This window comes from Trachypithecus francoisi, unplaced genomic scaffold (genome assembly GCF_009764315.1).
Source record: "Trachypithecus francoisi isolate TF-2019V2 unplaced genomic scaffold, Tfra_2.0 Lachesis_group11, whole genome shotgun sequence".
Taxonomy (NCBI): domain Eukaryota; kingdom Metazoa; phylum Chordata; class Mammalia; order Primates; family Cercopithecidae; genus Trachypithecus; species Trachypithecus francoisi.
The window spans coordinates 118,352,669-118,424,757 of NW_022681456.1; the positions used below are offsets into that span (position 1 = coordinate 118,352,669).

The 72,089-nt window shown below is 43.6% G+C and overlaps 1 protein-coding gene across 2 annotated transcripts; it reads right to left on the reverse strand.

Annotated features, from left to right (window-relative positions):
• Window positions 1-8,507: 8,507 nt before the first annotated feature.
• EMP1 (epithelial membrane protein 1) lies at window positions 8,508-28,766 on the reverse strand. 2 transcript variants are annotated; one of them, XM_033222804.1, is made up of 5 exons: window positions 28,427-28,766; window positions 13,739-13,857; window positions 11,730-11,826; window positions 11,484-11,624; window positions 8,508-10,770 (listed from the first exon to the last, which is right to left on the reverse strand). In XM_033222804.1, exons 2-5 carry the CDS (start codon window positions 13,814-13,816, stop codon window positions 10,601-10,603), a joined length of 486 nt encoding a protein of 161 aa, XP_033078695.1. In that variant the 5' UTR covers window positions 13,817-13,857; window positions 28,427-28,766; the 3' UTR covers window positions 8,508-10,600. The 2 variants fall into 2 exon arrangements, with proteins under 2 accessions (XP_033078695.1, XP_033078696.1); XM_033222805.1 differs by having other exon boundaries at window positions 28,347-28,585.
• Window positions 28,767-72,089: the final 43,323 nt, after the last annotated feature.

Sequence of the window (72,089 nt, forward strand, 5' to 3'; positions counted from 1 at the left end):
TTCATATGCCCGGGTATTACATGGGGTTGTTCACAATATTCTTTGATTTACATCCATGCCAGGTCACTGTTACCTGTGTTCAGACATCATTCCAGATCTCTTGTTGATGAGATTCTTCAGAGATTTCACATCAAAATAATTTGCCCAAAAGAAGCCTCTGTTTTGAGGGATAGGAAAGTTTGGACAAACGTAAAAGATGTTTTTAAAAAAAGAAAAAAGACAGCCATTTTAAAACTAAAGCAGATGTTTAAAATGTTGAAAAGGGAAATTTAGTAAAAGGCCAACATTTTTGAAAAGCAAATTTTAGCAAATCAGATATTTTAAACAAGAAGTTTCATGGGATACTAAATTAAAACTCCAAGTGTGTCCCAGATCCATGCCCTGTCCTCCCATCACCCTTCCGTGTCCACCCCTACAGGATCCAGGTTGGAACTAGCACAAGGAGAAAGTGTGATGCTAATTTGGGGGAGCTAAAATTGGCAATAAAACAATTTAAAAGTAAAATTTAAAACAAAAGACAGCTGAATTCAAATAGATATAAGGTCAGTCCCAAGTGAGTTGACCCAGGCTGATGGATGTGCTATGAAAAGCTTACCTAGCTAGAGTCTAAACGTGGGAACTGTGCAGCCTCCTAGAGACTTACATTTGTGGGTGCTCTGCGGAACCCCCAGGATCCCTCTGGAAAGGAACCCTTCACAAGTAACCTAAGACATCTTTAGACTTTAAGGAGCAAGATATGTAAATGTCCAGCCAGATCTCTGTACATAACATATCTAGATCTGAATTTATAGTCTTCTCCCTCAAATTCTTCCTCCAGCTTCCCTGTTTTGTTGATGGCGTGGCCAGTTCCCCCAACTCCAGTCTGGTAAATCAGAGTAATCTTTGTTGCCTTCTCCCCGAAATCTTGCTGAATCACATGACATCTAAATCATACCTTTTGTATTATATTAATCTCTTCTATTCCCATCCCACCCACTTTGTCCAGTTCTTTTTACCTCTTCCCTCCACTACTACAGTAGCCTCCCAGCTGTTTCTCCACCTTCTTCGCTTCCCCTGCAACCCTCTCTGTAATCTGCCAAATTCATCCTTTCAGAGCACATTCCAGTGATATCACTGCTCAAAAACACTTCAGGAATTCCCATTATCCCTCCAAATCATTGTGAAATTCCTAACCCTGAGAGTCAAGACCTTCTGCAGTCAAGCCCCCAGTCTACCTTTCCAAATGGGTCACTTGCTCCAGCCAGCTTTTCCGTCGCTATGATTTTGTTGGCTGATCTTTCAACTTCCAACTTCTTTACAACTTCCATCATTGTATTCACCCTTGAAGTTCATCTTAAATGCATGCACAGCTGGACGAGGACCAGAGCCTATTCAGCTACTTTAAATAAATGCAACGCTCTAAAAGCAGAGGTCATTCTGCCCAGGCCTGAGGGCTGTACTGCTTAGGAAACCCATGGATGTTTTAGGAGAATTTTATGAAAAAAATATTTACGTGGATACTTTTACAGAGAGGGCTTTAATCACTTTTAATGACCCTAAAAATAGTAAGAGACAACCCCCAGAGGCACCTTTCCTCCCTTCTCTCTCAGCGTCAACGGCACTCCACCTGCATTGGAACCACCTATCCAATCCCCCGAGACAGTGAGTGCCACAGGGACCGGTTCTGTCACCCGTGATGATGCGTCCCAGCACCTTCCCCAGCCCTTCTCACACAATTATATTGAACATCTGCTAATTGCCAGGCATCCCGCTAAATGCTGAGGGGAAGGAAATGAAATATGAGTTCGCTGCCCTCTTGGAGCTCATGGTCCAGTGAGGGAAGCATGCAGTTTAACCCACTATTCAAATATTCTGTGACAAATGCTCTGATGAAATACGCATACGGTATTATGTAAACGTTGACAAAGCTCATTTCAGTAGGGCCTGGGGCATCAGGTCACCCTTTTGGAGATGAGGAATGTGCTTTGATCCTGTGAAATCAGGATGAGGTAGCCAGATACCAGAGGAAGGACCTTCAGAGGAAGAAACAGCATGTGGGGAAAACTCCCCACAACATGGTAGAAGTAGTGTGTTTTAGCCCTGGGATAGAGTGGGCATGGGGGGAAAAAGGCAGCAATAGACAAGTTCTGAATTTCATCCTGCACAACCTGAAGGAGCAAATGAAGGATTAAAAGCAGGGGAATGGCACGCTCATATTTGCATTGCAAGAAAATCAGTTTTTGCAACAGAGTGGAAAATGAGTTGGAGCAGTGAATTCTTATGAGCCTATTCAGCTACTTTAAATAAATGCAATTAAAGGTCTAAACTAAGATCACACCGAAGGGAATGGAAAGAAAGGGAAAGAGTCTAGAAATATTTGGGAGTTATAATCACCAAGATACAGTTATTAATTAAATGTGAAGAATGAGGGAGAAGGAGGAATGGTGAGTGACACCTGGATAGCTGGCCTGTAAGTCTAAGTGATAGGTGACTATTTCCTGACATGGGGAAGTCAAAGAAGGGGAGGGGAGCCTCAGAAGTTCAGTTGAATTTGTAGTTCTTACAGCCCTGACTTCAGAAAGCGGATCTGAGTCAAGATGCAGATTTTTGGATTCATTCCAATATAGGTGATCGTTCATTATATGAATTTTAATTAAAACCCATGCAAAATACAAAGATACAATGAGCAGAAGGCAAAGAAAAAAAAAAGGTATAGGCTAAGAGTGCCCATTGGACTGGAGAATAGAAAGTGACTATTGATCCTCAGCAGAGTGATCACTTTGGAGTGCTGAGGGCAGAAGCTGATTGGCTCCAGGGAGGCCCAAGGTGAGGGAATGGGAAGTGAGGCCAGAGCCTTGTGACCTCAGATCAGGCAGGAGGCCTTCTCCAGGCCTGTGCTTTCCTGGCTTTGCTCCAATCTTCCTCCAGCCACATCCTTCTGGGGGCAAGAAGTCCTTGGACTCAGGACCAAAGGAGCACACCCACCTGGAGGCCACACCTTGCTGTCAGACTGCATTTTGATTGCCCATGCTACCAAAGTCCCTGGCCAAATGTCCTCATGCTCATGACTAGGCCCCTTTCCCTGTGCCTGTCAAATGTTTACATAATACCATAATACCGTTCCCTGGACTGTGTTACAGGATGGCCCATGAGATGGCCCAGGGGCAGCTGTCTGCAGGATGGGGAAGGGCTGAGGGCTGTTCTCATATGTGTGGGCTGGAGTACCCACTCACATGCACTCCGTGTCTCTCATGGTGGGAGATGGGGCAGAGGTGGGAGGAAGAAGAAAGTCAAGCTATGAGCAGAAAGCCTGACACCCACTCCCCCCGTAAGCCAACTTCTACCCCAGGACTCCAAGGTGTCTGAGCTTTTTCAATTTAACCCGACCTTCTAGGGATCTTTATCAAGGTAGGACAATAGAACACCTTTTATTAAATGTGGCTTGTTAACTTGATATACAGCTTTTAAGTATGTAGGTATATGGTGTGCCTCTGTGTGAGCTCTTACCCTCGACCCCAGAGACAGGGCCTGGTGGAGATGGATAATAAGAGAACAAGAGGCAAAGTATTAGGGTAGAGAGGAGTGGTTTTTGTTGCTGTTGTTTGTGTGTTTTCTTTTGCTTAAGATATGGTAAACTTAAGCGTATTTTACCCACAAGAGAAAATTTGCAGTAGAGATACAGGGAGAAGGAGAATAACAACAGAGCATCCCGGAAGAACTAAAAGAGTACAGCGTTCCAGCCAGGCCCGGTGGCTCACGCCTGTAATCCCAGCACTTTAGGAAGCCGAGGTGGGTGGATCCCTTGAGGTCAGGAGTTGGAGACCAGCCTGGCCAACATGATGAAACCCCATCTCTACTAAAAATACAAAAATTAGCCAGGTGTGGTGGCGTGTGCCTGTAATCCCAGCTACTTGGGGGGCAAAGGTAGGAGAATTGCTTGAACCCAGGAGGAGGAAGTTTCAGTGAGTGGGGATGGTGTCACTGTCCTCCAGCATGGGCGACAGAACAAGACTCTATCTCAAAAATAAAAAAGAGCATGGAGTTCAACAATGGTGGTAGTGGGTGTTAGTTCCAGAAATTAGGAGCCATACACGTTCCTCTGAATTAGGAAGAGCAGTTCTGGGGAATGAGGAGGTCCAGGGTAAGATCAAGAAAATGATTGGCTGAAATGAACCTAAGCTGAACAATGAATAATTGTCTGCATTTATCTTTTATCTGTCCTTCCAGGAGCTCTGACAAGTACTAAATACAATGAGACATAAAGAATTTAAATTATTCTGGGGAAAGAAATTAGTAGTCAGTTCTGGTATGCCAAGTTGAAGTGAATTTCATAAGTGAGTATATGGAAAGAAATCTGGAGTTCAATATCACTGCCAGAATACTGCCTTGCTTTTTTAAAACAAGGTGACTAAATGTCAGATTAATTAGTGTAATCCATTTCACCCATAAATCTACCACTACAATTCTCAAACTTGATTCTGCAACCCTAGTAACCTCAAGAGCTATTGCAAAACTATACCCAAATACTCAAAACAGGTTTACTTTTGATTCACCTTAAAAATTAGAAGTACATATGTGCTCGATGTCAGCTTTTTATAAGGCAGAGGAGAAGTGGTGAAATCAAATTAAAAATAGTACGATTTCATAATGCCTAAAAGGCTGTAAACGACTATACTAAGGAGTTGGAATCATTCAAAATTCTCAGGTAAACTGGATTTAAGCATTGATATGTGATGTGGTTTGGCTGTTCCCCCACCCAAATCTCATCTTGAATTGTAATCCCCAAAATCCTGGTGTGTTGAGGGAGGGACCCAGTGGAAGATGGTTGGATCATAAGGGTGGCTCCCCCATGTATCACACTTCTTGTGATAGTGAGTTCTCACAACATTTATGGTTTTATAAGGCAGTTTTCCCTTCTCCTGCACGCTCTCTCTCCCCTGTCACCATGTAAGATGTACCTCTTCCCCTTTTGTCATAATTATAAGTTTCCCGAGGCCTCCCCAGCCATGTAGAACTGTGAGTCAATTAAATCTCTTTTCTTCATAAATTACCCAGTCTCGGGTATGTCTTTCTAGCAGTGTGAAAATGGACTAATACAATATGCTAATGAAAGTGGGAAAACTAAGATTGATTTTGGAATGAAACATGCAGTCTCAACTTAAGAACACCCAATTTACAAAACTATATATATATCCAGATGGAGTCATACTGAATGCCATATTCTCCCACATCAATGTCAAACGCTTAGCATGGCCAGGGAAAAGCTGTTCCTTTGCCCTAATGCAGCCGTGTCTTCTGAATATGGATCCATATTCACTTTCCATCTTACCCTCCATCAGACATACTCTTCTTTTCCTAAAGCATTTGCAGGGCAACAGAGGGTTCCAGGTTTCAGAATGTAAACAGTCATATCTCATTGAAAATAAGTTTAATGATTATTAAGTTTCCAAGCTAGATTACAGAAGTCTTTTTAGCCTATATCATAAATAAAATAGCTCTGAATTTTTCCTATGGAAAAATATACTCTAAGTTCCCAGCAAACAACTTAAGAAAATTTTTAGAACTAACACATTCCTATATTGGGAAGAGCTCAAAAGTCTTCCTCCCCACCCACTGTTGTTTAATTAATCTCTTAATATCATAAAGTCTCTCATGTGTCATGTGTAGACAGCCATTTTTGAATCAGGGCTCACTTTGTTACCTTTTTCAATTAAACCTCTTTTCTATATAAATTACCCAGTCTCAGGTATGTCTTTATAGCAATGTGAAAACAGACTAATACGGGAAATTGGTACCAGGAGTGGGGCATTGCTATAAAGATACTTGGAAATGTGGAAGCGACTTTGGAACTGGGTAACGGGCAGAGGTTGGAAGAGTTTGGAGGGCTTGGAAGAAGACAGGAAGATGAGGGAAAGTTTGGAGCTTCCTGGAGACTTGTTGAATGGTTTTAACCAAAATGCTGATAGTGATGTGGACAATTAAGTCCAGGCTGAGGTGGTCTCAGATGGAGATGAGGAACTTATTGGGAACTGGAGTTGCCAATAGATCAGGAGTTAACCAGAAGCTTGAGTTGAGTATGGACCTGGCATATGGATATACACATTGACATCGTATTCTAGTGTTCTGGCCCTCCCTGCCCTGACAGTGGTAGAAGCATCCATCAATGCCCATCCTGACATCAGCATAAAGGACAGGTTGGAGAGATTGTAGATAAAGGCAGAGAGGCTATTATAATGCTTCTCACCTGGAGTTCTCCAGATGGAAGACAAGGAGGCCCTGGAACAAAGGAATGGCATTTGGGACAAAGTAACGTTGGCAAATAAGAAATGTAGCAGTGGTCCAATCCACAGGAGATGCCAGGCAATTGCTCATGGCATGAGATAGGGTCATAAGGAAGAGCAAAGCCCTGAAAAACTTTCTTCTTCCCTTCCCTAGGCATCCGTGATCCCACCTCATCTACATCCCACAAAGCCTCCATTTTCTCTAGGTATGAAACTTATTTCCAAGCTAGACTGAAAGCTGGAGGAAGATGGGACACATGTCTGCTTCATTTTCTATTACCCCAGCATGGAGGTGCAGCACCCAGCCCCTAGTTGTTTATCAGTATAGGTCTTGATGGTCACCTCCCCAGCCTCCCACCTCAGAAGTAGGCTCTACATGTCTCCCTTTCAGAAACAAGGTCACTTAAGACCCCAAAAACCCTCCTTCCCTTGGGCTCCACACAATCAGTGTACATCTTTCCTCATCTGCTATGCGCTCTGAAAGTCGTGTTCACCTCCAAACAGCACATCTTTAAAATGGGTCACCTCTCCTCACAATCTACTCCAAAATTTCCAACAAGTTTTCTTCTTTTCATTCTGCCTCCCACCAGCCTATCCTATTCCCTTCTCTCCCCCGACAAAATCTAGCTCTTCTTCAAATACATTTAAACATTTTCGCTAGGACATCTATCTATTTCTTAGTAAACATTGAAGAGAGTTTCTTTCTTTATTCAAGTATGGAGCCCTGCTCAATATCCTTTTGGTCTTCATATGCCTTCTTTCAAGGCCTTTCTGAAATGTTTTTCCATGCCTGAAAGCCAGTGGGGTTTTACACAGGGACTGCATGGCTAATTCCAAGGCAGAGTGAGATCGTTATCTATTAACCATTTGATAACTCAAGTTTATCACCTTGATCGATGAATAAGTTATCATTTGCCTATGGGTCCCATTCTTGAGTGGTCATGGAGAGCTCTGTAGCTCATCCTCTTTACACTCATAATTTGCACAAATTTCACCTAAGAGTATTTACTTAACCACTTTAATTCAATTTGTCTCTACCTAAGACATTTAATTCAACAAATATTTATTAAGCTTCTCTATAAAAGGGACTCTGGCAACTTTCAGACCTGCACTGCAGCACCAGCTCTCTGCTGGCCCACCCCCTGCAGACTTTGGGCTTGCCTGTCTTCATAATCATGTGAATCAATTCCTTAAAATAAATAAATAAATATATATATAAACACACACAAGCAAATCTTATTGTTTCTGTTTCTCTGGAGAATTCTGACTAATACACCCCCATTCACCACCCAGGCTTTTGAGGAGAAAGATACCAATCTTTGAAGGAGAGGACACTCTGGATAGAGCCAGGAGTTTGTTGCAGAGTCTGAGAAAAGTTCCCTCTGGAGAAGGGATGGAAGGATAGTCTGGGGGGTTGGTTTAGGACGGGGTGTATGACATGGGGGAAAAGAAATCCCTGGGGGAGCTAAGTGAGGGAAGTGGACCTCTTATGATAGTTTCTCAGAGCAATCTAAGAAATCACGTAGGCCTCTGAGAAGGCATCAAGAATCAATGCAATTTGATTAATTGATTTAAAATACGTTGAACTTTTCAGCCTCCATTGTGTATTTTTGGTGCATTACTCTGTGCAGTTATTTCATCCGAGACCAGAAGGGGCTGGAAGATTGCCTGCTCCACATTCAAACCCTCCTTATCGTATTGGTGCTGACATGACACAAGGATATGCAGTCTTTACCCGGTCCTAATTGCTCACAGAATGAAGCCAGTCCTTCCTGCTCACAGAAAGCAGTGAAGCCTCCCTTCACTCACAGGCCCACAGGTATGCCCTGGTTTATGTAATGAATGGGCTGCTACAAATAGGTGTGACGCGTGCCTTTGTGAATCACTTTACATTTTGAAGACACACTAGAGGAGCTGGCTATTTCAAAGAAACTTTACAAGTGCCTCATTTCTTAATGTCACAAGCATTTCTGATTTAAAATCATAAACTCTTTCTAATGTATTAGCTTATGAAGTCTCATGTTTTGCCTAAGAGTTTAATTAAAGCAAGATAAAACTATGCTTAATAACATTCAGTTGCCTGAAAGAGCTATTGCAGACATGCCTAATATATTACCAGAAAGTAGCTTAATGTCTCAAATAAATGTCAAGTTGTCCAAATCAAACTGATAGGCAGCTTAATGAGGGATACATGTCGCAACTATCCATATTTTTCCACATTTTTTTAGAAAGAAAACATTCACACAATGAAGGGAATCAGAATCTGTTTTTATATCCCTAGAGTTATAAACATTTGTATCAAAATATTTACAATTATAGTATATGAAATAATCTATTAATGAAGAAGCCCAATACAGTACTAGAACAATCCACCAAAGTAATGCAAATTACATGAGACATAAATGTCACAGAACAATAAGTAAAAGATAAGGGATACATGGTTTACTCCAGTCATAGTTCAACTTCTTAACAAAATGTGAGTATTTCCTTTGGATATGTCTGATATGTAAGTATGCTTCTGCACTAAGACAGCCTTCTATAACCATGTGATAATTAAATCATAATAACAAAGTTCATCTTCCCACAGTTTTTGCTGGCCAATCTCTCTAACCCCAGCCCAGGTAATTTGGTGGCTTGCCCTCAACATTTCCTTAACCAGAATAAACATAGAGAAGTAGAATTAGTAATAATCCTTTTACATAAATACCAGAAATCATGGCATAACAAAACCCCAAAAATGAAAGGTATAAAAGAAGTGGATGAGGCGAAAGCTAATAAAGAAAAGTAGGCAAGATGTCTCAGATTCTCCCTGGGGTAGACCTTCTCAGGGCGATAAACAAAAAGTCTTCCCAAAAAACCCCTTTAGACAGAATCTGAGATGGCTTAAAATAGCTGCTCCAGGGCAGAGCAATGCCTGCTTAACCAGGAATAACATAGTACTTCTAAGTCCTATATAGAGGTGCTCCTGCGGCAGCAGACAGCTCATCTACCACCTAACTAGGTACTACAAGAGTTTTTCCTTTTTTATTTTAAAGAAAAGATCCGCCCATCACCTATATTTTTATTTATCTCATGGGATTTTCTTATTTTCCTGGGAATGCAGGCACTCTGTTCTTATCATGGCTGAAATATAGTATGCTTAATACTTCACAATTCTATAGCACCTTTCACCCAAGGGCCTGTTGTTTGGTTTTGGTTTACGTGTGTTTTAATCAGCTTCCAGAATTGTCGTGCCTCACCTGTGAAGTGGGATAGGCAGGGTCTCTAAAAGATGATCACTCCAGCTGGTGTCTAAGCCAGAGCTACCACTGAGCCTAGGAGCCCTGATCCTCAATATTGATCATTAGACAAAACTTCTTCAAAACAGTTAAAGGAAGAGTAATAGGATTGTGCTACAAGCAGCCATGTCCATCTCTTTCCTGTTGTATACTCAAAAGAAACATTGACTGCATTGAGGGGAATCCTAAAAATATAACCCTAATATGGCACTGTTGCAAGACTGCCCCTTGGATCCCATAGTTTGTGTGGTACTTTCATCACCGAATTGTTCACTAGTGACTTTAGAGGAACTCCAGAAGAGCTGTCTTGGCTTTAAGCGAGAGGCCTAGCAAAGACCATGGCTTGAGGTCTCCATGAAGGACAGCCGTGTGTGAGGTCTGGACTGGGCTCTGAGCATCCCCCAGGTTTTCCATTGTGAAAAGCTCTCCTTCTTGGTTTAGCTAACCCACCAACATGACCTTACAAACTCTCTCTCCTCCTCCCATTTTGTCACTGAATTCCACAGAGCTAAGTATCTGTTCCAAAGAGGGAAAATGGCTCGCAGGCCAAAGCCCCCCAGGAGGCACTTCAGACTGGAATGTGATGTTCTGCGTTGGGTCAGAAGGGCAGGATGGCTTCCAGGCTTGTCGTATTCATCACAAAGACAATATCTCTCTTGCCAGAACTTGTACCGCTATTTTAACTCCGTGCAGTAGGTCTGTGGACCTCAGTGCATGACCCAGAATTCACCTCAGAAGTGGGGCTGGTGTTGTGGCAGCTGATGGGGCCCCAGACAGTGTGTGTCACTGAGAACAGCTGGAGGTCAAGTCTGGTGGCTGCAGGGAGGCTCTTTGGCCCCCATCAAGGGAGCATCAAAGTACTAGCCAATTACTTTCTCCCCAGGGCAGGGGCTTGGCAGCAGACAATCTCCTCAGTAATGGTTTGGGATTTGACCTCCCCCCTTTTCTTCCCCCTCCCCCCTCCCCTATCTTGGTTTTTCCTATACAGCAACCTCCACTTCCCTCCCAAATTCAACGGCTTCCTCCTCCCAACCCCCCAGATCCCCATGAACTCGTCCGGCCTTATTTCTTTCTCAGGACCAGATAGAGAATGCCGATGATGAAGCTGAAGCAGAAGCAGATCCAGGCCAGGATATAGGAATAGCCATGGTGATACTGCCACTGGTAGTTGGTTCCATAGTCATTTGCATAACGATTCGTGTAGATGGACACCCCCACCAGCACGCACAGCCCTGCAGGGGAAAAGGAGGTGTGTCAGTGTGTTTTCTTACATTAAAATCGAGAAAAAGGTTTCTGATTTTAAGAAGATCCTATTTCCCTCATTAGCAATAGGAAAATGAACTCTGGCTGTTTGTCCCTAAGCAGGAGTTCTGATGGATGTCCCCTGGGCCAAGCTTGATGGTATGTTGATAAATTAGAGGTGTCTGGGCTCTCATATCTGCGCTGGCTTGTGTGCCCATAGTGTGATGTAAAACACAGAACCTCATGCCCTACCACCCAGCTGTTCTGTCTGGCCCTTGTGGGTCTAGGAAAGCTAATCAAGGATGAAAAAGAGCACGTCCTTCCACCAACCCGAGTATATTGGGAAAGAACAACAATTAAATGAGAATCACAATCATTGTGTGCATTGTGGCGGTGGTTTCATCTTTCTGAGAACTCCTACCTTTCTGCCTTCTTCAAGTGTCTTGTACACACGTGCTATTGACAGATAATGCGCTGCCACTTGGTAGCTACTCAGGAGCACTGGTTTTGAACAATGAAGAAGATGAGGGTTCTTAACCCAAGCAGCAATTCAAGGTTTTCCATGAGAGAACAAATACCCAGAGGAGAAAATTGCACAAGGAAGTTTCACTGAACCATGTGCTAATCTGTCCAAGTTGCCAGAAGCACCCATGGTAAGATGGACTTAACAATGTAAACTGGACTCAACCCATGAGATACTCACAGCACACCAGCATGGTGGCCCCAGAGAGGAAGAATCGGTTTCCCTTCTCCATGGTGAAGAGCTGGAACACGAAGACCAGGAGAGAGATGGCAGAGAAGATGATAGAGAGAATCATGAAGGCCTGCACTGTCTTCAGGGCATCTGTAGACACAGGGCAAGGAGAACAAGGGCATGGGGTCACTCCAGGGGCCGAACATTCCCTGACCACACCTATTGTCAGCACTGGGTCAATATCTTTATATATACCTTCACTGGCGTATGACAGGGTCTCACTGCAGAAAGTGTTGGTACAGTTTTTCCAAAGACCTACTGATGCATTTCCCATATTGGAAACCACCCAGACCTGAAACCAGAAGGAAAGACAATGTTGATTGAAAGCTGACCCTCTGATTTAAAAAGAAAATAACAAATCAGCTTGCATCGGGATCAAATATTAATGAAGACACTTTATCTAGCCATAACGATGGCTAAGCAGCCTATCTGTGGGTGGAAATAAGGTCCAATTAAAACTGAAGTCACAAAGGTCCCAAGAGAAGAGAGACAGAAGAATGTGAAACCCAGAAAGAAATCACCTAGCCCTCTTTGGGTTCCACGATCTTCATGACTTAAAATAAACGGAAGTAATTCAACCACAGTGGTTTAAAATTCTAAGGTTCTGAGAAACAGAAATCCAGGATGAGGAAGCTGGCTTAAGTGTGTGCAATTCATATACTCTAACAAGATTGTTTCTTTTAAGTCCCTGGTTGACCAGGAAAAAAAAGTGAAATGTCCAACTGGAAACAATTAAAAAACATAAGACCTACTGGGAAAATAACAATGAATCTGGTAGTTAATAAGCCCCTTTCATCTAAACAGAAGGATCAAACTTGACTGTCACAACATGCAAAGTAATTTGATAGTAAAATACTACAGCAAGTGCTTTCCTGTAGGGGATACTAAAAGCTGAAGGGTGACCTGAATGGATTTCCCCAGGCTCATGATGGTGCCACCATCCCTTCCTGCCTGGCCCAAGAAAAGGAATCATCCTTCTAGAATAGAAAATAAGTGCAGAGTTCTGTCTACACACACACAAATGCACACACTGGAAAGGTGGGGCCAGGCATATGCAATCACCTGCGCCAATCCCTGCTCTTCATTCAATAAACAGCTGTGTGCCGAACCTTATATTAGGGGCTGGTAATTCACAGACACGCAGCACTTTGGAGCTCATTAATACACTTTGAAGAGGCTTATCAGATTTATCTGGATAGATATAAGAGCTGACATATAGAATGACTAAATTACAAAATGAGGAGGTTGCATGGGTGGGGGTTGTCTTATCGCAGTTATTCTTAAATTAGCCTTGCTTATGATCACCCCCACCAATGTTTGCAAAGCTCTTCTAACTGAACTTTAAAACTCATTTATACTTTAACTGTGATAGGGACCTAAACAGATTCTGAAACCATGGTTTGCCGGCCTAGTGATTGGTGGCCTTGGTTTTTAAGTCCAAGGAGCTGGCTTGTTTTTTCTGAGAAAAGCACAAGTAAAAGCAAATTGGGCGCTATAAGCCACCACTAGAGGTCAGAGTAGCCCAGGGTTCAGAGAGAAAAAAACTACCTCCACTTTTTTTTTTTTTTTTCTTGTTTTGTCTGAGTTAGTTAATTAAGTGGCACTGGGTTAATCTTGCAAAACTCCACTTTCACAGGCTACTCTTTGCTCAAAATTTGAATTCGCCAGTCTGGCAGTCAGAGCCTGTCATCCTCTCCTTCCCATCTATCCTTCTAATCAAGCTTCTCAGAAGGGGAAGTCCGGCTCCAGCCACTTAGGTGTGTGTCCTCCTTATCCTCTGACCAAAGCTTGTCCTTCCTACATGTGCTCCTTTGCTAGCACTCCCACCTGAATGCATCCCTATGATCCTTCCACCTTCCCTCTTTCGCTAAGAGAAACCTCAGTCATCTACCAGCTCTCCAGGTTCACCTCAAGCTCCACTCACACCTGCTGCTGGGAAGGCTCTTCTAGAGACCAAAGAAGCCGCACTAGATCCTCCAGCCCTTAACCACCTACAGCTCTGGCAGGATCGCTCCTGTGGCCATTCACCTTTATCCTCTTGTTATTTAATTGTTTGAAGGGCAAGCGTGTGTTTATTTTGTTTCCCACAACTGAGCTGTAAGTTCATGAAGGGCAAGGGCTGTGGCTTAAACTTCTTTTGTGCACTTGATGTAAATATTCGAATGATTTCTCAATGAGTGAATAAACAAAAGAATATTACTCACATTGGCAATGGTGCAAACGAATAGCATAATAACAGTGGCGATGTGGACCACAAATATACCAGCCAGCAATACCAACATCTTGGCTTTCGGTTTTTTTGGTAACTCGTGAACAAAGAGTTCTGAAAAGAAAAAGAAAGGGACAAAAACGGTTACTGTCAGATTCGATAAGACGACTCAGTTTTCCCACACATGTGGGCTATCTGCTAACCTGAGGAAGAGCTGCTCTAAAAACCATCACAATCGAATCATAAATTCCTGAAAACACCCCTGTAACCTAGTTCTGATTTGCCTAAGTGCCTATTCATCCAGTTATACATACCTACATGGAAACATAATTTGGTTTCTTCTTAGGTATTTACATACTCATTTCTCTAATACATTCTATTTCAAATAAGGAACAAGAACATTTTATGATAACTGTTACTATTTTATTTTGTTTGTGTTTTAGAGGTTACAAATGGGACTTTGATTTTCAAAGAAGTAGACCTTTATAATTTCCAGGTCTCTGTGCAACAATGTCATATAAATGTCCATTTTCCACTAGGAAAATGTCCATGCTTTCATCGAATTGTTCACCCAGCACTTTTAATAGAAGCGAATGCCTTCTGAAGAATAGCAGCTATTACTCAATGCCCATATACTGAATAGGCTACTAATTTGATCCCGGATGAGATATAAAATGTGAAAGACACAATTCTATTATTATAATGCTGTTTGGTTTTCAATAATTATAACAACCTAATTACAGTTTAATGGTCTGGTCACTCCCGACTGAGCATTTCAGACTAGTATTACTATACCTGAGCCTTTGGACTCTGTGTGCCTCATGGCAGAAAGCCTGCCATTGGTCTGGGCAGAGAGTCACATTTTCCACAGCTCAGTGTGACGGTTCTGAGGGCTTTAAAAGTATGCAACTTGAGATACCACCAAATATGCCTTCTTGTACATGACATTTACACAAATTCCAATCCTTCAGGACTCAATACAGAAGATAGGCAAATGCATAAATCACAGGATGGGAGGATTGGGAACTAACATTGATTAAGAATGTACATGGATAAACAAAAGTTTTCAGCCGTAATGGCAGCAGAGAAGAAGGGATCCCATTGATCATAAAGCCTAGAAAATAAAGGAAGTGTGAAGGATACACATGGGGGAGGCTATTCTGATTTATGTCAGCTACAGAAGGAGAACTTTGTCATGCCTAAGACTGTCACAAAGCAGTGCAGGCTCAGAGGGACATCAAAAGGAAAGGGCTTGAGGTTATTCACACCCTAGGCAGAATGGATGTGTGGAAGCCCTAACCAAGGGAGGAGATTGACCAGGCGCGTCCTGCAATTGTTCCGCTGCCCTCTCACGCTCCACCTAATTTAATTGACGCTTTGAATGTGCTTGAGCCACTTTCATGCCACACCAGGTATTTATTAGAGAGCACTGATACTATAATTCCAATACTTCACATGCCTTTCATCTCCTCTCACTTTCTTCATCAGGCAACCAAAAATCTAGAATGATCTAATATACATCAGGGTGCCTTGTGCTCTGCAAGCAAGGAATGAGAGGCAGACACTGCTTCCACCATTCTCCCTGACCCTCTCCAGCAGCCCCTTCCCAATCTGGTCACTTCCTTCCAACCCAGGCTGTTTTTTTATGTGTCCAATTTAACTGCGCATGCAAAAATTATGACGTTTATCCTGCCTTTTCAGGGGAGAGGTTGGAGCTTTCATGTCTGCTATTAATAATCTCCCCACACATTCAAATTCATTTTTGCTTTTCTCGGGTTCTAGCACACCTCCACAATTTTCTGCTTGACTTAAATGCACAGCAAAAAGAGTTTTTTGAATCAGACAGAGGTTGAATTAGAATCGTATCCAGTTATTCGACCGCTTATCTCAGTTTCCTCATTTAGAAAGTGGAAGTCACAATGTCAATTGCAAAGGGAAGTGTGAGGATGAATTCAGATTGTTTATGTAAAACACCTAGTGTCTGGCACATGGCAGCTACTAATAATGGGGTTGCTTTAGTTGTGGTTATTATTATTACTATTATTCATAAGTGAAGCCGGGTAGCTGTTGCCAACTCAACCCAGTTATTCAATCGCTAGGCTGCCCCATGTTAAGTGCAAGTAATAAGATATCTGCTGTGTAGTTCACGAGGCAGGGTGTATAAAATCCTTTCAGTCCTCTTAGAAATTGTCATTTGTCTAACCCTTGCCCCTTAAGGGGGGAGACCTTTAAGAGTACACCCTCGGGAAAGACCAGGAGACAGTTCACTTTCTCAGCCCAACTTCCTCATATCCCCCAAGATTCACACCTCACCAGATCCTGATCTCATTGCCCACTATGGAGAAAGGAACAGGTTGATTGCAGGGAATTACAAATATTACATAAGAATACTCATGTTTAATCCTCCTCAGGCTCTTCAAATGACTTTCTTGCTCCTGTTGCTTCTAATTTACAAACATCCTCTTCTTAAAAGAGGGAAGGGCTGGAGGGGCCAATAACAGAATATAATCCACCAAGTGAAGCCACTTAAATGAGTCACAGAAAACATTCCCTCCCTGATAGGTTGTTGGGAATTCAGCGGCATTTTGTCTCCTTGGGTTGCTCTGTAACCCCTAAAGTCAAGTCTGATTTCCTCTGCCCAGCTCACACTCTCTGTCTCAACGACCCCTCCCACAGCACCTCTACCTGGACCCCATGCGTCACAGCCCTGGTGATGCGTGTGAGTTCCTGGCCCCTGGATCCAGCTGACCATAAGCCCTGCCCATTGCAGGCTGGAAGAATGGATGTGAGAATCAAACAAAAGAGCAACTCTCTTTCATCTTGGATTTTTGTGGATGTGTCCTCCCTGTCTTTTCACCACGGAAAGCAGCAAAATGTCTGGAGTTAGCAAGTGGTCTTCTTGTGTGAAACACACAGTTCTCTCTGCTTTTAGCTGCTGTATCCAGCCAGAAGGAGGGGCTGTTTAGCTTGAGCTACAACTTCTCCATCTTTTCACTGGCCCATTATTTGTCAGGTTTTACGAATATCATTCACTGTCAGTTTAGAGGGGCTTCCATTATTTTCAATGGCCTTCCCCCAACACGGGTGAAAACAGAATGAATTATTTTCTTGAGTTTCTGGGCTGAATCATCCCTAGTTACCCAGTCTCTATACTGGGCTAGATACCTCCTGCCCCCAGGGGAACCCTCAGTCTGGGAGGAGGTGATCATTGAGGTCTTTATGAAAAAGCCATTAGTGGTACCTAATGGGTAAATGTCTGTGCATTTATCAAATAGCAGAGTAGAATAACAGAAGAACCTTTGCTCCCGAAACTTCCACCCACCCATTACTTGCAGGGTAGCTTGTGGGGAGATTCATTCCCTGTCCCACTGTGAATCTTGCTTCATACAAAGGCACTGAAAAAAATCGTATGTATGAGAATTTATACATTGGAAGTATTGGTGGCTACTACTTATTTCTTAGCAGTGTGTTTCACTAAAACAATAGTAGACTTCTGCCTCACCCCTCTCCAAAATGTTATGGGTGGCACTCTCCAGTGGAAAGCATACCCCAGTCCTAGTGAGGCTGAGCAAACCAAGATGCAGAGAATCACAGCATTGCAGTTCTGAATACTTTGAAGCAAAACCTGCTTTTTGCAGAGCATTTGGTGCACTGGGCAGTCCCAAAGTTGTAAGGGAATGATCATAACAGCGTTCATTTGTGGTGCTTAGACTCCCAGACCTAGGCCAGCAGAGCTTATCAATTCATTGCATTTTTAAAGAACAGGCCATCCACTGACTTCTATGTGGATGCCAGGAACACATTTCTGTACCCACCACTGTGAGTGGAGGATGATCTCTTTCCTAAGCCTCACCTACCTAACATACGTGGCACAGGGGCAGTCAGGGGCTGGGTGGGAAACTGAGGAAGGTACAGGAGCCATGTATGTTGACTCTGGAGAGAAGTATTGTTAACAGAAATGGAGATCAGCACCTCAGAGCCACACACGGGTCTCTGATATCCCTTTTCTGTTTTTTCTGCCCTAATGGACAGGCTTACAGTTCCCTACCTCCGACCACCATCTTTTGTTTCTGACCACTGTTCTTCCTTTTCTTTCCACATTGCCCAGACCACACTACAGCAGAGGTGTCTTTGTGCTCCTAGCTCTAATGCAAACCTCACAAACACTGACCATTCAATATTTAGATAAAGTTCTTAGCTAACAGAATAGCTAATATAGTTATAGTTAGTAGAAATAACCCTGAGGGAGTTCAAGACCATCCTGGCTAACATGGTGAAACCTAATCTCTACTAAAAATACAAGACATTAGCCGGTCGTTGTGGCACACGCCTGTAGTCCCAGCTACTGGGGAGGCTGAGGCAGGAAAATCGCTTGAACCAGGGAGGCGGAGGTTGCAAGGAGCTGAGATTGCTCCATTGCACTCCAGCCTGGGCAACAGAGCAAGACTCCATCTCAAAATAAAATAAAATAAAATAGAACCCTGAAGATTAAAATTGCTCATGGCTATAGCTCCAAAGGGCTAACTAATATGAGACATGAGAGAAGGGAAAGAGGGATAACCAAACCTCTCAAGCTATCTCCATCCATTTAAATCTTTATTGGCTTCTTGCCTCCCTCTTACACCACACACACACACACACACACACACACACACACACAAATGAAACAATCAAAGGAACACAGCCCTGAGACCGCCATACATTGCTTTGTTGCCTTTGTTCAGATAGCCTAACACTTTTAGGGTTATCTGACCAGTGAGAAATTACTCAGGCCCGCATGGGAGCCTTTCCTTTTCTGGTGGGTAACTAAATCTGTACAGACTATGAGAATAATTTACTTCTAAGAAACAGAAGGGAAGTTTAGAGGTGCATAATTTGGCTCTGTGATTGCTAAGCTAGGAGTCAGATAACTTCCTCCTGTCCAGAAGTCTGTGTGCTTATTGAACTGCCATGGGGCCTGGAGGCAGCAGCAATTCTTTAAGTGTGGCCTAAAACACAATAACTGGGAGCAATACAATAGAATAGAGCAACCAAAAACCCACTTCTTCAGTGAAGGAAGTGGTCAGAATCCTGGGGCTTGAGTCACTGAAGAATTAGCCTTAGCTGAGGGGTGGGAGAGGAGCATGCTCAGAAATCAGGGACTGAAGATGATGCGAACACTGGGGGAGGCCCTCGGGGCTCAAATTTCCACGATTCATTAGAGAATGGGTAAGATTCTCCCAGATGAAAGGCATCATGGAGGCCTTCTCTACAAGAGGGCACGAGAGAGCTTTCTGAGAAGCAGGGGATGGATCTGGCTGGCATTTCCTTGGCAGCTTAAGAGGTTTTTTTCTGGGGAGAAGAGAGCAGTAATGACCACTGCCAAATGTCCTATCTTCCCTTCCCCTCATTCCACTTTTGTTGCCCAAAACCTCACAGTCCTACCCTGAGTTTCTACCTCCATTACTTATCTCACATCCTTCCTTATGTTCCATTCCCATTGCCACTGTCCAGTTCAGGTCCTAGCCTGACCATGGCATCAGCCTCACCCATGACCTTGTCTCTGAACGCCTCCCCTCTAACATATCTTCTACCCTGCTACTGGGTTATGTGACCATGGTACTCCCCTGCTTGAGAACCTCCAAACTCCCACCACTAACCACCACCAAACACCAGGAAAGAGGCTCCAAGCACCTCAAGCCAGTCTTGCAATCCCAGGCCTCGGATTTCCAAAAATAAAAGCCCTGCTTTGTATTCTTCTTTCAGTGACAGTCTATCAAATTCTTTTCAACCAAGCTAAAATCCTACCTCTTCCAAAATGCCTTCCCAGATCCATAGGTTAGGAGTAGGTTTCTTTTCTCTCTTATTTTATTGCCCTCACATAGCTTTTCATTAAAACTGCTAATGATAGCCCTAAGATTTTAAGTCCCTGAAGGGAGAGTCTTGCCTATGACAGGTACCAAATAAATATCTGTTCAATGAACAAATAAATGAATTAAGGATGGCCATAATTTTTTCCCTATGGAAAAATAATCAATGTCAAAATGACTGAAGACTTCATAATAACCACAGAATTCTAGAGGGAAAATATTTCCTTTTTTTTAACATACATAGACTTTAGTCCTTTATTATTTTTCAGAAATTGTTTAATACTTTACTACAACTATGTATTGAGCATCTTATTGTATGCAAACTTTATTATATATTTCTACATAAATACTTATGTAAATATGTGACTGTTTCCTGAGTGCATTTGAATACACAAGGGTATATATGTGTGTGTTGCCTTTTGTTCAAAAGGAAATAAGTGAATTCAAAGAGAATGTCTTAAATTTCTAAATGCTAGTTTGTTTGCAGATTTAACCTTTCTCTCTATTTCTTTGAATTATAGAATCTCAGGACTGAAGAGGGAGGTCTTTAAAATTCCTTTTCAGTTCAAGAAAGTCATCTACAGATCTAGACCAAAGAACTATCTAAATCATGCTTAACCTCCTCCAGTCATGGAGAGCTCGCTACCTACCAGGATCCCCTCCCCAATTGGAAAGATTTTTCTGACAATACGCCCAAGTGTGCTCTTGGCAACGACCACCACCCATTACCCTACTAGACTCATTCTTCCGCTTTCTAACGTGGTTGTCTTCACAGAAGAACTACCAGGTTATCAGAAGATTCACCAGAGGCCCTCACCTTAGATCTCAAAATCTCAGTCAAGTCATAACACAGTCCTGAGATTACTGCTAGACACTCCCTTTTTGCTGGCCAATGTTTTTCTGACAGTGAAATTCTGATCTCTTTCTGGATAACTGTAAACTTTGGAGAAAGCTTTCTCACAGCATCTGACCAAAGACATGGCCCTTCCTCCAAGGCATGAGGAGAGAGAGAGAGGCGTAGCCGCTGCTTCTGGTCAACTGACCCCCATGAGTCAGCCGTCCTCACACCACCTTCCTCAGCGTGACACCTGAAACTCTGCAGCTGGCTCTCCTTCCTAAGGACACCGCGCAGGGTGGCACGAAAGCCTTTCTGTCCTCTGCGCACGTCGGGAGCATTTTGCTTTTGTTGGTTTGCTTTTGACGTGTTTGTTTCCCATGAAAGATCATTTGGTTGGCAAAATGGATGCTCATGTTAACACAAAAGCAGAAAAGGAAGCACTTCTTTCTGAGGGCAGCCAGTGAGGATGTGTCTGGAGGAGGAAAAGACTGGGATTAAAGGCAGGCTGAGTGGATGAGACCTTGGATGAGCCTCTCTGGCCATTGTTATTGTTGTTTTATATCAAGTGTACTTTTCCATTCTCAATATTGTTTTTATGCAGGAGTGGGAAAGCAGGGTATTAATTTCTCCGTGGGAAACATGCAGAGAAAAAGGATTCTCAAGGGCCATTTCCTTCGGCCTCTGCATAGCTCATGTTTGGTGTGGAAGGAAGGAACTTCAGGTAGGACTTGATGTTGGAAAATACAGGGCAGTTTTTACGACCAAGAGAAACATCGTCAATCAAGCAGCAAAAGTAATAGGAACCTACAGGCTACAGGGAAAACAATTATTTTTTTCATCTCCCAAATGCAGGCTATCATAAACGGGGGTGATTATACAGCAAGTCGTGTTTGTCTGGTGCTGTGTAGACTAGCACAGAGTCTCACATAGTTAGGGGTGAGGAGCCAAGGGGTGGGTTGCGAGCGGGGCAAGCCCGCTCTATGAGAGAGAACCTATTGGAGAACCAGATTCTTATAATAAATCTGCCTCCTACCAACTGCTGACTTTGGAAAAATCACATAACTTCTCTGGTCAGTGGCTCCTAGAGGCACAGAGTTCAAAGTAGCACAGAGCAGGGCTTCTCAGCTCCAATCCTGGTTCCACCACATCTGAACTGTGACCTGTAGACCTCAAAGGGTTAGCGTGAGGGCTGAAGGCCTGTGTCAGGCACAGAGAGGGGGCCACACAGTTCCTGGTTGGTTGGTCTCTTCCTCTGTGTAAAGTGAGAGGCTCAGGCCAGCGAAATGGGCCTTACGCTTCCCTGGCAGAGCCTGAAGACCAACGATTATGCTAAAAACAAACAAGCGGCATGAATATTGTTTTTGCAAATGCTCCCAAAGAGAATAACCTCGCTCTCTTATTTCCGCCTGTCCTCCTTTGTGTCCAAGGGAGGGGGTGGATTTGGGCAACAGCTGCAAAGACTGAGGCCAGACCTGGGCTGTGAAGTTGGGGCCCAGCCCACTCCCCCAGACTGCAGCTGGTTAAGGGATTGGGCGATGTTCCCTGGGCGAGGACGGAAGCGTGTGTTGCCTTCTGCTTTTGACAAAGGAGTGTTCTGGCAGCCAGAATATCTTCAAGGGAGAAGCTGCCAAGATAATAACTAGGGGTTTGGGAAGAAAATCTAGGTGTGGTCCAGCCCCAGCGGCGCTTGGGCGGGACCAACAGTAGATGGCGGCAACTTGCTTCAACCAGCAAAGCTGCAGCCTACTGGAAGGTGGCAAGCTGGGAGGGGAGGCCCCTTGCCTAGAGACACCCCAGACCCATCAGGTGGGCTCAGGGCTTCATTTCAATTCGTTCTTTAGAGGTTGAGAGGCACTGAGGTCATTCAGTCCAACCCCTTGATGAGAAGGAAATGCACCTCCCCAAAGGAGAAATGGAATCGAATCAGAACTGAAGCCATTTCGCACCTTCCAGGCAGGGCTCTTCCACCTGGCATGATTTTCTCTCTCCTGTCTCTTGGCTTAGGGTTTGGTGGAAGTTCTAGAACTTCTACCAGATCTACTGTTCTTTCTTTTCCTCCTACGTTCTCTGAGTTAATCAAAGAGTCAGCATACACCCCTTAAAACTGTATCAATTATAAAAACACATGGTCTTCAGAGGCACTGCTTCTCCCTTCGTTTTGCGGAGAAGGCCCACCCAGCAGAGCCAGCCTGCCTGGCCACCACAGGCCCGAACCAGATCCCCCTGCAAACTCCAAGCAAGCTTCTAACCCTTATTACAGGAATCCCCACCCCACCCAGACCTGGAGACTATCTTTCGATAAAGGGAAGCTCCAGGTCTCAGCTTCAGAACTTTCTCTGAGATCAATGTGAACACACTGGCTTGCCCCAAGCTAGTTGTTTCAGGGTCGCAAAGCTCTCTCCAATTCCCCTTCTCCAGGGTCCTGGGGAAGGGTCTTTGAGTCTTTGAAACGAGAGGTCTAAGGATCAAGGACCCCGTTTTGCTCTCAGCTCTGATCTGACCTGGAAGAGGAGAAACATTGAAGAGGTTCCAGCCTGGTGGGCACCCGTAGTGGAAACTCAAATGATACCAAAGAGGTGTCAACTATCCTGAAAAAAACAACAGGAAACCAATGCAACAAAAGATTCTTCACAAGGGACAAAGAATAAAATTCTGACCGAAGGACTGTCCTGAAACATTGAGGGTAGGTGGTCCCCAAAAAGAGCGGAAGGATGGGAGGGGAAACAGCCTCATCACTTCTCCCTTGCTCTTTCTCCATCCACTTAGCTCTTTGTCTATCCACTTTGTCTTTCTCTATTGACTTAGCCCTTTCTCCCGCTTTTAGGTCTTTCTGCCTGCCTCTTCCCTCAACACACAGCCTGGGAAATAGCATCCCACTTGCTCTCCCTCCCTCCCTCCTGTCTTAGTCGCACCTTCCTCTTCCTCCTCTCAAATTGTTCCTCACTGGCTCCTGTCCACACCTATACACCACACCCTCATGCTGCAGGGTCTCCCTCCTCGAGAAGAGGGTGGAGTTTGTTTCTCAGTTTCTCCCTGAGCCTGATTCTGTTCCTGGTGAATGCTTTGTTGTTGTCAATGTCTTCGCAGACTCAGCCTGCCCTCCTCATCTGAGCTGGCACCCTTTACATTTAATTACTCAAACCTCTTTCTTTTATTCCTAGTGCCGGGTGAACACTCATGGCTGAGAGTGAGTCCGGGGAACACCATGCCTAAAGAATCTCTGAGTGGATGGGGCAGAGGAGGCTGCGTGGGTTCTCAAGGAACCTAAGAGATGAGAATCCTCTGAAAAATGCCCATTTCAATGCCACGCGTTGCCTTGTTTCACTTTTCTATCAATTTTTACAGATTAAACTAGCTGCTAGCGTCAGCCCAAGGGATTCCTCAAAACAGAAATGGTAGGATCTGAATTTTTTTGTTTTTCGTTTCTTTTTTGGTGTTTTGTTGTTCGTTTTGTTTTGTTTTGAGACAGGGTCTTGTTTCGTCACCCAGGCTGGAGTGCAATGGTACAATCATAGCTGACTGCAGCCTCAGAGCCCTGGGCTCAATCAATCGTCCTGCCTCAGCTTCCCAAGTAGCTGGGACTACCGGCATGCACCACCCCGCCCTGCTTTTTAAAATTCTTCTTTCAGAGACAGGTCTATGTTGCCCAGACTGGTCTCAAACTCCTGGGTTCAAGTATCCTCCCACCTCAGTCTCCCATGTAGCTCGATTACCACGCCTGGCTGAATCTTAGAATCTCAGAGCCATAAGGAGTCTGAAAGAACCAACAGGTTCAACTTCCAAAAGCAAGAAAACAAGGGCCTCGCCTGTGGTTACACGGCAGAGTCTAGATAACACCACTGCCCCTCTGTCTTCCTAGTCAGCTGTCTGACGTCTGCTCCAGGATTCTTGCCGCGGTTTCAAGCTGTGCTGAAGGGGCTCTCTAGTTTAACTACCCTGTTTGAAGAAACAATTCATGAAACAGGCTCAGCAAATGGAAAAACTGTCACAACCACATAAGGCCAAGGGCACCATTCAGCAGAGGAGTCCATCGTAGTTCCAGAGAAATGCCATCTCCACCACACAAAAGAAAACCTTGACCCAAACATTTTGTTAAAAAGGAAGAGACAGGTGCAGCAATCACCACAGGTGTTTGTGCTTTCATCGTTCTGCTTCAGTATCAGTGACTCTCCCAGGTAAACTGAAGGAAACGGTTTTACCCAGGCAGGACGCCAAGGACTGAAGTGTTGCAAAGAGTAGTCTCAGGATGTATGTATGTCAGGGCTGGTTGATGGAGATTCAAGTAAACCCCTAACTGGAACCATATTTGGGCTTCTTTGATTACTGAATAGCAAGTGCAGTCCAGAAATTCAAGATCACCTGGGCGGATCTGGGAAAAGTATTAGAAAAGGGAAGCCTATGGTGAGAAAATTCCTGTTCTACACTGGTTAAGATGTAGGAGCTCTTCTCAAGGGGTTGATACCCAGATTGCTGGCCAGCAATTACAAGGAGGCTACATTTGATGGGCAGCCTGTTTCCATAGTTACTATGATGGGTGATGATAATGTATAGGCGTGGGCTACGTGAACTATGGACCAAGTTATGGGACAATCCCCAAGTTATGGGACAATCCCCTAACTAGAAGCCTGTGTCCTGGTATTGGATTGATCTAACCATGACCTAGTAGGTAGCAACACTTGGTGTGTCCCTCCAAGTATGTACATCTGAGAGTCCCAAATATGCCTGAGCTTTTGTGTTAGGCAGCTATGTATATACATGAGGGAAGTTAAAGAAGGAACCATATCCATGCATTTAGAAAATGAAAATACCTCCAAATCAAAAACCCCGTGAGTATGATTGACTAAGAGCATAATTCCAAGCTTCAAAAATGCTCCCTGCCCTTCTGAGCCTTAGGCAAAAAAAAAAAAAAAAGAAGAAGAAGAAGAAAAAGAAAAGATAATGCAATGTAGATCCATTAAGTTGTATTCATTAAATATTAAATAGGTGTTAAGTGTTTAGAGGATAAGGATCATTGGGTGGAGCAACAACGAAACCAGAATAGATATTTTCTGAGTTGTTTCAGGCCAGCAGAATCAGGAAGTTATAAGGAAGCTGATTTTGCTGGATTTAAGGAACTTTAATAAAATTAGAGCTGGCCTGCTAGGGGGAATGAGTGTGGAGATACACACTGAGGTTCTGAGCTCCCCGCATCTGGAAATTTTAAGATCTGTAGGATGGCCGTCTGCTCAAGATGGTGTAAAAATTAGATTTCTGCACACAGTAGGAGAATGAATGAGATCCAAGATCCCTCCCAAATTTAGAATTCTGTGAACGAAACGAAGGATGAAATGGAACTGACTTGCCTCCTGCCCTTTCCTGTGGCGAGGGTTCAGTTACGTGCCCCACCAGGCTCCATAGTGTCTACAGAAAAGCAGTCTTGCCTCATCCACAAGTTTTCCTAGGTCTTCAGAGTGTCTCTCTCCAGTAGCCCCTGTGGGTCTGGCACTACCTGAAATTCCTAGAGCCACCCAGAGCAAGCCAAGAGGGTCTGCATTCCTGGGCAGGGGGGGTCTCCATGAAGCCCACTGACAAGGCTGGGAACTTGATGGGCCTAATCTGGTCTCTGGAGGAAGCAGGAAGCGCTGAGGAAGGTGTAATAAGTCCTTTCCACAATCCACAGAAGGGATGTCTTTCCTTTCCCCAGCGGTCTGCCCAGCAGTCCGCCCAGCAGTCCTGGGAGATAGCCAGATTCTAAGGATGTGATCTGCTCCGAGTTGGTTCTTGATGGCCTTTTGCCAACTCCCAAGACAGTTTAGTACCCACAAACAATGTAAAATGTGGGGGCCCTCTGACCAGGGCGCCAGACAGGATGTCCTGCAGCCCCCGCCCCCGCCCCCGCCCCATTCTTCGGAGTCTGGGTGGAATTGGATCTGCCCCTGAGGGTGGGAGGGGTGGAGCGGGAGGCGGGGAGGGGTGGGGGGAGTGGCGGGAATAACCCTCACATTTCTGTATTGTCAAAGCTGAAATCCAGAAAAAGTCTCACAGCTAAGGGATTCTCTCACTACTTCTCGGAGGAAGAGCAGAGCGCAGCAATCAAAACCGCGTTTGTCTAAACTGTCTTCAAACTCTAGCAAGTAACATGTAGCATATTTTCTCCTGTATAAAGCTATGGTATCATGTGAAACGCTGCCACAAATAATGCAATTCATGATGGTTTACACTCCCAACATTGTCGGGGCTTTCCGTGTGCTGACTGGTGAGACAGACATTGCTGATTGTTTTAACCTGCACAGAACTAAAAGATTTGTATAATTTTCGCAGGATATTAACACTATTGATTTAATAATGGCTTCTCTAATCCACATCCATGTAATGTGGAAATAATAAACATCTGAAGCAAATGTAGGAGTTCCCTTCATCTTGAAAAGTTGCCCTGGTGCCTACTCAATCATCCCCCCGGGCAGTTTTACAAGGCGCACTGCCTGCCCAACACAGGGTTGATTACATCTAAATCTTGTCTCCCAACCTACTGCCTTTCTAAAGGAAAAGCCTAACTTTGTCAGACAAGCTGAATCCTGTCATTCTCATCTTGTTTACTTGGGGGAAAAAATATACCAGTATCTTATGTCGAAATGGGCCACGCCTCAGTAGACACTCACCCAATATGCTAACCTAAAAACAAAAAACAAAAAAAGGAAAAAGCACACTTCTTCATTCCCCCTGATTTACTTCATGATTAGCATGAGTGTTTGCATTGATACAACCACATACTGGGAACGAGAGAAAAGATAGGCATTTCAAAACAATCACTGCCTTCCATGCAGAGAAATTCCACATCCACTTGCTTTTAAAAGTTCTTTTATCGTTTCTGATATGCCATCTTTTCACTCAGCACTGAAAAGCAGCTTTTTCTGGGGTGAAAGCACAAAGCCACTCAACAATTTTTAACAGGCACAGATGTTCTCCTGCCCCACCCTCTTCTCCAAACCCAGCTTCCCTTTTGCCTCCCCCGCCCTCCACATCTGGCCAAGAGAAGGCATCTGGAATCTTCATCAGCTCCTGCTTCCACCAAATGAACCCCTCCCACGTTTCATTTGAAACACCAGTTGTCTCCCTGTCTTTCTCTCTGTAACGGTTTTCTTTTTTTTTCTTTTTTTCTTTTTTTTTGAGATGGAGTCTCACTCAGCTCACTGCAACAACTGTCTCCCGGATTCAAGCAATTCTCCCGTCTCAGCCTACTGAGTAGCTGGAATTACAGGCACCTGCCATCATACCTGGCTAATTTTTGCATTTTAGTAGAGACAGGGGTTCACCATGTTGGCCAGGTTGGTCTTGAACTCCTGACCTCAGGTGATCCACCCGCCTCAGCCTCCCAAAGTGCTAGTATTACAGGCGTGAGCCACCGTGCCCGGCCAATGGTTTTCTTTAAACAAACCAATCCCCCTCTTCCCATCCTGTGAGGAGAAAAAAATACTTCAATTTAAACAGAAATGAATAGAGAAGAAAACAGGCAGGAAAAGCAGTGTCAAAAATAAACTGAAAACCAGTTATCTATCCATTACCACCCAAAAAATCCCAACCAACAACCAGCGAGCAGAGAAACACTTCAAGTCCTGAAGCAATCAGAATCAAAACGGAGGAGGTGAAAAGCATCTGGCCAGTTCCCGATGTCATTTCCAAGGTGTGTGGTGTTTCCTCCATAAACAGTATCCTACCCCGGTTTGTTTCAAAGTCCCTGCTCCCTCCACATCCTAGAACGAGAACCCGATCACTGCTAGGCACGATTTCAGTCCCGTCCCACTGATTTCCCCAGACTCCGTCCTCAAAATACACTTTTCTGAACTTTCTGGAAAAAGTTGTCTCTGTATCCACTTTGAGCCAAAAGTTTCAAGGATCATACAAAAATAGCAAAGGAAAAAAGTAAAAGCAAAGCTTACATGAGGTCAGAAGAAGGAGAGCCGTGGAAAGGAAGGAGAAGGTTTGCTGAGAGTCCCCTCAGCGTTAGGAGCTGTCCTACCTGGAGAGTCCCAGCGACAGAGGCGCTCTGAGTGGCGGGTACTGGCAGCAGCCCTGGTCCGCTCTTCTGGAGGTATGCGACCGCACTGAGGGGAGGGACCTGCCTCCCGAGGTTATAAGTTTCCCCTGCTGGTGTACTGGGGTGTGTAATGGGCGGTTTCTTTTCGCCGTGTTTTAAAGGAGTTTCTATGAATCAGTCTGGCTTTAAAAAAAAAAAAAAAGATTTGTTGGTAAGCTACGCCCTGCTAAGCTGGCAGTCAGTCAAGAGTGGCTGGGAGTGAGCCATCAATTCAAAGAACCCTGTTGTAGGCTGTCTCTGACTCAGACACACAGACCACAGTGGAAAAAGGAGTGACATTGCTTCAAATGAGTAATAGGATCACACAAATAGATCTGTTTACTGAAGCCCATTCCTCCTCACCAAAAAGGAGACTTGGTTACCATGGGCACAAGGCAAAACACAAGGTTTCAGCCTGGGAGGGGCAGTAAAGGGGCCAGTGTCCTGCTGACTGACGTCCTAGGTCATCATCCAGCGAGATTCCCAGTCTTCCTCCCCCATTAAATGCATCAGCTGCTGCACACTGTCAGGAATTATCAGATTCCTTCTTTTATTTACTTCCCTGCCTGACCCTGGTGCCCTGTCCTGTGGGTGGCTTTACAGGGAGGCCCTGAAGGCAAAGGGGACACACGAGGAGCCCTTGCATCCCTGCCTCTGAGTGATGGAGCACTGATTGAACAGTGGAGAATTCCTGGTCTTTCATTATGCTTTGCTAGTGCCTGTGTGGACTCTCCACATTCCAGGAGGAAGTCCTCTAGTTAAGAACTTTGCTCTCTGCAATAATCAGCTGGACCTTGTTCCACAATTGACTTTCTTGAACTTGGCCAGTAGCATAATCATCCCAACTACCTCCCTGCACCACTCCCCCCTCTCTCTCTCTCGACACTGGAGCTGGGAGAGGCCTGTGAAGTCATCTTATCCCACAGTCCAGGCATTCCACTGGAGAGAGTAAAAGCCCAGATGCCTGAGTTCAAGCCCAGCTCTCCACAAATTTGCTGTGTGACTTTAGGCGAACCACTTAACTTCTCCATGCCTATTTTCTCATGCACAAAATGGAGACGGCAGGTACGTAACTCATAAAGCTATGATGAGAAATACACATATAGTGCTTATGATAGTGTACATAGTGAGCACTCAACAAATCTTAGCTGCAAGGATTATTTTACTGAAGAAGCAGCTAAGGCCCAGAGAGGTGAAGTGAATTATTCAAGGAGATACAGTACATTACCAGTAGTACCTTGGATCTAAGTCAACACATCCAAGCAATTATATTTCTGTTATTCTCTGCTGCACCCTGATGACGTGTTTCAATTCAAAATACGCACGTGTAGTATTTCTTCATTGATTCCGTCAGCAGAGCCTGTACGTCAACCTTCACTGGGCCTGGTTCAGAGCACTGAGTCACAGAAGTGAACGACAGTCCTGCCTCTTGGAACTTATATTCCCTAAAAAGATAGAAAACAGACTGGTGGCTATTCACCAAAATGTTGATCAAATTCGGTGATAAAATTATGGGTGCGTTTTAGTTTGTTCTGGTCACAATTCTGTATTTTCCAAATCTTCTGCAATGAACCTATATTACATCCTTTAGGAAGTTGGGATGTGTGTGGATGGATGAATGGATTTTAGGAAAACATATTTTAACATGGGAATGTAGAGAATATTTTCTAAGGTGGATGATAAGGAAAACATCACACACACACACACACACACACACACACACAATGATTTGAGGATGCTGCATCTTCACAAGTCCCTGAGAACTGAATTCTATCTCTGTAAAAGTAAGAAGGTCTGGATTTTCTCACTGAAAACTGATGATGTGATAAAAGACTGCATGTTTCTCATAGAGTTCCTCACCTCTCCCCTCTCTCATTGCTCATTTGATAATAAAAATGCCTGTCTGAGAGGGGCCACTCCCAGCAGTGGGTTGAGAGTCCCAGTGATCTCTGAGCGGCCCAACCCTCAGGGAGGGGAGGGTGTCTGCAGGTGAAGCCAGGGAATCCCCAGGCATGGCCTGGTGCTCCAGATGGGCCATTCTCCCCTGCTGGAATCAGCCTGTCTCCCTGGCATTTTCCTACTCTCAGGGTTGCCTTTCACCCCGATGCCCTCTGCCAGTTTTAAAGTCTCTCTTCCCTCAGCTGCCTGGAAAGGAGAACTGGACTCCAGAGGAAGTGTTCTCAGATGCTGAGGAGTATGTGGTCTGATTGCATTTTTTAAAGAGAAATCTGGAGCCAAGGAATAGCAGAGGGGAGGCATTCTCCCTCCCACCTCCTTCTCAGGCTTAATAAGAGGAAAAAAATCAGGAACTTTTCTTAAAGTACTTGAGTAGAGGAATCCTTCAGTCTATCTGGATTTCCATGAATTTCACAAAGAGAGATACCGGACTCAGGGAGGGGCTTTCAAAACAGGACTCAGAAAGCAGGAGGCCCAGTTTCCGCTCCTACTACCTGGCAGTGGCTGTGAGGAGGCATCTGCCCGCCTCTCTTTCACCTCAAAGTGAGTAGACAGCATCACCTTCCAAATGGGTCTGATAAATCTCCTGTGTGCTTTTGGAGATGTCTAGGTTTGGAGAGAAAATATTAAATGTATTGAGCTCTTAAAACAACACACATGCACACACACACATGCACACACACACGCACACACACAGAGTGGTGCCATAGAAAGCCAAGTTGCGTAAATATTTTAAAAAGATAAATGCAAGTCCAGGATTTCTAAAGACTTGTAATTAACCCTTGAAATATCACTGAGCTTATTTTATAAAACAAAGTTATCCAGTTTGGGAAAGAAATTGGATCTGTTCTGGCTGAAGTTCTAGCTCACTGTGCCTCTGGATGTGATTAAAATGTTAAGCCTGAGTATTCCTGTGGCCATGAGCTGACAATTTGTAGACTACAGACAGTAAACGCTTCGGGGCCTAAAACCACATGGGGCTGGAGCTACAACTCCCCTGGTGTTTATATGGGCTTTCCAAACAATGTCGAGTAATCTGCCTTTCTGCTCCCATTTCCCCCATTTGGAAGGTAAATTAGACACATTCATTTTCCGCATGGGCAAAGAAGCAGGCAAAGTTTCATTTGACCTCACTCAATAAAGTCATATATTTTATGGAATATATGTGCCTCTCACCCGGTGCAAATGTTACTCCAGCAAAGGGATAGTTTCCCCTTTTTCTGAAGCAACAAGAATTAACTTCTGGCACGATGCCATTTGGGGCAGATTTTCAAGTTTGAACCAGTGCAAACATTTTAATGAAGGCATGAAATGAAGGCTTTTAATGACTGATACAAGAAGTTTCCTAAGGCAGGTCTGGCCCCTACAGCCCACAGAAAAGAAAATTAATAATAGCTTGAACTTGTTTTTGTTCAAACTCAGTTAACCAAAAAGAATCCTAAACTATGCAACATGTTCCCCAAAGCTATTATATGAACAGGGATGTCAATATTAATATTAGCACACACTGCTTGGAAGGTAAATAGAATGGAGGGGACGTTACACAGTATCTTCCCAAGTCAAAGGAATGTTTGTTCCTCACCACTCCTCTTTCAAATATGAGAATTTACCAGAAATGTTGTATTCCTTTCCTTCATTTCTTTCTCCAAAACTCCTCTCTTTATTTCTCTCTCAGGCTTTCTTCTGGCTTTCTTTACGACTTTTTGGGGTTTTTTTTTGTTGTGGTGGTGGTTTTTGTTTTGTTTTGTTTTGTTTTGTTTGAGACAGGGTCTCGCTTCATCACCCAGGCTGGAGTGCAGTGGCGCAAGCTCAACCCACTGTAATCTCCACCTCCTGGACTCCCACTTCAGCCTCCTGAGTAGCTAGCACTACAGGCATGCGCCACCACACCTGGCTAATTTTTTGTTTTGATTTGTTTTTGAGACAGAGTCTCGCTCTGTCTCCCAGGCTGGTATGCAGTGGCATGATCTTGGCTCACTGAAGCCTCTGCCTCCCAGGTTCTGGTAATTCTCCCACCTCAGCCACCAGAGTAGCCAGGCTCAGACAATCCGCCCAACTCAGTCTCCCAAAGTGCTGGGATTACAGGCGTGAGCCATCACAACCAGCCCATTTTCTTCTGGCTGTTATTGCTTTCTTTCTTTTTCTTTTCTTTTCTTTCTTTTTTTTTTTTTTTCTTTTGGTTTCCCTCTTGTTGCCCAGGCTGGAGTGCAATGGTGAGATCTTAGCTCACTGCAATCTCTGCCTCCCGGGTTCAAGCAATTCTCCTGCCTCAGCCTCCCGAGTAGCTGGGATTACAAGCATGCACCACCATACCCAGCTAATTTTGTATTTTTAGTAGAGATGGCGTTTCTCCATGTTGGTCAGGCTGGTCTCAAACTCCCAACCTCAGGTGATCCACCCACCTTGACCTCCCAAAGTGCTGGGATTACAGGCGTATATTGCTTACTTTCTTAAATTCCTCTCAGTAAGATGTAATTTTAATATAGTTTCACAAAACGAGAAGTCTCTGAAATCGTCCTAGTCCCCCGCTTTCTGGTCTCTTAGCTAGCTGGTCCTTAAACTGCTTAGAAAAGAGAACACTGATGAAATACCAAGAGCCTTTCTAGAATATGGGCCATGGCCTGACACTTTTGGTGGAACAGAGAGGAAAGTAGCATGTAGCTAGCGAGGAGAAGTGGTGATGTCAACAATGACATCTAAACTTGTAGGAGAAATAAGCCACCCTTGCCACATTGGACAGTTACCAGATTGATACTAATTGCTAAACCCAGTTTTTTCAGGCAGTTGGGATATGCATGACTGATTCAAATGGCTGACAAAGGGACCTGAGCCATTTCCAGTGTGGATACAGCTTTATGGCCAGAGAAGAATAACAAGCAAACAAGTAAGAAGCAATTGCAGCCAAAATGAAAAATGAAGAGATCCTTTCTCCAGCCAATGCCAACTGTAATATTAGAAGACAGATATTAAAGGTATACTGAAAAAACGTTTTTCTTTTGTACCTTAGCTCTCATGTTACTGAGTGCATTGTTCTTACTGCTTAATGGGCCATTTCAGGTAAAGAATTGAATATTCATAAGAAACTAAAGAGTGACTAGCCCTGCCTTTGCATACAGTGAGCAGCAGGTCCAGTAAGTATATGGTGGCTACATAGTAGGCATTCAATTAAAATGTAGTACGTTTAATCAATGAAGTGTCAAATAACCAAGTAAGAGGATCTCGGTTCTCGTTTAAGATTCTTTTATCAAGCTCAGATGCTGGTCACAGCACCCATCTAGCTAAGCCCCCATAGCTGTGCGGAACGTAGTTAGTACATATCTTTAAATTTGCCCAAGAAAAATTGTCATGGAAGGGGCGGTCCAGTCTAAGGATCCTAAAGCACATTCCCCACGAGACTATGCGGTCAACAAAACACACGAGACCCAGAGATGAGCCAGAGTGATCTTTGAGACCAAGTTAACACTTTCAGAGACACAAATTGGTTCTTGGTGAAAACAAACAAATAAACAAGTACTAAGTAGAGTGACTTGATTATTTAACCTCACTGGAAAATGGGATATGCATCCTGGTTAAATTTTAGGACAACTGGTCAATTTTTTTAAAAAATTACAGGATGAAACAAGACTTCTTTCCACCCTTTGAGACACACACATGCACGCAAGTTGGCATTTGCCATTCCAAACACAGATGCCAGGTCCAGCCTCCTCTTGTAGGAAGATGTGCAGGGAGGAACTTCAATGCTCTAAACCTGGCAGGGTCCGTGGCCATAGGATTCACAGCTATTCTTCCTTGGACAAAGCTAGATAAACTCTGATGCACACACAAAGCTCTCTTCTCTGGACTTGTTACTGATCAGTCCTCTTTGGTTAACACACTATGTCCTCAGCCAAATTACAGCACTAACCAATGCAATTGATTCAGTCTCACTTTTCTAGCTATAATTCCACTCTAGTCATGCTTGCCTGTGACTATACCCAGTCATCTTAATTAGAGCTGGGGGGTTCCTAAATCTCTCCTGCCACCCTTTTGTGACTATTTTTAAGGTAGTCACCTCCACAGATGCTCAAAGCAACCATTCCATTCATTCCAACTTTTACTCTTCAAAAGAGACTTTATCTTGAAGTTCTGGGGATATCTTAATCTACTTCCTGCACCAGCAACATCCATTTGAAGATCCAAGGCACCAGGCTCTCTGAATGGCCATCCCCTGGATTGTGTGCTGGGCAGCACTTGCCTATTATTGAGGAAAGCAATTATAAACCAACTGGGTGTGGAAATTCACTCCCACCATCCTGGGAAGCTCTGAAACTGTACACAGAGTTCCATGACCAAAAAAAAGAGGAAGTCCTTTTACTGGTTGATTTCTGATTATAAAAAATAATATATGATCTTCAAACACAATTCTAACAATGCATGGACATGTAAATTAAAAAATTAAAATTATCCAAAACCTCACCTCTTTGGTAATTATTATAAACATTCTTCCATATATATGTATTCATATACGCATATGAAATTTTACCCAAAATGATGTGCCTGCTGCATTGACATCCATTATTATTACATACCAAAATTTATGTCCCTCTAGCTAAGCCCCTCAGCACCCCATGTCAATAAATGTAGATTGACATCATTATTCTTAATGACTATGTAGTATTCCAGTGAGTGCGTATATCATAAAGCATTTAAGCAATTCTTTGTTAGTGGATAATAGATACTTATGCTGCTTCAATTTTTTGCTACCATAAACAATACCATGGTGGAACTCCTGTACATAATGTATCTGTACATGTAATGACATATTTGCCACCTTATTAACTATTCCGTTTCCCATCCGTTGGGCTTGTTTACAGCACTGATCACATCACTCAATGGTGTGCAATCTTAGAAAGTTTACTTAAGCACTCCAGGTCTCAGTTTCTTCCATGGGGTCATTTCTCATGATCTTGAGGGTCCCCTCTAGCATTAACATTATATGGTCACTTTCCCAAATCTAAAAGCTTACGCGAAGCATGTGTAAATGGATGCCAACCAGCTCTCTCTGGCCTCTTTCCTTCTCTTTTTATGTCATGAGCAATGATTGACAGTTCATATTGTTGTCCTTCTGATCTTTCATCTGAGAACATGAAGCCAAAAGAGTCTGCCTAACCTTAAAGACACAGGGCTGAGTGGTTGCCAGGAATCTGATATTTTAAAGATCCCTTAGTTCTAGCTAACTCTCCACAGACTACTCCATTAACATTTTCAGTTCCAGCACACCCATTTCCCAAAATTTCAGACTCCTGGCATCATTTGAACCTCACTTTATGCCTCAACTCCCACAGCTCAGCATGTGACCCTAGTTAGCTCCACAGGCTGGAGCCCACACAGAGCTCTGCAGGGCAGCAGGAGGTATGCTAGCGTATTGTCCCTAATGAGCTTATGGTTCCCTATATCCTGGTATGGTGGGATTCCTTCAGCACCCTCGGGGCAGTGAAACAGGCAAGTCTGTAGTGGTGGAGCCTCTGCCAAGGAATTTCCAGCCTTGGTGCAGAAGCAAGAAAATGCAAGGTCCCTCCTAGCTGGTGGCAAGGTTACAGCTACACAGATTCCTCAGCCCAGTGCTGACTGATTAATGGGCAGGACAGGGGGTGGCTCACTGGGTAATGGCTGAAGAACCAAGGGGCCACAGAAGGACAGCCCTTGGAGCAGCCCTGAAGATCCAGGTCCAGATTAATGTAGGCTTTAGGAGGGAAGCCTGTTAAAAGTAAAAATAATAATCGCAACAACAGCAAAAACAACTTCTACTTGCATAATATCTTATGCACACACACTGCTCCTATTCCAACCTTTAAAAATAAATCTTACTGGGCAGGTAAAATAAAGGCTAAGGGAAGTCTACTTGCTTGATCGAGGCCACAGACCTATTAAAGAACAGCATCCAAGTTTCTTAGAGTTTTTAACTCTTTATTTGCTGTTAACTTTTCTCTTTCCTTTACAATGCTTGCCTTTTCATGGCTCCTGGAAGCTATGAAGTGTCTGCCATCCATCAAAGATGGTACAAATAGGTGAAGAAATTGCAGATATGAGGAGTGTTTTTTTTTTAACTACTACTGTTGGTAGCAATCCAAGCCAGAGCTTCCTAGACTTTCACAGAGCAGCTTATGACTCAGAGATCTCTGCACCCCTGTTCTTTGAGCAGGGAACTCACCCAGCCCAAACGATTCCTGCAGTGGCCTCTTGGTTCCTCATCCCCAGGTTATCTTTGCATCCCAGGTGACCTGGTGAAAACCAATCTCCCTAGAAAAGTCTCATTGAGTATCCTACTGTGCCAAATCCACACCAGAGTACCAGCTCAAGCCTGAGTTCCAGGCCCCTTTTGGGTCTACCTGGACACTTTCCCATAGGAAGGACTTTTAGCTGAGGACAGAGAACAAAAGACCACAAGGGCTTTATGACAGAAGGTGTGCATCTGGTGAGCAGGTCCATGGGAAGGACAAAGGGTCTGACATAAGGATACAGTTAAATTATCTTATCAAAAAAGAACATAAATTATTTTCAGAGTATATAGAGGAACAGTGGTATTTAGAACTTGGGCAAAGTATTTAAGGTTCTGTTTGGGACAGTGGAGATTCAACAGCCAAGGTAAGAAGCTGCCTTGCTGTGGACAATCCATATTTGGGGAACAGAATGGAGAGTCTCAGATGATGGGAAACACAGCCTCACTTGAGAGGGGACAGGTGGGAACATCCTCCTGGCTGAGAGGGGTCCATGCATCTGTGCACGTCCCAAAAGAGCAACACAGAAATACACAGGAACAAATCATTTAGGCTGCAGAAAAGCAAGGCTGCATGAGGCTAGGAGCCCTTCTTTGTTCACGATGCATCCCAAACTCCTAAAACAGTGCCTGGCACATGGTGGGTGCCCAACAAATGTGTGTTCAATGAATGAAGCAAAATCTTGCCCAGGTTTGGACAAAGAATGTGTGGCACTCTCAGATAGGAGGTGGAGTGACGAACTGCACAGGGTATCTTCCTCATAATTAATCCACCATATGATAGTCATAATACCTGGAAGAAAGCAAATCATTCTCCACAACAGCAATGAGTAAACTAAACAAACAAGCCCAGGTTCACCTCACAAATATTGCAACACCTAAGATGGATGACAAGTGGGCAGGGACCCAGGAAAGACATGGACTTTGACAGTAATGCCAGCAACTGCTACACTCTCAACTGTGTATACATGTATGCCAAGTATCTTAAAAGAGGATACAGGGAATGCATGACCGCAAGAAAGGAATGTGTCATATGGGTGAGCAAGCTGTCTGGACTCTAACCTGTTGTAAAACTAAAAGCATCACAGAGCAGTGGTATCAGATCACAGAACTACCTGGGCTGTAGCTAAGACTCAACTCAACAAATCCAAAATCCAATGTGTGCCCCCTCCCTCACACCTGCACTTCTCCTGCATCAGCAGAGCCTTCCCTAACACCCTGCTGCTTAAGACTAGGGTGGGTGCTCTTCCTACATGCCTCCAAATCTCTCAACAGAACTTATCTTTCAACAGACCTTCTCAGTAGATTTGGAGCTTCTTCACAGAAGGTATCGTGTCTTATTCCTTGTGGTAGCTGTGCTCCTCAGGCCATATCTTGGATATAGTAGGTACTCAATAAATAATTGTTCAAAAATTAAATGAATGAATGGCTCCATCATCCACCAGGTCAATCTTTACTCCTCCCTCTCCCACTCTCCACATCCAAAGTCAACTAACACTATTTAATCTACTTAAAACCTATCTCAGGCCGGGCGCGGTGGCTCAAGCCTGTAATCCCAGCACTTTGGGAGGCTGAGATGGGCAGATCACGAGGTCAGGAGATCGAGACCATCCTGGCTAATACGGTGAAACCCCGTCTCTACTAAAAAAAATACAAAAAACTAGCCGGGCGAGGTGGCAGGCGCCTGTAATCCCAGCTACTCTGGAGGCTGAGGCAGGAGAATGGCGGGAACCCGGGAGGCGGAGCTTGCAGTGAGCTGAGATCAGGCCACTGCACTCCAGCCTGGGCGACAGAGCGAGACTCCGTCTCAAAAAAAAAAAAAAAAAAAAAAAAACACCTATCTCAGTCCTGACCCCTCCACTTCTCCCTATGCTATGGCCGATGCTCCAGGCTTCTTCCTCTGTCTAGACTGTTACAATAGGCTCCTGACACTGAGCCCCTTGCCTCTGAGCTCTCTCTATTCCAATCCATCCTCCATGTCAGCAGTAGCAAACTAGCAGCCCACACACAGTTTGTTTGGTCCTGAAAGAGTTCTACAAAAGGAATCTGAATTAGTCTCCTATATTTTAAAATCAGGACCTTTCAAATAAAATGTTGGTTTACCAAACATCCCCTCCTTCTTGCTTGGCCTGCTTGCCTCATTTGCCTTATGGGCCTGGCCCCCTGTAGGCACTGAGTTTGTGGCACCAGAGTATCTAGATGAAACATAGACCCAATCAGATCGGATCACATGACTGCTATCTAACTTTGCTGGGAAGATAAACTCATGCGAGGCCCATGGCATGCTGGCCCCAACCCCCTTTCAGGCCTATGCCCTCCTCCCTCCTTGCACCCACCCTGCACCTTGAGTGAGCCGGGCACCTTTACACCTCTGAGGCATCACTCAAGCTTTGTTCTCCAGCTTGAGTGCTTGCCCTGTGCTGCAGTGGTCAAGAGAATGAGCTAGAATCAGACTGCCTAGGTGCACATCCTCCTAAGCCTTCATTTCCTCATTTATAAAACGGGCCTAATACCAGTTGATGTCTTACAGGGTTATTGAAAGTAGCAAATGAATAATATCTCTAAAGTTCTTAACATAGGGACTTGCGCACAGCAAGGACTTAACCAGTGATCCTGTTGTTGTTGTTGTCTCTGCCCTTCTTTCCCTAAAGAAATGCTGTTCTACCTCCACAGCCAGTCTCAGTGTCACCTCCTCTGTGAGGCCATCTCGTCCCTCCACCTCGCCCTAGGCAGAATGAGTAACTCCACCCCAGGAGCTGGGTCACTGTGGCCACACCTCTAGGATGCCACTTACCACCCTGCCGCACCTTCAGCTCCCCTGTGTCCATCCTTCTGTGCACCACCTACCTCCTAAGGGCCGAGCTGGGCATCTTTGAACAGCCAGTGCCTGAACACCTTAGGTATTCAGTGTTTCTTGAATGAGTTGCATTGGATGGCAAGGCAGAAACATTCGGAGAGTTAAATGGCATTTCCCCCCAGTTTTATGTGCCAAAGAATATTCATGTGATACCATTTGCCACCTGAGTGTAGTCAGTGAGAGACAAAAGGCAAAGGATAAATTCATAGCATGAAGGACAAGCTATGCCATTTAATTGTATGACATCTGCTTCTCTGCCTCAGTTTTCTCATCAATAATAAGGAGATAATAATGTCTTTCCAAGCTCAGTAGAAAATAGGAGGACCCAACAAGGCAACATAGATGAAAACATTTTACAGATTACAAAACCTCCATTTCAGTGTCTGGTGCAATCTTTGACCCTTCTTTAATTAGGAGAATTTGAAGATATAAAAACGAATTTCTTAAAGGACCTGGATTGCTAACATACAGTTATAAAGTGTGGATGTGGCTGAAAAAGGGAGGAATTCACCCCCTTCAAAACAAATACAAAAACCCACCATGGGACTTCACTGAGAATGCTGTGGTTGGTTGGAATCCCAGCTTTGTCCCTTGGAAGGACTCTGGGCAAATTCTTTTCTATTTGTATTTTTTGCAGATTTAGGGAGAAGTGCAGTTTATTACATGGATATATTTCACAGCAGGGAAGCTGGGCAATGAGTGTGACCATTACCCAAACAGTTCACGTCATGCCCATTGATTAATTCCTCATCCCTCACTGCCTTCCCACCCTCCCGCCTTCTGAGTCTCCAGTGTCTATTATTCCTCTCTCCACCTCCAGCTCTGGCCATATTCTTTCTGAGCCTCAACTTCTTTATCTGTAAAGTGAAGATAGTGAAATCTATCCCAGAAAGTTGATAGGGTGATGAAATTACACGACATACGTAAAGACCTTGAAGAGTACCTGCCACTGAGGCTCCCAATACTGTGGTTTGTAGACTATTTGTTAGAACCAATAAGCGTTAGATGTAAACAAATAGAGATACCAGTTTGAACTAAATATGACAATGCTATGAGAACAAACACACTATATGTATTTTCTGATTTGGGATGGAGGGCAATTGAGTGTCGAGAGCTGTCTCCCCGACTCAAGCCTTCTGCAGCCTGCTCCTAGCTCACTGCCCTGGATCCTCTCATTGCCTCCTAGCCTGTCTCCCCTCTCCAGCTGCCCTGTCCTGGTTCATCTCTCCTGCTCTCAGAGTAGTTTTCTAAAACTACCAAGTCTTTCCTCCATAGAAAGCTGTTCAATGGCACCCTGTTGCTTCCAGGATGTGGACCCACTATTTGGCCTGCACACAAGGCCTTCCCTGATCTGACTGTCCCTGTCTCTCAGGCCCACAAGCCAGTCACCCTCTTCTCCCTGCCTTATGTCCCAGACATACTGAACTCTCTCTGTGCCTGAGCCTGAAACCTCCAAGCCTTCCATGTCCTGCCAGATGAAATGCCCTTCCCCCTGGCCTGCTCTCCCTTGCCTGGCCTAGTCTACAAGACTCAGCCTGGGCATCAGCATCCCCAGGAAGACACCCGCAGCCCCAGTGTGAATCTGATGCCCCACCTGGAGCTCCCACAGCCTCTAAGTACACCTGAGTTTACCAATATCCACTTTTCTGTCTCCCTGTTTCCAAGAGACAGCAAGATCCAGAAGGCAGGAATGATCTTTCGTCTCTGAACCCTCAACAATGGCCAGCCATGCTTAAGCATAGTGTGTGCTCTATTATTTTTATGGAGCAAAATCGATTTATAAGTGAATGAAAGGTTGTGAAAATGGATTGGTTGTAACATTAGTGCACTATAAATATGTTTATCTCCTTATCCTACTCCCCCCAAAAGATCACACGTCTGCCCATCCTTGGTAACCTACTTTTATAGACATAAAACAAGTCAAAAATTAAACACTGGTGGATGCTGAGGCAGTGTTGCACTGTGTTCAAGCTCACAGCCACTGTGTGAGGCAGAATTTGAATGTGGGTCCTCCTTCTTACTAAACTGTGAGGCCAAGGCATATCACATAACCTCTCTGAGGCTTCATTTCCTTCCCTGCAAAACAAATATGAGTACATGTATCATAAAGTTTTTATGAGAATGAGATAATGTGTGTAAAGCACAGTGCCTAGCATGTAATAAGTGCTTGATAAACCTTAAAAACAGATTGTTAAAAAGTCCTAGTTACTGCCTTGTTGATCAATGAATCAGCAAGTATTTGAATGCCTGCCCATTCGATCTGTGGGAAGTCATGAGAAACCTACATCAGCAGTGGACACAGAATTGTGCATGTGAGGAGCCTGGCTTGTCCCTTGCGCTGAAAGGGAGACCAGAGTTCAGTGATGAGCATGACATTGCAAAGTGACTTAAACACTCAAGAAGCCACATTTTAAATTTGCGGCAGGACCTGGTCTCCCTGCCACCCAGAGTGTGAGCCTCTAGCGCACGCCATGGACTTTTCATTTGCTCTGAAACACTCAGCTCTCTGCAGCCCCATGCTTCTTTTCGCAGTCTTCCGAGGGCCTTCTATCCTTCTTAACTCGCTGACCACAGGATTCCCCCAGGCCTTATCCAGACCGGTTTTTTTTTTTTTTTTTTTTTTTTTTTTTGAGGTGGAGTCTCGCTCTGTTGCCCGGGCTGGAGTGCAGTGGCCGGATCTCAGCTCACTGCAAGCTCTGCCTCCCAGGTTCACGTCATTCTCCTGCCTCAGCCTCCCGAGTAGCTGGGACTATAGGCGCTCGACACCTCGCCCGGCTGTTTTTTTGTATTTTTTAGTAGAGATGGGGTTTCACCGTGTTAGCCAGGATGGTCTCGATCTGCTGACCTCGTGATCCACCCGTCTCGGCCTCCCAAAGTGCTGGGATTACAGGCTTGAGCCACCGCGCCCGGCCCAGACCGGTTTTAAATGCCTGAAACTTCTTACAGCTTTGCCCTTAGGTTGATCAGGTTTTCTTATCATAAGCTTTTGAGCACTCACACGGGTGAACTGTCAAGATCAGTAAGAAGGAAAGAGGTAGTGCATGGGGATGCGGAAGTCCCAGTGCCAGCTCTCCCCAGGTCCCCTCCTGAGTGACACTCCCCAGGGAAGGATGGATGGACAGCCCATGATGCTGGTGAGCTAGCACCTTCTGGTACGAAGGTTCACAGGAGCTCATGGCCCGGAGGCTGATGCCAGATTCAGAACTACATCTTGATCAGCCCCACCTGACTCCTCCCCACCTCTTCTCCACTCCTCTCCTCTCCTCCAGGACTGGCCCCAAACCCTCAAAGTGCTCCACCTTGGCGCCCCAGGTCAGACCATGCATCCAACCACACCTACCAAGTATGGTGGACAGGGGTGCATCGCTTAGCCTCTCTTTGTGCCCAATTGACCCGAGGCTGGCAGTTCTACAGTGAAATACAAGTTTGACTGATGTTAGCACCCTTCAGACTTAGGACAGATTTCACAACAATTGTCAGCTCATCATTTTATTTCACATAGTTATGTGGTATCATGATAACAATAATAATGGGTATGACTTGCTGAGCTCTTAATATGTGCCTAATAACAACCCTGTAAAAAGTAATAATAATAAGGTAATATTCTTAACTTACAGATGAGAAAATTAGCATACCAGGTCACAAGGTTAGAAAGTGGCTGAGCAACTCTCAACCCCATGTCTCTCTGGGTGAGGGCAGAGCCACCGCCCTTCCACCCAGGGCCCCTCCCCGGTGGACACTGCTAAGCAAGGGACACCCCATCCCTATGCTGCCTCCCAGTCCCCAGTGCTGTGATGGAGACTGATGGACATCCCTGGGAAAAGTCCAAGTGCTGATGTATCCACCCAAAGGGTGTAAGTAGGCAATAGAACTGTTTTCCTTGAAAGTGTGTAACATATGAGACACAGAGCAAAGAAAACATGTATTGGATTGTACAAATTTCAAGGTAATGATATCAATTCTGTCCCTCTTACCCCTTTTTCTTACTAGATAAAGCCTTTCCGACTTTCAAGGGTTTGGATGTAGCCTCAGCCTCTGCATGAATGTCCTCTGCTTATTTCCCCATTTACCCCTCTGTGATTGTCCTTTTCCAGCCTGAACCATGCAGTCTCAGTACTTGTATCTTTCATGTTTTGACTCAAATGTCACCGTCTCAGGAAGAACTTTTCCAGTCACCTATTCTAAAATTGCATCCCTTCCCCAACCCTTCCTATCCCCCTTTGCCACTTTATTTTTCTGCTTAACTCTTACCCATTATCCAGCACTATTCAGCATATGGCATACGTCCCACTTATTATTCCACCTACTCCCCCCACAGAGCATGAGCTCCTGAGAGCAGGCATTTCTTTATGCTATTTCACAGCTGCCCTCCCTGGAGCAGTGTCTGGTAGGCACTCAGTACTTCCTGGCTGAATGCTTGGCGTGTCTTGTCTCCAGTTTGCTTCAGCTGAGTTCGTTCTCTCACCTTAACTATAAAGTCCTCAAAGATGGCAAACAGCTCTTTTATCTCTTCTGTATCCCCACAACACTTCAGGAGGTGCCAGGCACACAGAACTTATTTTTAAAACTCTTGCCCAATGAGTGGCAAGGCTGGGTGCAGCGGCTCACTCCTGTAATTCCAGCACTTTGGGAGGCTTACTTGAGGCCAGGAGTTAGACACCAGCCTGGGCAACATAGCAAGACCCTATCGCTAGAAAAAAAAAAATTTAATAGCTGAGTGTGATGACTCATGCCTGTAGTCCCAGCTACTTGGGAGGCTGAGGTGGAAGGATCACTTGAGCCCAAGAGTCAGAGGCTGCAGTGAGTCATGATTACATCACTGCACTCAAGCCTGGATGACAGGGTGAGACCCTGTCTCAAAAAAACAAACAAACAAACAAACAAAAAAACGCAAATTAAAAATTAAGGACCATAAGCCTATTTTGAGGGATGTGGATCTTTTTTCATCATTGTGAATTTACCTCTGCTTTGGAGGATTTTAATCTGCATGGCAGGGGTGGAGCAAGGTTCTTCATGGTAAAAACTGATTTCTCTTTTATTCAACAAGATTAACTGTTGGAGACCCTCAAGTACCTTCTCAAACTGTCTTTCTCTTCACAGAGCCTTAGAAGCCCACTGGGTCTTTTCCACACCTGTCACTGTGACAGCTCCCCATGCTGAGTGGAACTGAGCATATTCTACAAATTCTTATGCCTGCCAGGGCCAGCTGAGGATGCACACTGCCCAGACCACTGCAGGAGTGACTAGCTCAGATAGCAGAGAGGCTCTGCTCCCAGCCTTGCCTTCCCAAGCCAGGGTGGGTGTGTACCACCTGCACGGCACACAGGCTGGGCCACGGGGAGATCTTGCATTTCCACCAGCTGCCTCACCCACAGTATGCACGAGTGTGGTAAGCTGGCTCTGCCCAACATGCCGCCCTCCTGAGCTGGGCTCCTCCTCAGGGACACCCGGTGTTGAAATCGGAGGGGAGGGACCCGCTTGACCCTAAGAGAATTCCCTAGGTGCCAACTCAGAGGATTAGCTCCCTCTCTGCCACCACCCAAATCAGGCCACAGGTTGCAGTGGTTAGACAATGAAATCATCTTTTCTTCTGGTTTTGGTGGTTACTATTTTTAACTGCATTGAATGCCCAGGAAGAACCTGAGGGGAAGGTAGCCAGAGCAGCAAAGACCGATTTCCTGGCTCAGGAGCCCACAGCCCTGGGATGGTTTCCTGTTTGCCAGAGGAGAGCTGTGTTTGTGTGTCGTGGGGAAAGCTGTTATTCCCTTACAGTTTTAAGGTTTTGCAACACTTTAAGGAAAAAAAAAAGAAGAAGAAATCTTTCAGGCTCAGCCCTCATAGCAATTATTTTTTCTGCTGGGGTGAGCAGGAGAGAGCAAAAGGAAGAACAGAATGGAAAAGAAGCAAGTGTTAGTGGAACAGGATGTACTTAAAATTCCCCCTGCCTGTTATCCATTCCAAAACTGGCCTCTCCATGGGTGTAGGAGACCACCGCGACTTCATACATATTTATAGCATTTGGCAGCTCTGTGGGGCACATCGCTCTAACAATGTATTTTAAATGAAGCTAAATGAAACGCATTCCCAGTTCCTGGGAAAGGATCTTAATTTTTTTTTTTTTTTAATAAACTGTGCTGTGGAGATGCTGCTGGCTGAAGTGTCATGGATAATCACAGTGTGGAGTCTGACGTGAGTCTGGGTAGAAGCCAGATGACCCAGACCAGAATGGGACATCCTGAGAAAGATCCAGTCTAGCCTGACCGTTCCCAGATCTCAGAACCCCAGGGAGCAGGCTGTAGCTCTGAGATCCCGCCAGTCTTCCGCCCCACCATGTTTTCCAATGGCGTTTGGAGAACCTGATCCTCTCCATCCGTAGTAGCTCCAATGCAAAGTAACTCACTAACTCCCAAAAGTCTCCAGGGATCAAGGGTCAGAGCTTACCAAGGGTCAAGTTTTCTGGAATCAGAATGCAAAAGTCAAAAGCCTAAAACCACTGCTCTGCTTGACACACCGCATTAGTTAATTAAGCTTCTGTGTCTGAAACCTAAAACATATTTATGTCATTTTCCAAATAAAATATAGACCTAATTGAATTTCATCAGCCAATGTGTAAGTCTATGGGACAACTTCTTCACTGGCCTCTCTAGGCTTTGGTTTTCTCATCTGCAAAATAATGATATTAGACTAAGGTCTCTTCCAGCTCAAAAATTCCAAGAGGCGACAAAACACATGCAATATCTCTCCTCCAATTCCATCGCCATTTCTTTGCTGAGCCCTGGCTAATTGTTCCTCTGCCCTACGTCCTGTCTTAGGGTCTTTTTCTCCGTTCCAAATGTCTCAACACAAGTTCAGCTCTTATGTTTCTCAATGCTACATTATGAGAGCTGTCCTCTCGCAGATTTCTTTGGTTTCAACTGTTTTTTATGCTAATTGATACCACATGCAGCTGCTTAGACCAACTAGGTTCAAAGCCCATTTCATATCTGGCTCAGAACCCGTGCATAACTCCTGATATCTCCACCAGCACCCTCCCCAACCTCGTCAGCCTCTGCTGCAGCACAGTACGGCCCTGTGGCTCCAATCATGTTCGTTCTTTATCCAGTCATTCATGCACCTGAAGACTCTTGCCCTTTCCCTGGACAATAATGTCACCACATGGCTTCCCCTGTTCTCTGAACCAGGCTTTGTTCATGCCTCCTTCCAACCTCAGCCTGGCTACACTGCCAGGACACTGACACACTTTCCCTTTAGCACTCCCTTCACTCTGCTTTCTTTGCCATTTTGACAACCTTCCATATCCTTCTTTGGTGGCTTCATGCTTGATTCTTCTTCCATCCTAGTGAAACGCTGAAATGTCACAATCCTGCCTCCTCTTCTGAGTGACAAGTGCAGTACTTGGCATATTGATGTCCAAAGGATGATCATTAATAATTAAGAAACTTAACTGACCTCAAATTTGCAAATAATTAAAGAGCCACTGGACTTACTCCACCCCACACCTGTTTTTTCAGCACTAACTACATGTACCCATTGCGGTAAGTATGTATATCGAGAGCTGGCAGAGAAGGCCAGGCTCCTGCGCTGAACCCATCACCTGGCTCCAGGCCAGATTGAAGGAGGCTGAGCTCATCAGCTTCTGCTGATGACTTATTCTTCAACTAGTGACCTCTCTTGATTTTTATTATCATCTCTGCAAATTAGAGGGAAGGTGACTTGGCCAAGAAATCCTATGATTCTGCAAAGATGTCATTCTATTTTGGTAAATATGATAGTCTCTGTAGAGTTCACTAGTAAGGCAACTAACATATAAATGATAAAGATTCCAAAGTGTTTGCTCATATCTCCCGAGTAAGCATTACATACAACCTAAGGAATGAGAGGTTTTGGTCTCCCTTTCCTAGTAATACCCCTATCATGGGCAAAAACTAAACGAATACATACATAATAAAAACCCAAGAGAAAGATCCTGGGAAGGGTATTGTCTTATCTTGTTTATATTTACTAAACAAAACTTGGAAGACACTTTTCTAAGAGTCTGTTTTGAGGGCTCAGAATTTAAACTCTTCCTCTGCAGTCTTTGCAAATCCAAAAGCCTTTCTGATGCCAAATGAAAAGTTTCCTGTGCATCCTCTAGAAATGCCATTTCTTGTGACAACTCTTCAGAGCTATATGCGTGACTTCCAGCGTTGGGGTCTGTCAGAGGACCCACTGGATCCCTCAGGACTGTTTGCAGAGTTTCAGGAGCACAGCAAAGATATTCATGGTCACTGTTGGAAGAAATGGCAGCACGGCTAGTGATCATGCTATTGTTTGAACTGCCTCAAATGCTTTATAGATGGAGGTGGAATGAGGGTGCAAACATGCACTCAGCCACGCATCTACTCTACACTTTCGTAGGCTTGTCCTCTGGTGGTCAAGAGAGGCTGTTCTTCCAAGGTGTCAGGAAGAGAGGGTATGTGCAAGAAAACAAACTCGAGGGGAAACGGCTGTTCGTTCTCTTGTTACAAGTTCTAGAAGGAAGATCAACACTTTCAGTTGTCTGATAAAATAAGGAACAAGTCTAGAACCCTCTTGTATCTCACTCTGATTCCTCCAGCTCTTCATTCTGTCACTCAGAGCCTTCTAGTTCAAGATCCTGCATTTCCAAGAGCAGGGTCATGAACCAGGAAGGAATCTCCTCACTCAGGTTCAGATACAGGATTAAATCAATCCACCAAATTAAAAGGGTGGTGGCAGGTTCACACGTTCTGAGGGAAACATGTCATTTGGAACCTGAAATCTTCCCTTCAGCATAGAGGGGGTGATTTCCCACCTTTCCAGCTATAACACTCTCTTCTGCTTCCTTTCACTTCATTACACCACCTATGAGACAGACAGGAATTATTATTTTTATTAATAAAGTGAATTAAAATAGATTGGTTTGGATATTTGAGAAATTCTTGAAGTCACAGAGTTCTATTGGGGTAACGTGAACCAGAGCTGGAAGTCCATGAAGCATAGACTTTGAAGTCAGATAGATGAGGTTTTCTAGCTGCAGGGCCTTGGGCAAGGCATTCAGACTCTCTGAGCTTCAGTTTTCTCATCTAAAAAGTGGGGACAACACTATATTGGGTTGTTAGTAACAACAAACGTGATACATGTAAGTTACTTGGCACATAGGCATTCGAGAAATGGTAGGCTTAAACTAATATATCAATATTAGAGGTATAGGTGCCATAGCACATGAAAAGAAATCTAATCAATAAAAAGTTTATGCCTGAGGCATTTTCTTTAGTTTAGATCACCAAAGGACTAGAATTAACACGTGCAGGAGGGTAGAGCTAAGCATAACAGACAGGTGAAAATAAAGGTAGAGAACAAGTCAACAGAAAGCAACATTCCAAACGAAATTACACCCTTGGCAGCTAAACACAAGGGTTGGGTTTTCAGTGTTAGTCACTGCTGAGGATTAATGAGCTGGAGAACACATGGCTGAGATGCCCTCTTAGGCAAGAATTATTCTAGCAGGGTCCTGAGTTGCAGCAGGAGAAATGCCATTTCCCTTCAGTCTGGACAGCCCTGCTCACTCCAGGGAAGCCGATGAACCAAAATGCCATTTCTCCTGACTCTGGGCTGCGAGCTGTGGGGAAAGCCTAGAAACAGAAAGTGGAGAATTTTATGACCCCAATGCTTGGTCAAAATGCAATGGTGCAACATTTAGGGTCAAGGTGGGCTAACTATAACACCAGGCTTTCTGGAATCTTTTTAAATAATGATGAATGCAACTGACAAGAACAATATAATACACCATTGCCACAATACATGCCAAACACAGAAATCTGTCCAATTCAGAGGCAAGAAATACATCACAGTTTTAGTTGGAAGCCAGAATAAAATGTACACATTTTCTAAACTACATACTGAACTAAACCTATTTTCCTAAGCCTTAAAGCAATTTGAACTGGGTTTAAGTATAAAAATACGTAAAGATGTTTTTGATGCAGGGTGTGTAATTTTATATATATAAACTGAACTGGGTACTCGTTGGAATATCAAAATATGCTTAGAATCAAAACAAACAGCAGCTTGAGAACTCAATTCTAAATTGATTAAAAGCAAAAGGAGGCTGGGTTCGGTGGCTCATGCCTGTAATCTTAGCACTTTGAGAGGCTGAGGTAGGCACATCACTTGAGGTCAGGAGTTCAAGACCAGCCTGGCCAATGTGGTGAAACCCTGTCTCTACTAAAAACACAAAACTTAGCCTGCCATACTAGCCAGGCATACGCCTGTAGTCCCAGCTACTCAGGAGGCTAAGGCAGGAGAATTGCTTGAATCCAGGAGGTAGAGGTTGCAGAGAATCAACATCATGCCACTGCACTCCAGCCTGGGTGACAGACTGAGACCCCGTCTCAAAAAAAAAAAAAATTAAAATTAAAAAATAAAATAAAAACAAAAGGAAATAAGCTCATAGTTAGTCATTGATTGATGACGATGATGATGATACTATACTTCCTGATACTTGATTCTCAGTGTAATGACGTATGTCCTTCCAGGGTGGACTGGTCCCGGGTTTACTCCTGCAATGCATTCAATACCTTCCAACTGGAAAATCTACCTTCTGACTGGTGTGGCCTTTCAGAAATATGTTGGGCCCAAGATCACAGGGAGAATTAGGCCCCATATACAAAAACAGAAGACAGTTAACTAACTTTTTCAACTTAGTAATCATCAATTTTATTATTAGCATATTAACGAGGGGTTATGCCAGTTTGGGTGTGTGTGTTTGTGTGTGTGTGTAATCAGTATGTAGACATTATTACATGGACAAATGTAATAATGTTTTAATAATGTAAATAATTTTTATTTTATTTTATTTTATTTTTATTTTTATTTTTTTTGAGACGGAGTCTCGCTCTGTCGCCCAAGCTGGAGTGCAGTGGCCGGATCTCAGCTCACTGCAAGCTCCACCTCCCAGGTTCACGCCATTCTCCTGCCTCAGCCTCCCGAGTAGCTGGGACTACAGGCGCCCGCCACTTCGCCCGGCTAGTTTTTTGTACTTTTTAGTAGAGACGGGGTTTCACCGTGTTAGCCAGGATGGTCTCGTCCCCTGACCTTGTGATCCGCCCGCCTCGGCCTCCCAAAGTGCTGGGATTACAGGCTTGAGCCACCGCGCCCGGCCTGTAAATAATTTTTAAAAAGCAACTCAAATTAACCTGTTTTGTCAGAACATATTGCTTAGATCCTGGGAACTCTTAGGGGAAAATAAAAATATGGATCCTCACCAGCTGAACCAGTACAGAGTGCGTTAGTTGTGTTGCTTAAAAATAGAGAAGGTAGGGGGAATAAAGATCACTTTTACACTTCCAGAGTGACATGGAAATTGGGACTCAAGGACAGCCTCTAAATGGAAAAGGAAGGTTTGGGAAAGTGGGGAGGTGGGTGGACCTGCACCTGCAGCAGTCCTTTGGCAGATCTTCCTGGAGAAGGTGAAGATGCTGGCAGAGGGAAATAAAGGATTTAATTCCCTGCAGCCAGGAGTTTGACAATGGCTCAGATTTTCAGAGATGTGACAAACCAAGAGGACTTGGCCACAAGGCCTCGGTTTTCTGTGGTTTCAAATTTACTCATCTGAGAAACACGAGGCCTTCTAGCCATTGTCAAGAAACAAACCCAGCGATCCCCGAGAGAACGAGTTGCTGATTCAGAAGCCGAAGAAAGAAAGGACTGTGTGATTCCTGGCTCCTTCCCCTTCCGCATTCTGGGCTCTGTTCTCAGCTCCCCTAAGTAAGTCTGGCCGCCTGTCCTGCTTGATCTGTCTGTAGTCTCAACAGTTCTCGGTGAGGCTCCTCTTAAGGGGCTGAATCAGAATTACGCAGGTCTGAGAAGAGTGCGTTCCCACAGACACAATACCTTCTGAGTTTCTGCTAAGCAGCGCAGTTTGAGGCGTGGCCTCTACACACACTGCATATGTAAAATGTCAGCCCACGTGGGAATGATTTCTTCGAGTTAGTCTGGCCCCACCTTGAAGAGTTTAATTTGGATCCCATTTGTCTTCCCCCTGTCCTACTTTCCCCTATGGCTGAGAGAGGATTTTCCATTTCATGTTGCAGACATGTGAGGCATCTCAGTCCCGCTCCATTCGTCCACACATCTGGAAGAGCAATGCTCACATCTGGAGCCCATTCTCAGCTGGAAGATGTCTTTCGACATTCTTTTCTTTGAAACTCAATCCATGTAACCTCTTGTTCAAAAGGGCCTCTGAACTACTGGAATCATTTGCAGAGGCTCAGGAAAAAGTCCTTAATTTCATCCCTACGTGGTGGAATTTATGACTCAAACCAAACCCAACATTCTGTTTCTGATTGCTTTTTCTCAATAATGACTCTTGGAGCTATGTGTTTAAAAGGATAGACATTCTAGCACCAAAGGAAGGTGAAAGCAAGCTGTTCAGCAATCACCAGGGTGAGTCCATTGAAGCTCTGAAAGCTTAAACGAACTAGGTCATTTCTTCATCAATATAATTGGGATTCGTTGTTTAAAAATAGACACAGGAGAGTGTGAGGATAAGGGAAGTAACATATCTGGACATGCCTTGTCTCACACCTGTGTAGGATAAGGATAGGTGGAGAAAGGGGAAGGGGTTTTTGTCAGGCTGAGACAGTTCTCTGCATTTGCTCACTCATCGCTCTGTAAACCCATGAAGGACCCCAAGATAGGATTCCATGATGCCCCACTGAGCAGGAGAAAGGAAGAAGTCTCGAGAACCTAAGACCAAATCTACAGTATTTAATCAGCATGCATACAAATTACCCAGCCATTCTGAAAAACTGCAGCTGCTGGTTCGGTGGTCTGGGATGGGACCGAGGTCTGCATTTCTAACAAGCTCCCAGAGGCTGTCCATGCTGTGAGTCCCCAGATCATGTTTGGTACTAGAGAAATGGACCCCAACTCAAAAAATTCAACCTCTGCTAACAAGTGAATTTGTATTTTGCAGGGTCGACTCTAGGTCTCAAGCCCAGCCACTGGACAGAGAGGTGTGGAAGGAAATGAAGTTCACATTCCTGAAACGAAGAAAGGCCAATTCATCTCCACCTTTACCCTCTTCTGCCGGAAGGCAGGAGCCACACCCAGCCTCTTGGGTATGAAAGGAAAACTAACTGCCTTACTTTACCCCATCCCCTACCTTCAGGTATTTCCCTGATTGCATTAGGTTTATACCTAGTGGAGGGAATGACACAGTTATGGATGGCTGCCTTTGACCTTCAGCAATTGCCCAACTCCCAGCCAAGCTGCTGGGAGAGGAAGACAAGCAGCCACTATTTCCATGGGGGCTCTGCCCGCCAGCTCCTCCTGCCCCTGCGCTGTGTTGCCTAGCAACCAGAGGGCGAGAGAAAGGGAGGCATGGAAGTAGGTGAGGAGGTAAGGGAGAAATTATAATGACAGGAGACAGCAGCCGAGGGCTCCTAGTCACGCAGACACACGCCCAGCAGTGTGGAATGTTAGTGAGCCTCAGAGGGAGGGCACCAGTGGGTGTGAACCTCGAAAGCAAGAGGCCAGAAGTGCAAAAACATTCATTTTTTCCATTTTATCATTTTTAAAATACTAATAATAAAAAAGGAGAAAAAATCCTACTTCTTAGATGAGTTGGCAGGGCAGGAGGAAAAAACTGGAAAACTACTTATAAAAACCAAGGGAATCATTAAAGGGTGTGGAGGGGGCTGGGGAGAGATTGGTAAAAATCCTGTGCTAAAAACTAAGACATGTCTTGAAATGTGGCCAAAAAATCGTTTGTAATAAGATTTTAAAAATCTGAAGCGAGACTTGGACCAGGCAGGAGGTTCTAGTGGCCCCTGAATGAGGAGGGGTGGGCAGTTCTCTGTGGCCCACCCACCACCACCCTACCGCCCCATCAGTGTCTTCCTGGGCAGAGGACACCCCAGTCCGCAGGAGGGTGAGGAAAGTGGTGGAAGAGTTTTGATTCAAGTTGCAATTATGCAACTTCAGTTTTCTACATAGGTTGAAAGCCTTAATTCGGATCCTGAAGAGTCCCTTAAGCTTGTAACCACCTCTGATCTGGCTTTCCCGCTTCCTGTCATTCCCACACTCCAAATCCTACTGCATTTTGCCATAAGGATGATTCTTCTGAAACACAGATGGAATCACGTTGCTCAAAACGTTTTTTCATAGCTCCCCATGGCCAACAGAGGAAATTCCAAACTTCTTAGCATGGCATTCAATGCTTTCCACAGCCTTGCCTTAGCCCACTTTTCCAGAGTCACCTCCAGCTGCTGCCCCCCTCCCCCCCACCCCTCCCACCCCGCCCACCCACTGCCAAAACAACCACCCTAGAGTCCAGCCACTAGATCACACCATTCCCCACCAGGCCGTGAACTCCCAACACTTCTTCCCCTTTGAACATTACTATCATTCCCCTTTTGGCTTATCTTCCAAACAAGCCCTATTTACCCTTTTAAAAGATACACAAATTTACAGTTTTTCGAAGTAATTCATGCACATAATTTAATTTTTTAAGGTGCAGAGGATTTAAAATGCAAAGCAACAGTCTCTTCCCTTCCTCTTCCCTCTCCGCTTTCCCTTGTCCATTCCCTCTACCTAATCACCTTGCGTTCTCTGAGTTTTCTCTCCTGGTGATTACTTTTATTTCTCTAAAAACTGTTTCTTGACTTCTATAAAGCTAATTCTTAATTTAGCAATTTTACATAGTATTTTTTTGCATTCTGACTATAATAAATGAGGGTTTAGCCTACATGGAACATATCACTATTTTCATTTTCCTAATGGAAATCGTTAATAACTTGAAGGCAGGTTACCAGGAGAAGCACTGTATAGTAAGAGGTAAGAGCTCAGGCTCCAAAGCCTGACAGGCTGAGTCAGGATCGCTAACTTACTACTTACCACTGAGTGATCTTGGCCAACTGATTTAACATCTCTGTGCTTACATGTCTTCAAAAAACATTTGAAGACACAAATTAGTGTTTCTTTCAGCTGTAAAATCTATACTGGCCTCTCCAGACCTGCAGCAAAACTGTCATTGTGTGTTACTCTTCACTATGATTCCAGGTGAATATACTGCTTCTGGAATTTTTTTTTTTTTTTTTTTTTTTTTTTTTTGAGACGGAGTCTCGCTCTGTCACCCAGGCTGGAGTGCAGTGGCCGGATCTCAGCTCACTGCAAGCTCCGCCTCCCGGGTTTACGCCGTTCTCCTGCCTCAGCCTCCGGAGTAGCTGGGACTACAGGCGCCCGCCACCTCGCCCGGCTAGTTTTTTGTATTTTTTTAGTAGAGACAGGGTTTCACCGTGTTAGCCAGGATGGTCTCGATCTCTGCTTCTGGAATTTGATGTCTTCCTCTGGCTTGTTCTACTTTCTCATTTTTCAGGAGTATGTTTTCAAATGACTTCCAAAAAAAGGTGTGTAAAGTTAAGCCTTCTGACTTCTTATCTGTTTCAAAATGTCTTTTCCTCTGCCTTCAAATTTCATAGATATTCTTGAGGAGTATACAATTCTAGTTGATACATAAGCTTATTCATCTAACAACAAGAAGAAAAAAATAAAGAATTCTAGTTGAAAATCATTTTCCTTCATAATTTAAAGTAGTTAAACACTGTTTTCTAGCAAACTGTGTTGCTGTTAGAAATCTTTGGTGCTCATTTATTTGTAGGTTGGCATTATTTTTTCTCCATTTCTCTTTCTCAGAAAACATTTAAGAATTCTCCTTTCAGTATTAGTGTCCCGAATTTTATTTTATTTATTTATTTATTTATTTATTTTTGAGACAGAGTCTTGCTCTGTCACCAAGGCTGGAGTGCAGTGGCCAGATCTCAGCTCACTGCAAGCTCCGCCTCCCGGGTTCAGGCCATTCTCCTGCCTCAGCCTCCCGAGTAGCTGGGACTACAGGCGCCCGCCACCTCGCCCGGCTAGATTTTTGTATTTTTTAGTAGAGACGGGGTTTCACCGTGTTCGCCAGGATGGTCTCGATCTCCTGACCTAGTGATCCGCCCGTCTCGGCCTCCCAAAGAGCTGGGATTACAGGCTTGAGCCACCGCGCCTGGCGTGTCCCAAATTTTATGCTGTTTCATTTGCCAACTCTTCTTTATTGTAGTGAGTACAAGATGAATGTCTTTCTTAAATTTTGTGTCCTTCAACTCTGGGGAATTCTCTTGTAATGTTTTTCTGTACTTCATTCCCTCATCTGTTTGTCTTCATCTCTTTTTGGAGCCTCTATCAGTTAGATGTTGGTTCCCTGGTTTAGTCTATGTGTTACCTTTTTTATTTTACTTTTCCTCTATTTTATCCTCCAACTTTTTAATTCGTGTTTTTATAGCATTCTCTTCTGTTAATTGATGTGATAGTTTCATAAATGTCTCTGAATATACAAATTCGAGTTTCTTTCAAGTTCCTTATGTATCCTGAATTAACTCTTGTTTTTCTGTGGAGCCATTTCTCTTTTTCTTAATTGTGTTTCATAGTTTCTTTCAAATGCCTATCAGTTGGTGATGCAAGCAAAACTGGCTGAACTCAGAGTACACTGGAGGTCGTGCAGACTACCCAGCTCCACTGCAGGGTCAGTGGTAATGGAGCCTGGATGTGGCATCAGCTCCCACACTAGGATCAGGTTGTTCAGTTTCTTTACAGAGGAGCAATTCTTCCCCCATGATAGGGTAGAGAAGTGGGGAGTTTCAGCCTGCATCTCACTCTTGCTCGCCCTCAAATCTAGAGTTTTTGAGTACTCTAAATTTAGAATTTTGTACCCTTCCAGGGTTCTGCAGGAAAAATCAACACTTGCCAGCCAGAAAAATTAGCCAGCCACCCCCCACCTGCACATCTCCTTCCCTGTGCCTTGCCCTGCCCACCCCACCCCATTAGCTCTTGGTCCTCTTGCCACTGCTGCAATCCACACAGCACACCATCACTTAGCCTCCAAAGATCCTCTCCACATTCTCTTGATTTCCAGAGAGAAGGTTCAGATCCTCTGGAACAGGGCAGAGGGTGTTGGGGGACAACCAGGAATCCTTACTATCAACATTGGATGTGGGATAATAGAATACTTTTTTCAGCATTGAAAGACAAACTTTCAACCTAGAATTTTAACTCCAATTAAACTGTCTTTAAGTTTGGGGGCAAATTGATGATATCTTAGGCACATATAAAACTTCTTTCAATATTTTCTTAGAAGAAGTACTCCAGGAAGAAGTGAAATAAATACAAGAGAATATTAAGAGGCTTATTTTTATTAAGAGTAAATGAATAAATACCATATAATTTTAATTTCTTTCTAAAAAAGAAGCAAAAGTGGAAGTTAGATTTACAGAAGTAGAAGAATCACTATCCATACAACAGATACTCTCCAAAAAGACCAAAAAAAAAAAAAAATGAAAGGGGAAAATACTTAAGGAAATTATTATTATGTCTTAGAATTAAAGAAAATGAGAGACTTCAATTGGAAAGTCTTATGGAATGTTGTACAACACAGATGGGGAGAATGGTCCACACCTAGACACATTATAGTGAATTTATAAAGTACCAACATTGGCAGAAGAAGACATTGAAAGTTTGCATAGATCATCATTATAGAAATTAAAATAGCATTCAGTTGACAAGGCTAGTAAGTATAATCTTGCTTCCAAAACTGGATAAGAACAATACCCAAAAAATTATAGTGTCTGCATACATAGATAATTATATATCTAATATATGCAAAAACTCCTGCAAATCAACATGAAAAAGACTGGAAACCCCAAAGAACAATGGGCAAAACATGGAATACACAAATTAGAGAAGAGATAACAAGTAAGAGATGAGATATGTAACCCTCCTAGAAATCAGAAAAATACAAATTTAAAAACAATAATATGGTATTTTACACACACCCAGTATACAAAGACTAGAAAGCCAGGTAATAGCAAGTTCTGGAGAAGATTCCAGGAAACAGGCTCATTCATTCACTGCTGGAGTGCAGCCATTCTGGAGAGCAACCAGGCAGTATTTAGTGAAATACTCCTATGTGGCATATACAGGAGTGGCATAGGCCATGCCTATGCCTTATGGCCCAGTGATCCCGCAGACTGGTATATACCCAGAGAAGCTCTTGCCAAAGGCATAGGGGCACATGCATGGGGTTCTTGTTCTGTCATTAGAATACCACGAGTGAGTCAGGGGTACAGGTAGAGTGTGGAATAGGGAAGGGAGGTACAGAAGGGAAATGGAAGCAAAGATAAGGGATGAAAGGAAAAAGGCAAATGACCAAAATAAAACCAAAATGTGACCTTGCACAGCCTACTAACAACAGTATGGCTGAGGAATGTGTTTAGCTTGGCTGTCTGTATCTGAGGGTCCACAAAGCAAAAATCACCACATGCAAGTATTGATTTGCCACCTGATAAGTTCCCTGGGTCAGGGAACTGGTGGTAGACAAATAAATGAGAAGCTTCTGCCAGGCTTTGACTGAAGAGATGAGCTGGGGAATAGATGTGGTCCCCCAACAGGCTTCTTTCCTCACCTCTCCATTCATCTGGCCTAGTGGGAAAAAGAGAAGGCCTCGCCCTCTATAAATAAACCCCTCCCTGGCCCTCAGTAATCTCTCCAGGCTTAGTGCATCCCAAAGCTGCAAGCCCATTTTCCACCCAGACATCATTTCCTTCCACAAAGCCTTTGTGGAGCGGGTTCCTCAACCTGTGAGTCATCCCTGCCCATTTCACCCTGGAGTCAAACTAGATCAGGGTTGTGATTTCTCACCTGCACTCACTGGAGCATGGCCACAGCCATCTCTGAGCCTCTGACCTTTGTGTGCAGGAAGGGCTAAGGAACCAGGTGGAGGTGAAAGCCTGCATTTCCCAGGGAAAATAAATTACTTTAGCATCAATGACATCTGTCTCTCATAGGTGATCAAACTGAGCACCTGGATAAAGAAACCCCACCTAGCACGGTCCTGATAAGGACCGGAAATTGGCTTGTTGAAGTGACGCAGGAAAACGGAGCCGGCAGTGCAAAGGTGAACTCTAAGAGCCGGTGAAGTTACAAGGAACAGATTTATTTAGTAGAAGCATTGCTGGCCCCTTTTTCTCCGGCACATGCCTGCACCAGACATCCCTTTTAGGACCAAATCCTCTGTTTCCTCTAGATTCCTATTTCATGGATCCTGCCTCTCATCTGGTTCCCCGGCTCAGAGACACACCCCGAGCTATCTCCTGTGACCTACCTGGAGTGGGGACCTGCATCCTGGACTTTTCAAGACTTCACCCAGACCATAAAGTGGCCCTAAGCCCTTTCCAGCTTGCTTGTTCTTGGGTGCCAAATAGATAGTTTGTGGCACTCATTAAGCTTATGCTGTGGGCAGAGCAGTGCAGTGAGGCCTTGTGGAGAAAAGCAATAGAAATAGAAGTTTTGGTCCCTCAGAGTAGGTAAGTGAGTGTCAATGGGCTGCCTGTTAAATGCAAGCCATTATCCTCCGCACTTTCATATATATTCCTTCATTTATCTTCACAGTGACTCCAGGAGTTAGAGCCCCAATTTCTGATTTCCAGAGGAATAATCCAAACCTGTCTGAGATTGAGGAACTTGCCTCAAGTAATGGCTGGTAAGTGACATATCCAGGATTCCTGACTCCAAGGCCACAGCGCTTTTCACAACACCACAGTTGCATTAAAGAGAATCCATCCCATCTGCAAATACAGAGCACTGTGCCCTGAAATCAACTCAAAAGCGTTTTCAAAACAGCACATCAGTAAGAACAAACACATAAGAATATAAACTCTGAGCCTGTGTGTTCTGGTCTCTTCTGTAGAAAGGAGGGGTTCCACAGTGAAAGATTCCTAAAGGAGGTAAATTTGAAACCTAGTTTGAAAGAACAGAGGCTGCAGATAGGCAGAGAAGAGAAAATAAAGTTGGAATTAGCATCTTCTCTTAAGGTTACATAGACATTCCTGCCATCGTGGAACAAATTTTCCACTCTGTCTACCAGAGTAAGAGGAATTATGCTTAAACGTGGCAGGGTGGATTCAGGTTAGCATAAAAGACATTTCGGGTGATGAGGTGGTTAAATACGAAACTATTTCATTAAAGGAAGTGGTGAAATGTAGATTTATTTTTTCCCCTCAGATGATTTTGGCTTACTCCTGGAGACAGGAGATGAACACAGCAACTCTGCAGACATCATCTGAAAATGGCAATTCTGGGGCTATAAGATAACTTTATTACGTTCACGTAAAAAGGGTTCAGGGCAACTTATATAATAACAAACTATTGCTCAACCCTAGACCCTCCCAAAGAGCCACTGCAAAGTGGTGTCTCACCTTTCCCATACCCTGACAAGCAGGAACCAGAAAGGGCCTGAGTCACCAGGTCACGTGACTGAAAGTACGGATGGGGCCTCTCTCTGCACTTGGCATGGCCGCATGAAACCAAAATTGCCGTGCCCTGCAAGCTGAGGAGCACCAAGCAGATACAGGTTATGTCAGGAAACCCAGGGCTGCCATCCAACTGCTGGAGCCATCCCTGTTTGCAACAGAAGAAAAGTGCATTTGCAATTGCTCCTTCCCCACACTGTGGCTGCTGTTCAGGTGTTAGTTTTAGTTAGTAGATAGTTAGTAGATAGTCAGTTAGTTAGCTACTTGGTTGGTTAGATAGTTAATTGGCTAGTTGGTTAGTTAGGTGGTTAGTTAGCTGGTTGTTAGTTAGCTAGTTTTGCAAATACTTTAAGGGCACGTTCCATCCCTAAGAAAATGATGCTTTTACACCAACCTATTAATGATTTAACTGCCCCTTCAGGAAGGCAGGCCTTGAACCAGAAGTCCCCAAGAAGAAACTCTTCCCTTCCTACTCTAATGATTTCCATTTTCCTAAGAATCCTGGACTCAGAGACTATTCGAGTTAGTCAGACCTTGGGCATTTATTGCAGCCTCGTTGTTTTCCAGGAAAGGAAGCTCAAGCCTAAAGGGACGAAGTGACTTGCCCAGGGTCACACATCTGGTCAGTGCCCTTCACCTGGGGTGAACCTTCACACATCCAAGGTGAAGATGAAGGAAGTCAGCCGTTTCCCTCTTCTGTTTCAAGCAATGAAGTTTGCTTAAGATTGGTGAACGCAATTTCAGACACTTCTCCTTTCTCTTCATGCCCCACATACCAACACCACCAAACACATAACAATTGCCTGCTCTGCTTCTCTTTCCACGAGAAGATTTTTAATCAATAGGCACCATCAGTTCCTTCTAGCAGAAATGGAAATAGCTTCCTGACCCATGGATGGAGGTGGCTACCTTTGGCAAGCTCAGGCAGGATGGCTAATACAGGTGTTTTTTTTTTGTCATTCTCATCTCCCAAATCCCAGAGCCCACCTTCTCACCTCCAAAGGGGGTGAGTCAGATGCAGACCATGTGAGATGGCTGAAACAGCCTGGGTTTTCAAGTCAACAGCCCTAGATACTATTAACGGCATGGCCTCTCTAGAGGTGCTTAGTGATTGGCATCTCTGAATTGGAGATGAAAATGCCGTGGTGCCATGAGAATGGAATGAGATCATATTTGGGGAAAGCCCTCTGGAAATGGTTATGAGAGGAAATGCCAGGGATTTTCATTACTGGCTTCAGGCTGCCCTAGGCTTGACCATGCAGTCGAGTTCACAGCCCAAAGGAAGGGTGTCTGCAGCTGGGCTGGGCCAGAGGTGGGGCTAAAAGATTGGAAATGTGGGCTTCTCCACCTGTGTACACAAGAAAGCGCCTCTTCCAACAGCCCTCAGAGAGAGGGGCATGGCGAGGGCCAGCTGTAGCCTAATCCCAGAATGCAGCTGCCGTGTGTCAGCCCTGAACCTACCTTTTTTCTCTCTTCTTTTTTTTTTTTTTTTTTTTTTGGTTCTCATAAGTCTGGAGCATTTGAAAGGGGCTGTGTCACTACTGGCCTGGCAGACAGGCAGCTTGCTCCAGGGCAACAACTCATGCTTTTCCCCAGTGTGAGCTTGTGCAAGTGGAGAATGCTGAGGATGTGAAGCCTATTCCCTATTACTCCACTTCCTTTGCGCACTGTTTCCCCTCCCTCCTCAATTTCTTCCGCAGTCTTGATGAGAAGTGATAGTCTCAGAGAGAGAGCAAGCTCTTTTACTCAAGTGAGCCACACCACCTATTTCATCACTTCTGGAAAACTCCTCCCTCAATAAGCACGGCTGGCCCTGTACACTCCCCTTTTTTGATCCAACTGCACTGTCAATTTCTCCTGTCCACAGACTTCCCCTCTGTTTATAAGCATGTACAGGCTTCTAATAACTCGAGAAATGTTCCTTGATGTCTCCTCCACTATTCACTCTACTTACAATCCTATTTGTATCTGCTTGCCATTGCCACACTTCTTCAATCAGTGATGTGTACAAGCAGTCTCTTCTTTTCCGAAAATCAGTATTTTGACCCACTTCGTGCTCTTTAGAAACTCTACTCCCAGAGGTCACCGAGGAATTGTCTAAAGGTCAATGCCTAAGTTTTGGTCTTCGTTCTTCCTCTGCAATGTTGATGATCCACCCAGTGGGATTCACTTCTCCCAGGCTTCTGTGGCAGTGCTCAACCCTCATGTCATCCCCGTCTGCTGCTCTGTCCACTTAATCAACTCCTCTTCTCTTCACTGTCTCCTTCAATAGACATGTGTCAATATGCAGTTCCTAGGGCCTCTGCTATTCTGCTTATTCTCTTTCTCTTGTTAATTCCACTTTCTTAAGTGGACGGCTTTTCATTTTGAAAGCGTGTCCCAAATCTGTATCTCCATGTATGACTACTCTGACCTGCAAATGCCTATTGGATATGTTCCTCAGGGTCTTCGTAGTGATTTGATATATCTAAAATTAAATTCATCATCTTTCTGGATTCCCTATTTCTGTTAATAATACTTCTCTCTCAATTAATCATTTGGAAGCTAAGCTTGAAAACCATTCCTAATTCCTTCACCTGTTTCATCCCCACGTTCAGTCAATCACCAAGTAAGTCAGCTCTTCTTTCTAACAGGGAAAAAGGAGAGTTCTAAAGCAATCTCCTTTTCTCCTTATTCATTTTATTTCTACTGACTTCACCCTCCATAGTTCAGATAAATTGTTATTTTATTCATTCATTTAACAACTATGCATATGTATCGAGTGTCTACTCTGAGCCAGGCTTTGTGCTAGGAATTAGGTAAGCAAAAACAGACTCAGACTTTCCCTATTCCAGCAACATAATTTATAACCTGGGAGAAGAGACAAGCATTGCTTAGGAAAACTCTAATGAAAATAGAGCTATAAATTGAAATTAGCACTCCTGAAAGACAAGAACACAATTAAGGATTGAGACATCAAGTATGAGTAGAAATTGACTAGACAAATGGAGGTGTCCTGCTCAGAGGAGGAAGAAAGTTACTTACTGATGGAACAATTTATTCAAAGACTATTTGGTTAAAAGGAATATAGGAGGTTCAGGAAACAGAGAGGCCAATGAGGTTGGAGTTGAGAGGGCAAGGGGTAAGATGAGACTGGAGAAGAAAGAAAGGGACAGACCACGTCAGGTCTGGTCAACCAAGGTAAGGTATTGGGTTGGACTCCATCCTAAGGTCAATGAGGAGCAAATGAAGGGTTGTTACTATTGCTCACTTTGACAGTAGCCACGGCCTCCTGCTGAGATTCTGGCTTTCCTTACTCCAGTCTGTGTTGCATGTCATCACAAGAGTTTTCATGGGATAATCTGCTAATCCATCTCTCTAGGTTTACTTCCCAACATCATTTTACACAATGTATACATCATAGCTAACTGGTCTACCCATTGGTCCCTGGGCTATCTTGTGCTTTTCAAGCCCTGAGACTTTGCTCGCCTCCCATAGCCTCCTCTGCTTCAACTGCTGTCTACCACTCCCCTCTATCTCATGCCTGCCCCCTTGTTGAATCATTTAAATCCAATATTTTCTGGAAATCATAAACCTAACTTAAACGTGGTTCTCCGTGCTTTCAACAACCATGATACTTATATTGCAAGAGCCTGGTCTTTAGGGCCACAGAGTCTTGGTTTGAGTGCTGATTTTGAGCAAATCACTTATTTCTGGAAGCCTCAGATATCTAATATATAAAATTGATAAAATTATTGTACTTATCCTATAAAGTTGTTGGGAGAATTAAATCAGAATATGTTTCTGAAGCATCTAAAAGAACACCTGGCACATAGCAAACACTGAATGCATGTTACTCACGGGACCCCTTCTCATACTCTTACTTTTCAAAAGAAATGGTAGGCTTTCTGAAGAAAGGGACTATGTGTTATTTATCTTTATTTCTACACCTGACATAATAGATATTCAACCCATAACACTGAAGGATTGAAGATGTTGAATGAATGCTGAAAAATATTAGAGAATTGTTTAATGAAGTGGAATGCAATATTAGAAAATCTTTTCATTAACACACCACATTAGTAGATTAAAGGGGGAAATCTGATCATCTCATAGATGGAAAATAACCAAAATTTAACTTTGTCATGAAAAACATCTTATCAACAGTAAAACACTTATGCCTATCCAATGAAGAAAAAAGAAAAAAAAATAACAGTCTTAATCTCAAAAGTGTATTCACTAAAATACTATAGGTAACATTATATTTGATGGTAAAATCTTAAAAGCAATTGCATTAAAGTCAGGAATAAGACAATAATACTTATATCAATATTTCCATTCAGTCCTAGAGTCCTAACCAGTGAAATAAGACAAGGATTAGAAAAAGAAATGCACAAAGTTAAAAAAAGAATTTACAAAACTGCAGAGCATAGGAGTATCTATAGAAAATCTACATTAAAAATGAATATCGGCCAGGCACAGTGGCTCACGCCTGTAATCCCAACACTTTGTGAAGCAAAGGCAGACAGCTCACTTGAGGTCAGGAGTTTGAGACCAGCCGGCAGCATGGCGAAACCCTGTCTCCACTAAAAACACAAAAATTAGCCACGTGTGGTGGCGGAACACCTGTACTCCAAGCTACTCTAGAGGCTGAGGCACCAGACTCACTTGAACCTGAGAGGTGGAGGTTGCAGTGAGCCGAGACCATGCCAGTGTGCTCTAGTCTGGCTGACAGAACAAGACTTTGTCTCAAAAAAAAAAAATCAGTAAAATTAATAAAAGCTTTCAGCAATGTTATTAGAAACAAAATCAATGGGTAAAAATCAACAGTATATATCTGTATCCATATCCATATCCATAGTGCTGAATAATGAAACATTATTCAGTCTTAGAAAGGAGGTACCAGTACAGCTACAACATGAAAAGTACCTTACAAGATTGTGCTAAATGAAAGAAGCCAGTCACAAAAGACTACATCATATATAATTTTATTCGTATGAAGGCCCAGAAGACAGAGACATACAAAGATAGAAAGGAGATCAGTGGGTTGGGCGCAGTGGCTCACGCCTGTAATCCCAGCACTTGGGGAGGCTGAGGCAGGTGGGTCACGAGGTCAGGAGTTCGAGACCAGCCTAGCCAACACAGTGAAACCCCATCTCTACAAAAATTAGCTGGGCATGGTGGCAGGCACTTGTAATCCCAGCTACTTGGGAGCCTGAGGCAAGGAGAATCGCTTGAATCTGGGAGGCAGAGGGTGCAGTGAGCCAAGATCGCACCACTGCACTCCAGCCTGGGTGACAGAGCAAGACTTCATCTTAAAAAAAAGAAAGTAGATCAGTGGTTGCCTAGGACTGGAGGAGGTAGGAAGGGACAGGAGAAGGCGGGTAAATGAAGGATACTGGGAGTCTTGCTGTGATGAAAATGTTCTAAACTTAATCATAGGGATGGTTGCACAAATTTTTGAATATACTAAGCTAATAACCATTGAATTGTACATTTTTAATGGGTGAATTGTATGCTGTGTGAATAATAAGGCTATTAAAACTCAATAGATGCCTATAAATAAGTGATACACTATTAGAAAACTTAGTGGGAAAAAATATTCCATTCATAAAATCGACAAAAACTGCACAATGTCTACAAATCTAATAAATATTATATAAAACCTTTATTAAGAAAATTACAATGTTGAAGCAAGAAAAGACCTGAATAAATAGAGAAATAAAACATGTTCATGGATGGAAGACTCAAATTTTTTTTTTTTTGAGACGGAGTCTAACTCTGTCTCCCAGGCTGGAGTGCGGTGGGGCGATCTCGGCTCACTGCAAGCTCCGCCTCCCAGGTTCACGCCATTCTCCTGCCTCAGCCTCCCGAGTAGCTGGGACTACAGGTGTCCACCACCTCGCCCGGCTAATTTTTTGTATTTTTAGTAGAGACGGGGTTTCACCGTGTTTGCCAAGATGGACTCTATCCCCTGCCCTTGTGATGCGCCCGCCTCGGCCTCCCAAAGTGCTGGGATTACCAGCCACAGCACCCAGCCTGAAGACTCAGTATTAAAAAGACATCAGTTCTCTCGAAATACGTCTTTGAAAGAAATACGATTCCATTAAAATCTTTATTTGATCCTAAAATTCACATGGAAGAGAAAAGGCCTACAAATCGCCAAAATACTCCTGAAGTAGATAAATAAAATGAGGGACCAGGCTTGCTGGTCCTGTCCCTCACTTTAATTACAATTCGAGGTATTTATAGAAACAAAAATGAGAATGTAATAAAGATTTATGTTCAGACAGGTTATTTGCTACATGGTTTAAAATAGCAAAAAAATCAAGATTTTTTTATAAAGTAAAGTTATTAAGACAGTGTATTAATAAGGGATAAACAAGTAAGCCAATGGAGCAAAGAGCTCAGAAACAGACTCTCATATGAACTAAAATTTAATAAATAAGAGAAGTATCTCTAAAAAAAATCAGTGGAGACCGGCCGGGCGCGGTGGCTCAAGCCTGTAATCCCAGCACTTTGGGAGGCCGAGACGGGCGGATCACGAGGTCAGGAGATCAAGACCATCCTGGCTAATACGGTGAAACCCTGTCTCTACTTAAAAATACAAAAAACTAGCCGGGCGACGAGGCGGGCGCCTGTAGTCCCAGCTACTCGGGAGGCTGAGGCAGGAGAATGGCGTAAACCCGGGAGGCGGAGCTTGCAGTGAGCTGAGATCCGGCCACTGCACTCCAGCCTGGGTGGCAGAGCAAGACTCCGTCTCAAAAAAAAAAAAAAAAAAAAAAATCAGTGGAGAACAGATGGCATATTTAGTAAGTGGTCCTGATACAATTGAGTACCCCTAAAATTATATCCCCCATCCCAGGAGCCATTGACATAAATTCCAAGTGGATTAAACATAAATTTGAAAAGAAAACGCCATGAATTTTAGAATAAAATTGGGAAAATATCTTCATGACATCTTTTGTCTTAAGCAAGGCAAGAAAAGACTAAATTTATATGAAAAAATTACAAACAGATTATTTTTTAAATTCTGCACTATTATAGATGTGAAGAAAAAGTGAAATAAGTCACAGATGAAGAGACTATATTTTCAATGCATATAATCAGCAAAGGATGTCTACAAAGTATAAAATACTTACACAATTCAATATGAAAGAACAAGTAGCACAATAGAAATATAGTTAAAATGTACCGTAGGAAATACACAGGAGAAAAACAAATGGCCTATATACTTGTGAAAAATGCTTGACCTCACTAGAATTACGAAAATGGAAGTTAAAAAAAAATAAAGCTTCTCAATACCAAATCTTCTCACGGATGCAGAGAAAGAAGAACTCAAAACTTACTGGTGAGAATGTAAATTGGTACAACCCACTATGGATTAAAATATGGCAAGACATGTAAAATTAAGGATATGTATTTCCTAGGACCCAGCAATTCTCCTTCTCTCTATATACATACCTTGGAAAAACTATAGCATAAGTGCACGAGGAGGCACATTTAAAAATTTTTTGCAGCATTTTCTGTGATAGCCAAAAAAATCCTAATAGAAGAATGAAGAGTTATAATGAAATATCTATAGTAGTTAAAGTGGACAAACTTTAGAAACTTAATTTTTATTTAAAATAAATAAATATTGTTTAATATAATTTGGAGCAAAAAATAAAAATGTAACAAGAACCACCTCCTGAAGGGCATATTACATTATGATACCACTTATACACATTTATAAAATGCAAAAAACACTAACTTAGGACGCATGAGTATGCAGTAAAAGTATCAAAACATGCACAGGAACTACCATCAGAAGCTTTAAAAAGTGGCTTTTCAGGTGTAGTACCTCACGCCTATAATCCTAGCACTTTGAGAGGCTCAGGCAAGTGGATTGCTTGCGCCCAGGAGTTCGAGACCAGCCAGGGCAACATGGCGAAACCCCGCCTCAACAAAAAACAAAAATTAGCCGGTCATGGTGGCATGTGCCTGTGGTCCCAGCTATCCGTGAGACTGAGGTGGGAGGATCACCTGAGCCCAGGCGGTCAAGACAGCAGTAAGCCATGATCACACCATTGCATTCCAGCCTGCGTGACAGTGAGGTGCTGTCACAAAATAAAAACCCTAGAAGAAAACCTAGGTAATACCATTCAGGACATAGGCATGGGCAAGGACTTCATGTCTAAAACACCAAAAGCAACGGCAACAAAAGCCAAAATTGACAAATGGGATCTAATTAAACTAAAGAGCTTCTGGACAGCAAAAGAAACTACTATCAGAGTGAACAGGCAACCTACAGAATGGTAGAACATTTTTGCAATCTACTCATCTGACAAAGGGCTAATATCCAGGACCTACAAAGAACTCAAACAAATTTACAAGAAAAAACAAACAACCCCATCAAAAAGTGGGCAAAGGATATGAACAGACATTTCTCAAAAGAAGACATTCATACAGCCTACAGACACATGAAAAAATGCTTGACATCACTGGCCATCAGAGAAATGCAAATCAAAACCACAATGAGATACCATCTCACACCAGTTAGAATGGCAATCATTAAAAAGTCAGGAAACAACAGGTGCTGGAAAGGATGTGGAGAAATAGGAACACTTTTACACTGTTGGTGGGACCGTAAACTAGTTCAACCATTATGGAAAACAGTATGGCGACTCCTCAAGGATCTAGAACTAGATGTACCATATGACCCAGCCATCCCATTACTGGGTATATACCCAAAGGATTATAAATCATGCTGCTATAAAGACACATGCACACGTATGTTCATTGCGGCACTATTCACAATAGCAAAGACTTGGAATCAACCCAAATGTCCATCAGTGACAGACTGGATTAAGAAAATGTGGGCCGGGCGCGGTGGCTCAAGCCTGTAATCCCAGCACTTTGGGAGGCCGAGACGGGCGGATCACGAGATCAGGAGATCGAGACCATCCTGGCTAACACGGTGAAACTCCGTCTCTACTAAAAATACAAAAACTAGCCGGGCGAAGTGGCAGGTGCCTGTAGTCCCAGCTACTCGGGAGGCTGAGGCAGGAGAATGGCGTGAACCCGGGAGGCGGAGCTTGCAGTGAGCTGAGACCTGGCCACTGCACTCCAGTCCGGGCGACAGAGCGAGACTCTGCCTCAAAAAAAAAAAAAGAAAAAGAAAATGTGGCACATATACACCATGGAATACTATGCAGTCATTAAAAAGGATGAATTTGTGTCCTTTGTAGGGACATGGATGCAGCTGGAAACCATCATTCTCAGCAAACTATCGCAAGAACAGAAAACCAAACACCGCATGTTCTCACTCATAGGTGGGAATTGAACAATGAGATCACTTGGACTGGGGAAGGGGAACATCACACACCGGGGCCTATTGTGGGGAGGGGGGAGGGGGGAGGGATTGTATTGGGAGTTATACCTGATGTAAATGACGAATTGATGGGTGCTGACGAGTTGATGGGTGCAGCACACCAACATGGCACAAGTATACATATGTAACAAACCTGCACGTTATGCACATGTACCCTAGAACTTAAAGTACCATAATAAAAAATTTAAAAAAAAGAATATAACTAGATTGTAACACAAGGGATAAATGCTCAAGAGGCTGGATACACCATTCTCCATGATGTGATTATTACACATTGCATGCCTGTGTCAAAACATTTCATGTATCCCATAAATATATACACCTACTATGCACCCACAAAAATTTTAAAAAAAAAAGAAAATGTTGGACAGATACATAACGGAATATTATTCAGCCATTTAAAGAAATGAAATCCTGTCATTTGCAACAACATGGATGGACCTGGAGGACATTATGTTAACTGAAATAAGCCAGGCACAGAAGGACAAATATCATATGTTCTCACTCATATGTGGGTGCTAAAAATATGATCTTATTGAGGTAAGAAGTGGATTAATGGTTAGCAGAGGCAGGGCAGGGTAGTAGTGAGGGAACAAAAAATGGGTTGGATAATAGGTACAAAAATACAGTTAGATAGTAAAAATAATATGTAGTGTTTGGTAGCACAACAGGGCTACTATAGTTAACAAATAAACTATTGTATATTTCAAAATAGACAAGTGGACTTGAAATTTTCCAAACACAATGAAATGATAAATATTTGAGGTAATGGATAACCCAGTCACCCTGATTTGATCATTACACATTCTATGCTTGTTTTAAAATATCACATATACCCTATAAAGATGTGCAACTGTTATATACCCACAAATATTAAAAATAAAAACAAACAAAGTAAAAAAAAAAAAAAGAAAGAGAGAAGAAGAAAAAGAAGAAGGAGAAGGAGAAGGAGCTTTTCTGGTTGGGGTCAGAGAGAAAAATAGTGGATCATGGCAATGAGCAGTGAAGGGAGTTCCGCCAGGGATTCAATTACTTCTAACATGTTTTGCGAAATACGGCAAACTTTAAGATTTTAAAACTGGCAGCGATCGCTTCTCAGCCTTTTGGCTAAGGTCATATGTAAAACTGGTGGTGAATATACAGAATTCTTATAAATATTCTCTATTTGTTTGTATATGTTTAAACTGTTGAACAATAATTTTGTTTTTTTTTTTGTTTTTGTTTTTTTTTTTTTTTTTTTTGAGACGGAGTCTTGCTCTGTCGCCCAGGCTGGAGTACAGTGGCCGGATCTCAGCTCACTGCAAGCTCCGCCTCCCGGGTTGACGCCATTCTCCTGCCTCAGCCTCCTGAGTAGCTGGGACTACAGGCGCACGCCACCTAGCCCGGCTAGTTTTTTGTACTTTTTAGTAGAGACGGGGTTTCACCGTGTTAGCCAGGATGGTCTCGATCTCCTGACCTCGTGATCCGCCCGTGTCGGCCTCCCAAAGTGCTGGGATTACAGGCTTGAGCCACCGCGCCCGGCCTGAACAATAATTTTGAAAGTAAAAACCTAAGTTTTTACAAATATGCTAGACAAATGGTTAATGCCTTTAATATAGAAAAAAGCCTCTTACAAAGGGCAAAAACATCCACCATAGATAAATGAAAAAAAATGAACAGAGAATCAAAAAAAAAAACTGTACATAGTTAATGAACATTTTAAGCCATTATCAAAGAAATTCAAATTTAAAATAAATGGCTATTATTTTCACATATAAGATTAGCAAAAATATTTTTCTTAGTAATATTCAGTGTTGGCAAGAGTATGATTCCATGAGGTTATTCACTGCTAGTAAGGGCATAGACTATTATTAATATTCAGGAAAACCATTTGGCAGTTTGGATTAAAATGTCAATAACTTTTTTTGAGAGAGGGTCTCCCTCTGTTGCTCAGGCTGGAGTGCAGTGGCGTGATCTCAACCTCCTCCTCCCAGACTCAAGTGAACCTCCCACCTCAGTCTCCCAAGGATCTGGAAGTATGGGTGCACACCAGCATGCCTCGCTAATTTTTTGAAGAGATGGGGTTTTGCCATGTTGCCCAGGGTAGTTTCGAACTCCTGGCCTCAAGCAATCCAATCCACCAACCTCAGCTTCCCAAAGTGCTGGGATTACAGGCATGAGCCACTGCGCTCAGCCTAAAATGTCTAAAAAACTTTTTACCTTGTAATTAATTACACCTCTAGGTATCTATAGAAACAAAAATGGGAATGTAATAAAGATTTATGTTCAGAGAGGTTATTTGCTGCATGGTTTATAATAGCAAAACACACACACACACACACAGAGGAAAAAAGAAGCAGCATAAACATCTAGTAATAGGGAATGATTCCATAAATTATAGATTATGGTTTACTCATAAGAGCGATTATTATGTAGTCATTTATTTAGGATGATGTTTCTAAAGAATTCTTAAAGTACTTGTAAAAAGTATGCAAAAAAAAAGAATTCCTAAAGATTTGGAAAAATAACTGTGATGTAGTACTAAGTGGCAGTGTAGGGTAGACTGGTAATACAGTGTCACCCCAGCCATGTAAATATATACAAGGGTCCTCATTACCCACATATTCACTATCTAAGTCACCGCAGTTGATTTCATGAAGTATGAGAGGCAGTTTGGAGAACTACACAAATCACATGCAAAACCACTAGCAGATAAGGAGCTGGAGAGTTAAGAGTGGTAAAAAAACAAAGAGAAAGTCAACAAGGATGATATGAGACAGGCCCTGCAAAAGAGAATGATCTAACAGTTAGTCTTAAGAGAGGCTGTTGAGGAATTTATGAACTCTTCAAACATGTTTACAAAA

Bases quoted from the DNA above. Each gene is read 5' to 3' on its own strand.
- EMP1 (XM_033222804.1), bottom strand. From the start codon at position 13,816: ATGTTGGTATTGCTGGCTGGTATATTTGTGGTCCACATCGCCACTGTT. The intron at 11,827-13,738 runs GTGAGTAATATT...TTCTGGTTTCAG, and splicing joins TCGTTTGCACCATTGCCAAT to GTCTGGGTGGTTTCCAATAT. The intron at 11,625-11,729 runs GTATATATAAAG...CTGTGTCTACAG, and splicing joins CCTGTCATACGCCAGTGAAG to ATGCCCTGAAGACAGTGCAG.